The 72,089-nt window shown below is 40.7% G+C and overlaps 2 protein-coding genes across 2 annotated transcripts; one reads left to right on the top strand and one right to left on the bottom strand.

Moving 5' to 3' along the window:
• Window positions 1-44,172: 44,172 nt before the first annotated feature.
• rassf9 (Ras association domain family member 9) lies at window positions 44,173-56,168 on the bottom strand. Its single transcript, XM_063876998.1, has 2 exons — window positions 55,925-56,168; window positions 44,173-46,795 (listed from the first exon to the last, which is right to left on the bottom strand). The coding sequence occupies exons 1-2, from the start codon at window positions 55,969-55,971 to the stop codon at window positions 45,541-45,543; spliced, it is 1,302 nt and encodes a 433-aa protein (XP_063733068.1). The 5' UTR covers window positions 55,972-56,168; the 3' UTR covers window positions 44,173-45,540.
• Window positions 56,169-58,191: 2,023 nt separating this feature from the next.
• Window positions 58,192-63,858, top strand: nts (neurotensin). Its single transcript, XM_063912749.1, has 4 exons — window positions 58,192-58,443; window positions 59,893-59,954; window positions 62,456-62,647; window positions 63,440-63,858. Exons 1-4 carry the CDS (start codon window positions 58,383-58,385, stop codon window positions 63,581-63,583), a joined length of 459 nt encoding a protein of 152 aa, XP_063768819.1. The 5' UTR covers window positions 58,192-58,382; the 3' UTR covers window positions 63,584-63,858.
• Window positions 63,859-72,089: the final 8,231 nt, after the last annotated feature.

Raw genomic sequence — 72,089 nt, 5'->3', positions numbered from 1 at the left:
TTCTCCGGCGACAATCTGTCAGAAAATATCCATAAAGACTTTAAAGTGGATGTCTTTTAAATTGCTTGATTTGTTTAATCCCGAACTGACACACGATTAAATACCTTTCAAAATTCTTAATTTATCATCTCCTAATTGACTGATTAATCAACCAGTCAGTCGGCAGGATGATCCTGCACGTTGAAGTATAAAGCTGGTATTTGTTCACTAAGATTCTAAAGACAAAGACTCCAAAATACATCTTTTTTTTTTTGGTTTCCCAAGTCACCTTCATTTTGAGCAAACGGGAAGAAAAAGTGCATTTGTTGGGGACTACTTTTTGCTGTGGATGGATACACATCTAGTGCTTCAAAGTGATGGGTTAGGGATCAATTCAAAAAGAACATTAGTGTTTGTTCATGTTGTTAAAATGGAAATGTCAGCTTATACAAAAGCAAAGTGTGGCCCTGATGTGTTTTAACAGTGAAGCCACAGAAAGCAGGCTCTAGATACACACACAACACTTGTTAGTAGGATCATTTCCTTACTTTCCTTGGTCTTCACATGGGATTTATTGACAATAACAAAGGAAAGTCCAATACAACAACCCTCATCCTTTATCTTAAACCCCCTCACCTCTGCAGTCTGGAAACAGTCATCATTAAACTCCGTTAATCTCCACCCTCGTCAATAGTAGCCGTTTCCATGAGGCCCTCCTCCTACAACACACACCACTTGTTCTTTAATCTATCACTGTCATGTAATTGGGAGCACATCTTCCTCTTCCTCCTCTGTTTCCTTCCTGACGTCAGCCTTTTGTTTTGCTCTGAGATCACAGTCGGCGGCGGATAGCATCTGAGGGGAAACCCCGTCTATAGGAACGGTAGGCTTGATTCGATTACAGCTGTAACTTGTGTCAGATGCTGCTCTTTGGAAACTGGTTTGTTTCCTTGGGGTACTTCCTGGTTACTGCCATTCAAGAGTACAAACCAGAGTGCATTATCTGCACGCATCACAACACGGGGGCTTTGATCATCAAGTGTCCATGGAAACAGTGGTGGATGAGTTTCCTGATGGTGCAGTGAGGTGTTCCCTGGTTTTATTTACCACGGACAGATGTGTGTCCGCTGCGTCTACAATACATATTCACATCTATTTACACGGTTGGGGGTCTTTATTTCCTAATGTAGGAAGCTTAGTTTCTACATCTTCTTGAGAAATACAATACCATACCAATTCCACTTACATTTATCGTCCATTTCAAAGTGAACAAAAAAACCAAACGTGCAAAGATGACGTGAGAGCCAAAACTCACTCTCTATTTATTTGTGTCACGCATGTGAACAGGTGAATAAATAAACCAAGATTAGTGCAACCTGTGTAATAGGGTGAGATAAGCAGTAAACAAACATCATACTGTAACTCCTTTCACTTTAGGTATGCTGACGTGTGTGTGAAGGGCCATCGACCGGTTCATTTACACATGTTTTGTTTTGTTTTGTTTTATTTTGACAAGAGTTACTTTTTTTTGCAGCTTGAAGAACTGGATTTGTGGCTCCACACAAAGTTTGACCTCATTAAGTGAAATATTTGTTCTCTGCCTCTGATCAAAATACCTGAAACCAGAGGTGGAAGAGGTACTCAGAGCTTTAGCTTAAAGGTCACCCATTACAAAATGTTTGTAAGTCAAAGCACAAAAGTACAAGCATTAAAATAAACCTGAAGTATCTTAACTAAAAGTATATTTATTACGCAAAATTGCAATTTTTCGAATATATATAAATCACTTTTTTCTTGTAAGTGATCCATTAAAGCGTGTGTAAAGATTTCCTTAATTACATGTAATGCATCATAGTTCAATTTAATTGCTGTATTAATGATATGAACCTGCCAGTAAACTAATCGAATAAAGAGGATAAGATTTTCTCCAAACTTTGTGTGGATTAGAAGTATAAAGTAACTCTATTTGAAATACTCAAAGTACCTCAAACAGGTAAATTAGTATAATACTTGAGTAAATGTACTTAGTTACTTTCCAGCGCAGCCTGTAGCTGAAACTCCAATAAGCTCTTTTCTATCCGTCATCTTTTTTTGCAACACCTCCACCATCTTCATCATCTCCCTGTGACCCCTACATTCAGAGACTGATGGTCATCACAGGCCTGTGTGTGTGTGTGTGTGTGTGTGTGTGTGTGTGTGTGTGTGTGTGTGTGTGTGTGTGTGTGTGTGTGTGTGTGTGTGTGTGTGTGATACAGAGAGAGAGAGTGAGTGAGAGAAAGCTCCCACAGACCAGATCCATCAACAGCTCCAATGGGTTTGACCCGCTCAGGTTAACCGCAGCCATTAATATAAGAGCTTCCCTCCCCTTCCTCCCTTCTTCCCGCACTACCTCACGTGGGGGAGGACAGGCCTCTGCGTGTGTGTGTGTGTTTGTGTGTGTGTGAGAAAACGACACACACATGTACACACAGTTGTTGACATAAAGAAATAGAGTTAGATCAAACGCTCTGGCGGCTGAAAAATGGAGTCTGTGGTCACGTATGTTCCTCAGCAGATCTGCACTGGTCTGCTCACTGTTGTTATTCTAATCACTCAACGCTGATGTTCTCCTTCTGCTGCTTCTACTCTCTGGAATGGATACAGCAGCTCACCGCCGGTCCATCTTCTTTTTTTCTACGGGGCAGTCATTTCCCATAAGCCCTCTCTCTGGCGCAGTTTAATATTCTGAGAGTGATTGGTGTATTTTTCAGAGATGATTTAACACAAGACTTTCCTGTCAGGCCGCGGCAGAGGCAGACTTCATCAGTGAGGGATGAACCTACTCTGTGTCTATACTGCACACATGCAGTTGTGGAAGGGTTATATGTAAAGGGGTTTATTAATGTACATCATTAAATACACTTACATTTATTAAAGAAAGTCAGAATTAGATGCCAGATAGGAGGACTTGAGCTTGTGTTCTGTAAGACTTGACCTGATTTAAAATCTGCTGCTACACACGATCAATTTTGACCTACTGAAATGTTGTGACAATGAAATATAAATAAGGTATTGGCAGTCAGAACCAGGCTTTTCAGTTATTTAACCAGCCACAGTTTGGCTGAAAATCAATAACTGTAATAAAAGACAAATCAAACTTCATGTTGTCTTCTTGTTCGGCATGCTTAGAGAAATATGCTGCAGCTCACTACTGGCTGTAACGCCTCCTCAAACTTCGATTGGTTAGCGCTCCAACACATTGTACGTAATAGGCTAAGGGGCGGGACATCTTGAAGAGGTTGGTTGACCAATCACAACAGAGCCGGCCAGTTAACCAATTAGAGCAGACTGGGCTCTGGTTTCAGACAGAGGGTGAAAAGAGGAGCTGCAGCACAGGCAGTATGAGAAACATAAAGAGCTTTTTGAACATGAAAGTATGGAGACATGTCCCAGTATAGGCACTAAAATATAATGTTAACCTGAGAGTGAGCAGAATATGTCCTCTTTAATACTTATTATTCATGCAACTCAACAAGCAAGCTGCTTAACAATTTATATTTTAAAAGGTATAAAAAACACTATTGAAGAGGTTTGATGGAAATAATCCAAGTGTAATTGGATTGGTATTGGACACTTGGTTATGTAGAGCTCTGATTTAGGTATATAAACACTTTTGCTTCTTTTGCTAATCCAAAGAGATGGATAGTCTGCCCTTCACAGCCCTCTGGTGGCTTGCTGTGATGCAGGTACACTGTAAGACTTGATGCATGCTATTTAGATTAAAATCAGTCAACGTGAAAAGGTCAACTCTTGTCAGCCGCACTCTTGCTTTTTTTTGAACGGCGAACGAACAAACCTTTTTATTTCCTGATGTGGTTTGAAAGTTAAACTCAGGCTTGTACAGGAAGTGAGTTGAAGGAATGTCCTGGAGCGACTGAGGTGTTTTGCTAAATTCAAAACCACCGTCAGCTGGCTGCGGCTCGGCCTTCCTAATGCTACATAACTCTTTTTTTTCTCCTTCCTACCATATGTTCTGTTGTTCTGACATTGTTGTCAAAACCCCTCAAAATCTACAAGCGCCTAATAGCTCTGAGGAATCAGGGTGTGCAGCCAAAAATGCCTTTCAGGAGGTCCCTTATTCTCAACACGGGGAGGAAATGGTGCACAACAGACCCGAGGCGGCTTACAAGAGGCTATTAGATGCCTGCAGCGGGATGCCTCACAAATCCAATTAGGAAGAGCCGGGGCTGGATCTGGACTCTCTGCTCCTGCCTGTCAGTCACAGCTGCAGAAAGCAGGTGTCCGGTTACAGTGTGGAATATAAGTGTGTGTGTGTGTGTGTGTGTGTGTGTGTGTGGAGGTGGGTTTACCCTCTGTCTGGAGTGCATTAATGTGTTTGTTTGTATGCAGTATATTTGTGTTTATTGTGTGCATCTAAAGACATACGAGGCATGTGTGAGCGGTGCTATCTGCAGGCCGGGTCCCTTGCTAAATGTAGTCCAATCCGGCGTGACCAATGGAGAATCTGGCCGACTATTACCTAATCACTGATGTCATTCCCCTGCTGTACATGAGGTTTGACTCAGGGGCTGCCACTCTGAAGTAGTGTCAATAAGTCAGGGACCCACTGCTGCTACAGTATCGTCAAACCATTAATTAAGTGACCGCATCTGTTTTGAAACTATAGCAAATTTTTCTCTATCAGGAAAGATCTAACACGCCAAAGGCAAAGTGTGCCAGTTCAGTTATGGAGCAGCAATATTGTTATTTTAGGGGCATCATTCTCCCAGTCTGAATTGTCAGAGATGAATAATGGTATGAAGATGCTTGGAGCAAGACTCTGAAAGCAGTGCCCGTTAAGATCAGTCAATTTGGTAAGAGTAGAGAATCCATTGGAGCTTTTACCGATAGGGAGCTAATCTAGATGTGCAGTTAAGAGTCCAAATGAGCTTTAAAGAACAGATGGAACCAGAAGTGAAACAAGAGGGTAGAGATAAGTACGACTGAATGGCCAACAAGTAATTTTATGTAAGCAACTAACTTTCAAAACTGTGAAAGGGTTAGTATTTAGAAGTAGAAAACACACACAAGCCACGTCATCGTCTATTTTACTCTAAATGGTTCTGTAGTTTACAAAATAAACATCATGCTGTATTAAAGATCATTTGAAGCTAGGTATTGAGACCATAAAGTTAAAAGGAAAATGCTTCCTGAGGTGAATTTTCTCATAGACTTCTATACAATCAGACTACTTTCTGCAACCAGTTATACTGCCCCCTGCTGGCTGCCAGAAAGAATGCAGGCACTTCCACATTGGCTTCCCTTTTCTGAAGCATAGGGTTATGAGGTTCTGTCTCTCAAAAACACAGGCAGAGTCAAAGAAAATACACCTTATTGTACAAAAACATGCAGATTAAAGATGTCCGCAATATGACCGGCTATTTATACGATGAAGAAAGAGGGATAATTTTGAGGTCTGGTCTGCTTAGTGAGAACGGAAGGGAGCAGCAGAGAATGTTTAGTCTGCTAAAGTTTGTGTGTGTGTTTGTCGTAGGCAGACAGAGAATGCCCCTTGGCCTCATCCTATTAAAGTGCAAAGGGCCCTGTTGACCTGGTCTAAAGCAGCTGTAGACGTCAGACACAAAGGGATAACACATCACACTACTCATGATGGTCCATAACTCCTCCACTACTCCTCCTTTCCTCCTAGCAGTCAAAATACTTTCACATCATAACTCCTCACTTGATTCTTCAGAGACGTCACTCTGCAGGTCTTTTTCCATGCTCCTCTTGTCTGTTTCTCACGTTGCAGTTGAAGTGTAATAAAGCTCCACTGATGGAGATGCTGCTCCTGCTGAAGTGGGATGAACTGACTTTGGCTCCTTGAGATGGGATTTCATTTTCAGTCTTATTTGACGGAGCAATTTCTCTGAGTCGCACACCATCTCTATGTCTTTATGACACTCTCAAACTCACTCTCTGTGTGCTGCAGACAGCTCTTTACTCTGTGAGAGTTGGTCAATATGTGACCTGATATCATGTCTTGCAGTATGAGAAAGTCTGTCGAATACAGAGCCAGGTGCATTCAGTCTTCATATTAAAGTCTATAGTTATTTGGTATGCCAAATCATACCATATGTCCAAATGAAATCACATAAAGTGTACCCTTTTTGCTTTCAAAATGAATGGGGAAATATCTAAATGCTCCTTTCCCCTCTCAGCCAGCTGGAGGGATATTTCTTTGTCGGTACCTGATGGACTGCAGCTGGCCGGCTGCACACCTGCAGGGGACAAACAGAGAACATTGCATTGTTGTGCACAGGGCATAGGCAGACTGGGTGATGTTAGTGGTGGCAGTATTGAGGAGTCAGGACCACACAGGCATCTAAATGGACCTCCAGTGACATCTGCAGATACATCATGTTTAATGTGATGATGCTGAGCTGACTGGGCTAACAGGAAGAAGTACAAGTAAAAGTCTTGAGTCTTAAGTAAAAGTACACCAGTATGAGCACATACGTATCTGTTACTGTAAAGCAGAAATTGCAAAATCACACTGCTAAACACCATTATTTGCCCAAATGCCTCTTCTGTAATTTATCCAAATTGAGTTTTAGGTAGAGTTTCAGACCTTGAAATCATCTAACATTAAACAGAAGATTTGATTCTATGTTTATTTGTTTATATAAAGACAGACCACATCAAACCAAATCCCATTTATTGCACTAGCATGTCCTGAAATAACTCAATTCTGCACGAGAGACACTTTTGTGTTTGGTTTAGTTTGTTTAATCACATTTGAATTGAGTTATACAGATGTTGTGGCCCTTTTTTTATTAATCCGAAGGCTGTGTAATCGTCATCTTGTTGAATTAGTACCTTGAGATGCCACACCTGTCAGATGGTAAAAGAGAAGAGCTCACTTACGAAACACACATTTGTACACTCCATTAAAGAAACAAGCCTTTTGTGTGCATAGAACTAGACTGGTAAAGAGAAAGGGTTAGATAATGGGGACATTTGTCACTTGTGTGCATCAATTAACACACATTAGATATAGATATGTAGTCTGACAAGGCTACTCAAACATCTGTGTGTAGATTTCAAAATAGGGAAATCTGCACAAGTCCACTAGATGGCAGCACAGGATCAGCACCTTTACTTCACTCATGGACACACACTTTTCACACACACGCTTTACTTAATTATGACAGGAGGGACATATTGAAGTACAGCTGTGTGACATTGCTGTAAACAATCATTGTGCCCTTTAAATCAAAAATCAAAAAGCATGCTGTCAATGCTGAGGGAGCTCTACATACTAATATACACATGTTTAGTTATTCATATTTACCTAACTCAATCAAAGGAGCAAGGTCTTATTCATTTAGTTTTGGGAATTTGGAAGGCATGAACTCTTTCTACAGTGGGATGGAAATCAGGAACAGAGAGGCATTGATCATTGCGCCGTCTGCTGGTTAAAGACTAACACAGCTATGAGGAAAAGTCTCTATCAATATTTGACAGCTTCTTATAATCACAACAAATAAAAAGCTTCCTAAAATATATGTGATCCGTGGCCCTCGTGATTTAGGTGTAAATATCCACGTACATATTGTGTGTTTGACAGCTACCAAGGTGATGATTAGGATACCAATATCAAAACCACGTAGATTTCAAGTGAAGTCAAATTGGCCTCAAGGGACTTCTGACACTCTCTGTCCTAATAACCTCGATATCAATTGGGAAAAACTCCCTCAAAAAATATTTTACCTGGAAAAATATGAAAGACACGCTGAGTAACGACAGAGAGGGAATAGATGTCGTGTACAGAATATAATCACAGTATAGACCAAATGTATACATCCAATTTGAACATGAAATCCACAACAAGAAAATGTGGAAGAGAACTTTTTTTTTTCTGCCACTTTGCATTTATATAAATAGTTGATACGGTAATACTTTATGATCAGATAGAGTCTGAAATTTAACTTGCATCACAGCAGCAACAACTTCTACAAGCACAGATATCAAGACACAACACAGACAGACATCTAAGATCACAACCACTGAGAGAAACACGCTCAAAGACCCTTTAGCGTGCATTTGATCTTAGCTTTAGCTCTGTATTTGCTGTGAGGATTGACTGGTGCACAATGGAGTGATTCAGTCTGACTTTATTGTGTCTCCGATGAGATGGGAGCAGTTCTTTGCTGTTCAGAACATGCTTTGGGTCAGGGATGATGTTGTTGGACAGCCTCGCTACAGTTGACCAACAATCTTTGAGCAGATTTCTAACAATTTGGAGCAATTTTGATTTTAAAGCAGTTGACAAACACTTGCACCTGGTAGTGTTGTAGTACTGTAGATCAGACAAAATCACAGATATAAAGAATTTCAACTCGCCCCAAAACACCTGAGGCGGCAGAGAAAATACATCCTTTGTTTTTGTCCTTTTGCACTGATATATAAAGTGAAAGATACCCATGGTTTTAAACTCTAGACCCGTAACAGGACCATACTTTTGACCATACATTGCATTCATTGGATAGAAAGAAAACAGACACAACAGGGGGCACATCATGCAGCCAAGGCCCTACAGTTATATTGACTTATCAAATTAGTATTTCAATAGTGACCAAGCCCATTTTTACCACTGAAGATGCATTTGAAACGTCCATCCTCTTCACATTTGCAGTGAATAATCACAAATTGGTGCACGTATTTACACTCACATTCAGATTGGAGTTACCATATGTGGATGAGATATGGTATCACATCATATCTATACAATAATACACCCCTAATAATGTCAGAATGTAATGCTGTGTTTGATAACTGCCATCACTTTCTTTAAATAGTCAGTCAACTTTTTCTCAGCGTTTAGGAGGGTGAGATGCAAGCGCTGATTTCCCCTTGTTTTTCCAACATGGGCACAACAGACTAAGCCGTGATCCCGTCGCTCTGCACTTTAAAGTGACACATGTTGACAGGGCTGCTGTCCTTTCTCTTCTGATTGTTTCACTTAAAGCATGGCACTAGTGGCTCTGAAACCACTTAAAGACATCTGGGAAGACGGCAGAGTGCTGGGGTTAGTCGGCAGAACCAAAACATTAAAGGATAGATGGATGCACTTCATATAAGTGACACCTGGAGACAAAAAAAGAGTGGGGGTAAAAGGCTGGAAGGTGGGGGTGTTGGTTTTTATTTATTAGAAGTATGTTGTGTGTCTAGCAGACCTGAACCAAAATCAGAATAATGACTAGAATAATGCAGAATGTGAGTGGATGCAGAAGGACATCTTGATGATTACATGCTATGCATTGGGATATGCTAATGCTAATGTACTTACATGAACTTCCTACTAGAAGTTTGGCAGAATGCACCGTGAGACCCTGGACGGTGCCCTCATAACAGCCAATACATTGAGTAGTGAACCCTGGACACTTCTCACATGCAACGAAGTGGCTACGTAACGGTTGTTTGGACCAAAACAGTACTAAGAAATACAAAGAATTCATGAGTTTTGTTTACCGTTTTATAAAGGGACCGCTGTACTAATTAGAAAAGAGTAGATGTATTGCGTTGAGTGAGCAGCCTAAAATGACAGACAATCACGTTGCTAACTAGCTAATAGCAGCGCAAGGCACTTCTGGTTAGGCCACAGCAGCTGTGTCCAATTTGTTCTCAACACTCTCAAAATCCATGCAATTTGCAAGTGTTTACAGTGAATGAAATGCAGTGTATTGAAGGAAGTACCACTGTTAATGTCTTTTTCTAGCTAACTACAGACAGAGTAGGGGGAGCCACATTTCAATGGCTTGTTGAATCAAATATTAGAAACCCACTGACAGTTTCAGTGTTATGCACTTCGGTTTGAGCTCCGCCAAACTGCAAAATAACTGCACCAGACAAATCATATACAGACAAAAAGACAAACATGAAACAGTGATCAAATGCAGAAGTATATGAAGGCGTGTTGGAGATTTTTATGAGCTGGTTCTGCGTGCTTTGTTTTTCAAATGAAAACTGGTCTCCAAATTTACCATCATGCAATGTCTTTTCTGCCATTACCCCGAAAAAGTTTGTGTTCTCGAAAAAGTTCAGAAAATACAATTCACAATCATAGAGTCAGAGAGGACCTGTTGAGTAGACTTACTCAGCTGAGAATTGGGTTTACAGAAGGTGTGACACTCCATTCTGAGGAAAGAAAACCAGTACTTCTCCTAGTCCTGTTGCCTTGTTAAACGTGTGAAAGTCCCTTCCTGCTCTGTCATGTTGCAGTGCTCATATTTCACACGCACATGTTTAGCTTTGACTATCTTGTCGTGATAGTTATCCTGAGTTTAACACAAACAAATCATAAACATCATACATTTTCAAAGCAGTTGATTATTTCCCATAAATAAAAAAGGCTAACGACGACACAAACGAACAGCCTCTGGATTTCGTGTCACATTTAGCTTTTCCTTACAACTCAGCAGGAGGGTGTTGCTCCTTCAAAGCAGAGTTCACACCTTCCTGAGCTTTGGGCAATGGTTGTGTAATGAGGAGGAGAAAGAACAGCAACATGTTTTTCCTCTTCAGGAAAGCCAAAAGGGAAAGTATTTCTGATGTATAAATGAAAGGTGCAATAGCAGGCCACCTTTAAGTCTAATAAATATGCAACATGATGCAGAAAAAACTGCGTGAAAAACTTTTTGATGGACCTTGAATCTACCGTGTGTCGTAAGCCTTTTTAGAAAAGCGTCAGTAAGCATTAATCATGGTTGCACATTTATAATACTGATTTTTTTCTAGTTAAAAGTCCAGTTTAATGAACTTTTTGCAGCCAAGCATTTCATTTAACTACAATAATAATACAACTTTTATTTTTATACTTTTCTCGCACAAAACCCCAAATTACTGTCCATTTATTCAGCTCTGCTTCGTTTAATCGACAGTAATAAAGAGCTAACGCTAGGCTATGAAGGATCTACAGCGCGGTCACATGACTTCACGTCACCACCGCTAAGCTAAAGGCGGCTACTGTTCGTTGAGATGACGTCTAGTTGCCTCATTAATTAACTTTCAAGGAACCACAGTTATGAGACACTGTGAGGGCACTGTTCTTTATGGCTCGTCCTCCAGACTTCTATCATTTAAGTTAGTTTTGAATTAAAATGTTAAACAAAACCTATCTTTGTAAATCGGCTTGGCGTTTGAAAGCCTCAGACGTTCACCAGTGGGGTTTTTACTGACGTATATAATGTTGTAGGACAAATAGTGAACTTCTCTTCAGGAAGTGTTGTCCACAGACCTTATGTCAGGCATCTAACCAAAAATGAATCAAAAAAAATTGACGAAAGAACCAAGAGTGCCTGAATGCTAACTCATTTCTTGGTTTGAGGACTCATTCCTGTACCACTCTATGTGAGCCATTTGTGCTTCCTAATCAGATCAGGCCCGGATCCAACCAACAGGCTTCTACGTTCATGCTGCTGTCGGTCAGAGCCACCAGATCTGCATTTTAAGAAAGACTGATTTTAGTCTCAAAAACTTTCATTTTCTAGAGTTCCATAATGCACGCAGCCAACAGTGAAGAGTACACGTGTGAAATGGTTACATAATAGGAAAGATCTAGGAAAATTACAAAGAGAGCTGTGTACAGGGGGTTATGTGGTGTGACACGTTGGAGTGAATCACTTTGGCATCTTCTTATATCACTTCTGTTCCGCTGAAGAATTTCGTTTTCATGCTTGTAGCCGTGATGTACAGCAAAGCAGGTTAAAGATGAATCATCGATGTACATTTCTTGGATGAGCGGCTCCTTCATAATGCGTCTTCAGCCCAGATGAACAAAGGAGGGGGGGACATTAGCTGAGATGGGAAGAGATGAGGAATAAAAATAACTTGAATACTCAGTGAATACTCAGATGAGAAGTTAGAAAGTTGAATATATGGGAAAAAGATCAGGTTGATCCCGATGTGTTTTGCAGAAAATGAGTGGCATTTGTGAAAAAATGATTAGCAGTTTAAGTTTAAGCTGCTTTTTCTACTATCACTGATGATCATTAGCTAGCTTAGCTATGTTCCACACAAAATGGTATGTGATATGAACTGATGAGTTTTATCCAGCCAACCAGGAAGTAAAAGAACCAGCAAGAAGCATGTTTGAATACATCCCAGTGTGAACGTTGTAGCTTCAGCAACAGAGAAAGCTGACATCACACTTTTAGGAGTGTAGTCTTTCTAATTATGCATTTTCAAAGTCTAACTTCAACAGATGTACGACAAACTGCAACTTACTCATCGTGCAAACTCTTAAATCGACACAAAAACATTTGTGGGCGGCTGTGGTTAAGGGGGGGAGTGAATGTCTTGCCCTCGTGTTTCTGCCCCCCCTCCCCAGCTGTGTCTTGTATACTTAGTCTTGCTTTCCTCTGTGTTCCTTGTCGGTTTTTGTCCGGATCCCACTTCTTGCTTCCCGGTCAGTAATTGTGCTTGGTTTTGATTGTTTAAACTGCACTTGGGTCCATGTTACTGCCTCAGCCTGACAAATCTGATGCAGGCTCTATGGTTCGATCCCCAGGCCCTGCAAATTAAGGTGTCCTAGGGCAAGATACATAACAGAAATGGCTCCTGTAGGCATGTATACGGCACGGAAGTGTACGTAGGTTGCTGTAAACAAAGGCGTATGAAAGCTGAAGGACATGAAATGTAATCTAATGCGTGTTATTCATGGCACAATTCAAATGGGATCAATGAAGATGTTGTGTCTTGGCATTGAGTAGCGCATAAATGACCTCATCACCTCTCTATAACACCTCTCCACCATTTTGGTTTGTTTCGGATGCAATGAACTCTTACGTGTTATGTCATTTTGTTAGAAAGACTTGTCCCAATGGGGAGAAAAACCCTGAGTACATGGTCCAATGAAACACTCCCAGCATGCATTGTCTTCCACTGCTTGGTATCACCTTATGCTCACATAATGTTAACACATAACAGAAGGGCCTATAGATTTGTCCTTCTCGCAATAGGAAGTAAAGGATTTCTGTTCAGGGTTGTATCTTATGTCACACAACAATAGTGTACACTCCTTATTACATTTATCTGGGGTGCTTATTTGCAACATGTCTACATCTGCTCCCTATCGTGTTGCAGAACAAAATGCTTCCCACAATGGAATCAAGTTTGTGCAGCGCTGATGGATATCAATTTCTATGTATTGTTTCCCTTGTGTGACACACAAACGTATTCCTAAACCTGCGTGCTTTTTCAGTTGACAGTGGACGCACTTTTAATAAACAAGGGTTTGACATCCGGAAATCAAATGTAATTTAAAAGCAGGATCTGAAAGCTTGTGGTGTAATAAGGGGAATTCTTCTGAAAGCTAATAAAGTCTGCAGTCTGTCCGGTGAGACGGAGGTTTTAGCTCTCTTACAGTACCATATTCTGTTTCATGCTGGTAGGTAAAAAGAGGGATCAGTTTTCGCAGTCGCAGCCTCTGTGAAGTAGTTTGTCATGTGATGGTGCATATTGTGCTTCAAAATAAGTTGTTGCTACCTTATTTTTACCCCCAAACTTTATGCATTTTGCTTGGTTAATATGACTTATTCCATGAATAGTCTGGAGGTGTATAATGAGGAGATAAAGTGAACTCTATATTTCATTTTAATGTAAAACTCAATCTTTTTCTGCTTCTTTCATGCAGTAATATGAAAGAGGATAAGCCAAATGTAAACATTTTTATTTTTAAATCTGACACAAAGTGTTTTTTTTCTGAATTCTGAGATTTGAGAAAAAAAAAACTGAATTATTTTTTCTCATAATTCAGATTTTTCTCAAAGTTTTTATTTTATTTTCCAAATTTCTATATTCTGACTGATCGTTTTCTGAAAACTAGGAGGAGAAATGGATTCTGACCTTGTTCTCATAAATCTCAGAATTCCATTCCACTTTAATCGCTGAACTAAATAAACCGTTCATGTGTCTCTAATCCTCTTCCGTGCTGTCAAGATTGTGATAGGATATTTGTCTGAGTCTGGTCTGATCCTTGTTAGCTTGGCAAATTATTATTCACTTATGGAAAAGCCGCTGTCAGCTGTTTTGACTGGTTATTCATGTAGAGGGAAAAGGTTTGGTTATCCTTTTGAGGCTGCTGTTAGACAAACATTATTTCTTGACGCTCCGAGCTGTGCCAGGGCCTCAGCTGCAGCGCTGCTCTCCAGAGGGTTCTCCTGTGCACGGACCCACAGCAGCAGAAAGCAGCGCATTAAGATTCAACACGAGATTCACAGATGACTGGCCAGCTCTTCCAATAATGTCAACGCATTATAGATAATAAGCAATGCGGCTGTGTAATGTTTCTCAGGTCTATTATCATGGAGAGCCGTAATCCCTCATGGTTACAGTTTCCTTTAAATGTATTAAAACAAGAAGTCTGGCAATTGCACGTCAGGTCTTCTTACGTCAGAGCTGCTTTATATTTTTACATGTATTTAGGAATTAAAGGAAAATATTTGGGCAATGTCATCCATAGAAATCACTCCATAAACATTTGCCTTTATGCAGATGATACCCGGTTATATATTTCGAACAAACAGATCAATTAACTTAACTTTAACAATGCCGTATGGACATAAAAAATTCAAGACTTGCAACTTTTAAATGTTAAACACTGACAAAAGTTATTGAGCATTAAAATGGCCTCTCACCTTTACCTCAGATCAGGACGTGAAAGGCTTTGTTTCAACGATTTCCTTCTTGAAAAATTCAGGCCGATTCTGTCTGGAAACGATGCACGAATACACATCCCTGCATTTGTTACTTCAAGGCTGGATTATTGCATATCTTTATGATCAGGCTGTCCTAAAATCTTCAGGATTCTTCAGTTGATTCAGAATGCTGTGGCACGTACTGTTATGTCTCGTCAAATTTGTTAATCATGTTTAAATTATGTCATGTCTTGTTTAGTTTCAGGTGTTAGTCCTGTATGTTTTAGTTTAGCCAAGTCACTCATGTCCAGTCCTGTCATGCACTTCCTGTCTTATTTGAAATGTTTTCCCTCTGTTGTGTCATGTGTAGTTTTCTTTCCTGTCTTTTGGTTTTCCTTGTGTCTGATTGTTTCATTGTTGTCACCTGTTGCCCTCGTGTTTCCTCCTCCCTTTGTGTGCTTTCCCTCCGTTGTGATTGTCAAACCCCGCCCCTGATTGGTTCCACCTGTGGCTCCCTACCTCATGTTCAAATAGTCCTTGTCTCCCTTGTCTTGTTGTCAGTTCGTTATCGTCTTTCATGCGTTCAAGTCAAGTGTTTTTCATGTCCTGGATTTTTCCTAACTTTGTAATTTTGTAAAACAGCTTTGGAATAAAGCTCGCCTTTTGTTTGTAACCATACCTGCCTCCCTGTTTGCTGCACTTGGGCCCTATTTCCCCCAAACCCTGACACGTACTGTATATTGACAGGAAATATAGGAAAAAAGATCAAATGACGACCGTTCAAGCTGCTCTGCACTTGCTCCTGATAAAATCCAGAATACAATGTATGCAAACGATGCATATGAACGATATGGCTGCAATGGAGTGCCAGGCTAGCCAATGAGTAGCATTAACGCTTCATGATGTAAAATAAAAACCTTTGTTTGTTAATACTGTATTTTTACGTGACTCTGCCTGTGACATGACATAACCTACTGTATTAAACCCAAAATGAAACTATAATCCAAGTCCTTTTGTAGTAGTGGAGCAAAGATGATCCTGTGTGTGGTAATTATGGGCTATTTAAGGTATTCTGTAAAACAGCCCAGAGGCAAACTAAATTGGCTTTAACTACTTATGGGATTTATATTTTGACTATAGCACAATTCAAGATCAATGATATAATGTTGTGCTTTCTCAAGTTACAGAGCGGATATCATTTCAAAAGAAGCGGCCGCGGCCAAACACTGAGCACATACACTATGATCCAAAATACTGACAGATAAAGGTTTAAACCCACTTGGATTTTGTGTGGCTCTGACAAAAAGACAGACCTGTGCTTTGGAAAAATTAACTTTTTGCACATTTCTCTCTTTTGCCTGAAGTCTCCAGCCATTTAGATCTGACACCTTTAAATCATCTGCTGCCTTAAGCACGTTTCTAGAGACTTTTTAATAGTGTTATCAACCTCATTCCTTTCTACCTCTGCAAACCACACTAAAGCTATTACGAGTAAGTAAATGTTCTACTTAAATTGCTCCTAATTTAATTAAAATCCTATTTAACTTATTGGGTGTTTCCCCTTTTTGACTTTGAGATAAACACTATCAGAGCAACACAAAGCTAACCCTGTGCTGCTCTCAGTGGCACTGTTTGAGCAACACATTCTGTGCATGCCATTTAAAAGTCAATTACGGTTGTTTTCTCCACTACTGAACTCCAAAGAAGGACATCTAATCTCTCACCTCTCACTTGAGGTTTCTGCTAACACGTCTAGTACCGGTTCCTGCATACCTCACATTCCACCTCCTAACAAGTATTCACCTCTGACCACTTCCCTGGCTAAACATTACCTCGTTTGGGTTATCTTAAACTGTCCAAACAACGGGACAAACATTTACCTCCAGACAACTTTGTTTGCCACTCAAGGACTTCCTCTGTAATGGAACATTTTGAATGCATGAAGAGAATATGTTTTTGGGAGAGATGACACCGAGGACGCTCTGTCCTTGCAGACCTTCACACTGTCACTGTGTGTGTTTTTTCTCTGCAGCGTGAGAGCATTTAGTGGGGTTTTGAAAAACTCATTCAATCCTTCCTCTGGCGACTAAGCTCATTCCTTACAAGCTGAAAAGAAGCAGTGAATGTGGTGGGAGAACGTTCAAGTGTTTGTACCCACACAATCCCCTCAACCCACCCCACCCCCAAGGCCTTCAGCTAAAAGTATTTCCAAAGCTTACGTAAGCTAAGACGTTGCCACAGTGCCAAGTCCCATCAAACCTGTGGGGGTGCCCCGTGTGTGAATACAATTTCATCGACGAGGCGGTGAATACGTTTGACCTTTTGTGAGGCGCACGGTGAGGGCCTGCCTCTGGATCTCTCCGAGGCATTAACCTTATCTCAGAGTCACATAATAGCCTATTGACTGCTGACTGTATCTGTCCTGTGGCTCCAAGTGCAATGTCTGCTGATGTCTTTCTCCCTGGGACGACTTTCTGGGTACCAAGTGGCATTAAAGTCACTGGGATTAAGAGGTTGTTTTTGTACTGGGGACACAAATGGGCGTGATAAAGGACCTTTAATTTAAAGGAATAACTCAAAATACTTTATTCATACGGGGGGAAATTGGTTTTGTGACAGTTGCTCTATGATATAAAAGATGCAAAATGAATGAATTAAATATTTATATAATTAAAAAGTATTAAATATTCTATAAAATGTAAAATGGAGCTCCAATATTCAACAGCATTCAAACATAACAAGTAAAAATGTGCACATTATATATATTTTAAATACTGTTTTTGTATTTTTGATAGACTTTGCTTTAATGTTTATGTTGAGAAAATGAATCTGAACTTCAAAATACTTGCTTTAACTGAAAGCTTGGAAATGAAAATGTGCTCCTCTGCTTTATGTCATACAGGTCAAATATTTGAAGATGGAAAAAAAAGTCCATTATGAGAACTCTCAGAGACTACTTGAAGCAACTCTTTGACACACTCAAAGCATCCAACCGTGTGTGTGTGTGTGTTTTGCCATTCTGGATCTGAGTGGCTTTGCAGAGATCCTTGAAAAGCTGGCTTCATCGTCTGAGGTCGACCCCTCAGGTAACAAGCTGATGCCTTTTACTCACTCAGTTATTCACACTGCAGCTGCAAGACTCTGCCGTAAAACAATTCAGAGAACAGCTAAGACCAATTTTTAATGATCTGATATGGCCATATGGATATGCACTCCTCACTAAACCAAATCAACAGTTTTCCCTGAAGAAATTAGACAAAATCTGCTAAATCAAACTTAATAAATAACTGAAAACGTTCAGTTATTTTTCTTTTGCAATGAATGAAATTATTCCCAAATATACAATACCATTTATAACATATGAAATGCTGCAATAATCTAAACAATATCCTTTAAATGCATTATTAAAAATATTCCAATCAGACATTTTGTTTGTGAAAAATACATTTCAACAGTGTACCGTATCTGTTTCGCCGGCAAACCAGGAGTGATAGTGTAATGCCATCTGATGCACTTTGGCTAATTTCACAGCATTTAGCACCGTTATGCTAACAAAAGCAACAAACAGTCGAAGTACTAGTTTTATAGGAAACCTCTTTCGTACTTAAGCATCTTAATGTTGCATTTGGTTGGGGCAGTGCTTCACTACTGAACATAGTACATCTAAAAGTGGTTGTTTAACAAACAAGCTGATGCTCCTTTTTACCTTCCACCATTTCATAAATGTACAAATGATAACAATAATTACTATTGTAATGTGTTATAAGACACTGGTGCGTGTTTTCTGGCGTATATAATGTTCTATTCTGTGGCCATAATCATGGAGTTTCAGATGGAGAGGGCACCTTTGACACTGTGGAGATTCAGAGTACCTGCTGTCACTGATGGACGTCACCATTCCTGATGATTCAGAGAGCCACTTTGTCCAGATAGAGATCACAGAGAGTGTGATTCACAGCTGCAGTCACTGCAGAACACACAGTTCATGCAGGGATTCGTCACACACAAACTCAAGTTCCCTCGAGCATATTTTTCAGCGATAGTGTTGCTTTGTTCCAACTCTGAGAAGATTCTGGTTATTTTTCCTTATTAGCCGACAGAAGGTCAAAAGAATGGTCTGGTAGTGGCAAACCAAATACAACCAAAGCTATGTGTTTGACACACGCTCGTATTAGAGCTTTTAGAGAGACATATAAGTGAAGTTGTTTTGTGTTGCTGTTGCTCTGTATTGATTTATTACACGGCTTTCTTCGATACTCAATTTCTATTGGTCAATTCGGACATTCCAGATGTTGTTCATTTTCGCTAACATTCTGTTGCTAAGGAGAACAGACCGTTGCTAAGGAGAACAGACCGTTGCTAAGGAGAACAGACCATTGCTAAGGAGAACAGACCATTGCTAAAGAGAACATTACGTCCAGGTTAAAGAGTTAAAGAGTCAAAGAGTCAGAGTCAAAGAGTTAAAGAGTTAAAGAGTTAAAGAGTCAAAGAGTTAAAGAGTCAAAGAGTTAAAGAGTTAAAGAGTTAAAGAGTTAAAGTCAAAGAGTTAAAGAGTTAAAGTCAAAGAGTTAAAGAGTTAAAGAGTTAAAGAGTTAAAGAGTCAAAGAGTCAAAGAGTCAAAGAGTCAAAGAGTCAAAGAGTCAAAGAGTTAAAGAGTTAAAGAGTTAAAGAGTCAAAGAGTTAAAGAGTTAAAGAGTCAAAGAGTCAAAGAGTTAAAGAGTTAAAGAGTCAAAGAGTCAAAGAGTTAAAGAGTTAAAGAGTCAAAGAGTCAAAGAGTTAAAGAGTTAAAGAGTTAAAGAGTCAAAGAGTCAAAGAGTTAAAGAGTTAAAGAGTTAAAGAGTCAAAGAGTTAAAGAGTTAAAGAGTCAAAGAGTCAAAGAGTCAAAGAGTTAAAGAGTTAAAGAGTTAAAGAGTTCAAAGAGTTAAAGAGTCATTGTGTAGCTTCTGGAACCTGAGTCACACACTTTAGAAAAGAGCAAAACGGTTCAAAACAAACACCTGCTCATAGGTGAAGGTTTGTCACTGCATGATAGTTCAAACTACCAAGACAATTTTCATCAGGCCTCACTTTCACCTGCTGATCTCTCCTTAGAATAAGCAATTCTATTGATGGTAAGATGATGCTCGGTGTCTCGCTATTTCTGAATCAAACAGCTCAATTACTACACATTTGTTTGCAGTCCATAATGGTCTCATCCTGGGCTTCTTATGGCAGCTGAGGGTGGTCCTTTTGACGGAGGGCTCAGTGACGCAGTGCAATTTCTGGTGTCAGCTTGAATGAATCATTTCTGCTCCCGGGGAACCTATACTTAAGGGGTTGCCAAGAGATGATTGATAAAATACATTTCACCATATATTCTATTTCCACACTCACGTATACATCATAACATCATTTGAGCCCCGAGAGGCCGATAGCCCTTCGCACTGAAGATGAATATCTGAATATCTTTACATCTCAAACAGAAGATTTACAAAACCACATAGAAATCCAAAAGATAAAACCAAGTTCAGTGTCTTTATACCATAGAGCTCCATTATTGTTAAGAAAAGGTCAGATATGCATCAATAAACCAGGCAAATGTACTAGATCTATGTTCCTGAATTACCATGTACACACACAATGGAGTTTATCCGAAAGATGTGATTTAGAGGGAACCTCTCCGCTGCAACAGACGGGTTAAAATTGATGCTTGCCTGAACTCTAAGATATAAATGCGGCCATTGTTGCACAGCTGCTTCAACGGCGCTTTCACTCTAAGACAGATTTATAGAGCTGCTTTACACACTTCTTGGAAATCATTCAGGAGCTGAGAGAGATCTGAGGATCCTCTGGCTGACCTCACTGTATTCACAACCCCTCAATTGGCTCTTTAAGACTCTATGCTTAAGGCAGAACAAGTTATTCTACATTTATTTTGACTCTACTGTTACAACTGCAACCGAATCCATGCTTTAACAGACACTGCTCTGGCTGTGATTGGATTGCACAAGCTCATCTTTGGTGGGACTTCAGTTTCTGCAGTCGGCCTCTAAATGGACATGTTTGGACTCCACATGTATGACACAGGCTCCTGAAGCGATGACGGTAAGCTAACAGTGAATTAACACCCTTTCAGTCTTGACACACACTGAAAATTACAACGTAATCACATAAAGTGTTTCCTCTCCTGCCTTCAGTACTCAGCAAACAATTAAATGAATTAGCGGAGACGCTTTGCATAACGCACATCTGTGTTCTTTAATTTACCTAATATCTGTCTAAACACATGGCCTGATTGCTGCCCTGATTTTCTCACAGCCTTTATGAGCATGGACAGAAAGCTCCACGCTCAGGAGCTCTTTATTAAGTTGCTCCATTTGATTTGAGTAGTCAACCTCAGCTTTTCTATCTCAAAACGACAGAAACAGTTGCCTTTAGTGTGCTGTGATTATGATAAACTGGCAATTTCCTTTTAATTAATAATCAAAGATGCCTCATATAGCCAAAACCATTGTCATCTTTACCCCAAATATACTTAAATTCAGAAAACGGCTACCAGTGGACTTCTGTTTTGGCTGTAAAATGCTGGTAATAAAAATGTCTCACAGAAATGTTATACTATTTTCTAGCCAGCAGTCGAGAGGCATTTAGCTTGAGTCATAGTGATTCATCAGCTAATTTCATACAATTTAGTGAGTTTAGCAGATTGCTTACTCCAGAAAGAAAGGATCTTCAATAAAACACGGTCTGATTACTGTAATAAAGTCAGAAAAAAGGCTGTACATGCATCCAAAGTGATAGTCATTGAGTCCATTTCAAACACCTGATTAGACAATTTGCTTCTTTTCACAGTAATTGTCTTTTTTATTTATAATTACCTTTAATGAATAGAAAACAAACACAAGGCAATCACAGAAAAGGCTCTTGTCAAACAAAGCCAAAGAGCTTTTGATGAAAAGAAACATTAATGACAACGACACTAAAGGAACATTGAATTGTTACATGAAAATGGATCCAAATAAAACTGCTGAAAAGAAACAAAGGATTAGGGTGAACCGAACCCTGACCGAACCTTAACCAAACCCTAACCGAACCCTGACCAAACCCTACCCGAACCCTAACCGAACCCTGACCGAACCCTGACCGAACCCTGACCGAACCCTGACCGAACCCTGACCTAACCCTAACCGAACCCTAACCGAACCCTGACCGAACCCTACCCGAACCCTGACCGAACCCTACCCGAACCCTGACCGAACCCTGACCGAACACCGACCGAACCCTAACCGAACCCTGACCGAACCCTGACCTAACCCTAACCGAACCCTGACCGAACCCTGACCTAACCCTAACCGAGCCCTGACCGAACCCTGACCTAACCCTAACCGAGCCCTGACCTAACCCTAACCGAGCCCTAACCGAACACTGACCTAACCCTAACCGAACCCTGACCGAACCCTGACCTAACCCTAACCGAGCCCTGACCTAACCCTAACCGAGCCCTGACCGAACCCTAACCGAGCCCTAACCGAGCCCTGATCTAACCCTAATCGAGCCCTGACCTAATCCTAACCGAACCCTAACCGAACCCTGATCTAACCCTAACCGAACCCTGATCTAACCCTAACCCTAACCGAACCCTAACCGAGCCCTGATCTAACCCTAACCGAGCCCTGACCTAATCCTAACCGAACCCTAACCGAACCCTGACCTAACCCTAACCGAGCCCTGACCTAACCCTAACTGAGCCCTGACCTAACCCCACCTACAGCACAGCAGTTTGCTATATTTGAATGAAAAACCTGGTAATCTAAAGGGCAAGTGTACACTATACAATGATTAAACAAACCCAGGTGAACCCACAACATCAGAGAAGTACTTCCCAAAGCTCAAAATACACAATAGTCAAGACTGAGGTGATTTAATGCTTTGAAAACATTTACGTCACTACTGGAAGAAATGTGCAGCCATGCGTACCTGAAGCTGGCACTGAGGCTTGAACAAACATCGGCGTAAATCGTTTGCTCTGCGATCACCATATGTATTGCTTAATTTACAGGTGACGACATCTTCTGATTGGATTTAATTGAAAGAGTTCTTGGTAATCCGTCGAACTTGACTTGACATGCACAGCGTTGAATGTCCAAAGGAGCGCAGCCTTTGACATGAACTAAATGCTTGTCTGCGCTCTGAAATCTGCTGAGCTCAAACTATAAAAAACGATGGAAGGAAAGTGAGTCACTCCAGCCAGGTCAGATCTTGATCCTTTGTTCAAAAACAATCGCAGGCAGTTTAGCGAACAGCTGAAGACAATATAAAGGGCATGATAACACTCATAGCACTCGGTTATTTCTGCAGAGTGCTCACAGTGTTGATTTTGGAGTCACATTTGCACTCAGCAACAAATTACAGGCTTTCACTCTATACAAACCAACCTTTTCACCACTGAAAAATCCACTTAGCCAGATGTTTTTATTTGGGAAAAAGTTTATGTTGTGGATGACATAGCTGTTGAGTATTATGTGAATTGATACCATGGTTTTATATAAATGCTAAGGTTATCCTTCATATGGTGCCATATTTAATTATGTTGTATGAAATGTTATATTCTCGCCACGGTTTGCTTACTCTGAGAAGATAGACATCTGCAAATGTGGGCAGCAACAAGCTTTTGAGGTTCTTGCTGTCACACTTTGTCTGGATGAGCTTCATCGCTCTATCTGACAAACGTAGCGCAAGTAGGACGATCTATGTATAGTAATTAAAGTCTCAAACTCAACATCAGCAACATCCAGAGTCTGCCGGCTGATCTGCAACAACAAATGGGCTTAAGTTATGATAGATTCCATCTGAACGACACAGTCAAAAGCATCTTCTCTTCCTTCATCCAAAGGGACGTCGTTAGTGCTTTTCAGAATGTTTAAATGTTTTCAACTCGCTCTGTTCACATCTAATTAATTAAAAGAAAAGATCCTGGAGCTCAGGAAATGGCATCATGTGAACCTGAGCCACTACACCCACTGAACAAAGTATGTGCAATACATGGATCAGACACCATGTCCTCATTGATGCAAACACAGCGAGGCCTAGCTAAGGTTTCAGCAGTGTAAGACACTTGTCTGCAGGCAGAGTAATAGCAACCAGTAATTTATGGGCTGTCTGGAAACATTTTGAAGTGATTGAACATTTGGGACCTGGCAAAAGTGAACAAACCACATGTCAATCAGAATAGTGTTAAAAATCAAGGTGAGTAGAAATTGTTAGATATACTCTGTTGGCTAGCATCGGTGATAAATTACTCGTAACTCCCCAGAGGCAAATCAGAAACCTTGAATATGTCTAGACCTGTACACCAGTTATGATCCGGCTTGGCTGATTCCCAGCTGATCCACAACCGCATGTTGGCATGGTACGCAACGTGCTTCAACGGCAAGGCCCAATTCACACATTCACTCCTGCTCCAACATATTTTCTGCTTCTCAGACTTTAACATCGGGAGAGGATGAAGGCGACTAAAGACAAAACTAATTTGACACCATAACACCCAGTTAATCCAACCACTTAGTATCAATTTTCTCCTACAAGAACTGCATGCGCTTTCTCAGGTTGCTAATAAGGTGGAAGTAATAAGCTCCTGGATACCGTTTTTCCAGTCGTGCGTTATGGGGACACACTGCATCAGACTTTTACATCCCCGAGAAGTACGAACAGAGAGTCACTGCAGTCGTGAACCGGCAGTTTTAAAACTTTGTATATATTGCACACATAACTAATTAGAGAGACGCGAGAACAGATAAACACTGCTGGATGAAGATAGTTCTCAGTGACTCTCTGTTAGAGTTAAAGATGCTCAGCCACACTGAGAGGAGGATCATTGCTATGAACTCAAAACATCAGTGAAGAATCTTGAAAACACTGGACACTGGACTCAAAAATAATGTTAACATGAAGAGTTAATGGACAGCCACTGGTTTGTTGAGATTCCTGTAGAGGTACAGAAACAATACACGTGACTATTTCCCTTCAACTACATGAACTAATACCATGCTGTTCATGACAGCTACTTGACAAAATTTTTAGGAGTTACTCACGAAGAAATTCCAATTCTTGTACAGTCCTTAATGACAGGAAATGTTGCAAGACTTGTGCCAGTGTATGTCGATGAATATGTCAAGTCCAGTGAGCATAGATTTAGTGATTTACATATTTATATTTCAAGGTTAAAGCTGGCTAATATAGTGGGGAAAATACTTCTTTAGGGTTCACATTGTCTTTGCACTTTGACCTGCAAATATTATAAATTTGTCGCAGCTTTTTGCCACTCCTCCTTCTTTCACTGCATAGAGAAACAAAAGTATCCATGACGCACAATCCAAAAACAAGCAAGTTCAAACCCAATGTGTCCTTTGATCAAACAACGTGCATAAAACAACATTTGAATTAGTTTGTGAAACTGCTTTACTGAACAGTGTTGTGTCTGTGTGAGTCAAGCCCAACAAAGTGTACCAAACACCATTATAAAGGTAGGTGTTGAACTAATCCCTTGCTCGGTGCAGCCAAGGGGAAAGTGGGTACAAAGTCGTGCCTTCCATCTAAAGGCTCTTATGCAAATCTCAGGCTGTTTTGGCCAAACACTGTTGCACAAAGCTACAAAGTCATTAATTCCTGTTTGTAGAAGGGCTGTGGGAAGCTGGGATCTGGGTGCAGGGTGTGTTAAATGAGGCCTCTGTCTTTTTATGTGCGATAGGGTTTCTCACCTCTCACTGCTATTCAATGCGATTAGAAGGTGAACCGGTCGCTGGTTGCTTGTTTGGCTGTTCGTCTGTGAAGCCAATTCTCGCTCTCCCAAGACGTATGGCCACTCCAAAGCCTCGGGCTGAAATATAATCTTGAGCTCTGCACTGCCAATCACATGGGCTCTCCAGCAAACAATGCACCGAGGTACTGTATGCCGGGGAGAGGGTGGAGAGGCGAATGCTCATAAGATAAAGTGAATGGTATAGACTGCAATAGATACATGCAAGCTTTTGACAATTGGAGGATTGAAATGATATATCAGCTGCGTGACACTGGCCTTGAAATGGGAGGAAGTATTGTATACTCATAGATCATCGGGAACTTGTTTATTATAAAACAGGGTTATAGCTTTCTGCAAATGCTACTGAAGGCAGCTCCTTCTGACACCAAACCATTAACAATAAAGGTATAGTTCCAGGCCAGTGTGTTGCTGTGCATACTGCTAATGCTGCCTCTCTAAAAGGATATAAACAAATAAGCACAGTGCCTGCAAACAAATAAATACCAAACCCATTTACTCCTAATGATTTAGAGTTTTTAAAGGCATTACTGCTCTAGAAAGTTCTGCCTTTTAGCACACATGGGAGCTAGCTAAATGCTGCTTAGCCTCCTGCTTCTTCAGTGATATTTTTCTGTCTGTTTTTAAAACTTTTAAAGCTGTCCAGCATCTCAAACGGAAGACTTTGCTCAAACAACTTCAATGTGTGCATGTCCACAATATAACATGCTAGCTAGCATGTAGTACAGTGTGGCCACAAAGAGCAGGGAGATAGGTTATTATTAATTAGAATAGACCTATGGTATTAGACTGTTAAAGGGAATATAAACCTTTAATTAAAATAGTACTTCAGGATGACATATCTGGTTTTGTGATTTGAAACACAGTTCAGCTAAACTGGTTAATCTTGGTTGAAGTGTTACTTGTCATAACTACACAACACATTCCGTTTCCTCAGTAATGCACATTTAAACAGTCCAATTATCTTGAAAAAACACCTCTTCTTGTTCAATATTTTCTGTGTCACATTTATCACCCTCTGTCAAAAAGCTATGAGGTGTCGGACAGGCACAAACACTGAGCAGCATATTTTCAAGTCATAACTCAAAGGATGGCTCTACTTCCCTCTCAGAGGAGCCCAGTGTGTTCTTAAGGTTTCCTATCTTACACCCAGACATCACACAGAAACACTATGTAGGGGGGGTTAGCTTCAGAAGGGGGGAGATAAGTAAGAACAAAGCGATCTGTCTCACGGTGTCAAAACAAGAGCTGCCTTTTCACCCCTATAGACGCCGTGACCTTGAACTAGACACCAGATACTCAGCAGCCTCGCCGCGATTAGGAACAGAGACTTCTTTAGACAAAGCAATCACACGACCGGGCGGAGCCTCCAGCCGTGTTGGGGCTGTGTCTCTGTGGAGATTGTTAATATTTGGGCAAACATTTCTGCATTCCAGAGATGTTGGAAATTCGGGAAATTCAGAGTGCTCTCCAGGAAGAAAAAAAAAGAATTCCCAATGCAGCCTTCTTACATTAGGTCAGCTCCTCAGCGCTTAAATTATACGTTCAACTTTTACCTCAATTGCCACTGACCTTTCGAGGCACAAGCAATCAGACAACAGCTGTTTGAAGCCTCAAGCTTGCAGAGGAAGTAAGTATAGAGGCTGAACATAACTAGCTGTTCTGCACGCTAGCATGTGGTAAGCAAGGAGCAAATCAAGTATCAGTTGGAGGCATCTTTAGTGAGTAAGATGCTGGCACTTCCTCCTTGGTTGGACCTCAACAGGTCTGTGGTGGGTCCCATCTTGGTCACCGTCAGGTCCTGCAGTTAAATAGTAATCCATTGCAATGATGTAGTGAATGCGTGTCCTACCTATAAGATCCAACCCCAACCCTAACTATAAAGCCAAAGCGTACTTGTTAACCAGACTGAATTAGAATATATGGGTAGCAGCAGAGTTATAATTAAGCTTCAGCCACAAGCCAAATGCTGGTAAAAAAGGGGCCAGATTTTTGCTTCACTCACCAGCAGTAAAAGGTAACCTATTGATGAGGTAGTGGACTAAAAGTGTTATTTGTGAAGCCTGGTTAAGCAACACTATCATTTTTGAAGAGCCTGTTAATCTTTGGGAATGATAAATTGGATAACTGTAATGTGCATTTACACACAATAAAATATCAAACACACAAGTTGTTTTTTAAGTGAATCAGTTTGTTTCCATTTCACAACAATGCACTGATCATGTTCAACACAAACAAGTATCTGACTCTTCTATCAAGAGATGTCTTCACACACAAATACAGACATCTGTCGACAGCTGACAATATTCAGGCAATAACCGCATGCTGTTTGTGTTTGGAAACCCTCACCTGCTAGTGTGGCATATTCTCTATGGGTAGCTAGCATTAGCATGTTAGCTGGCTAAATTGTCTTGAAAACTTGCCCCATTGATCACTGTCACAAGCTTTCAGTACCCCTTTTTTTTGTGAGGAATGGATTATACGTGCCACCTTATGCTGTCAACACAAAATAGACATTACGATGCATCATATTTCTTAATGTAAAGAAGCAAAGGCGTCATAGATAGGTTGTCCTTATTTAAAACCTCCATTTGTAATCGCACCATAGCCACTTTTTCCATAACATTAATACTTTGAGCCTCCCTGTAATGATTGAGGAGTATCTTTCATCTTAATGCCTCAAATGGAAATGGAATGTACAATTGGGAAAACTGGGCTATATTAAAACACAGAATCCTGTCATAGTAATGAAAGATGGTGTAAAAATGACATTTTAATGTGAGGCCAGCTTCTGGGTGTAGGTTAGCTACCAGTGAAGAACAATGGAGGGTGTTTCCTGTTTGAATCAAAGCGCCTCTGCTACGAGCTTCCTCTGATTGCTGAGGGAGTGTGTCTGCTGTGTTTGAAATAGACTGAAGGAGGACTGCAGATGCTACACGAGAGGTGCTTTATACAGCGCTTACAGTACACACAGTGTATGCAATGTAGGCTCATCCAGATGCTTCCACATAAGGGCCGGTGGGGGTCGTGAACCTATCAGCTCGCTCCTCTGCCTTTGTGCGTAAATCGACAGGTGCTCCCTACGTCCGTCCTGACATCATATCCCGAACAGAAGCACTCTGGCCAAATAAAGCAGAGCAAAGACAATGTGAGAGTGAGAGGTGGAAACACACATGGGGAGGGGGAAACTCATCAGCAATGTGATTTCAGTGCCAACATTGTTTTAGTTGGAATGGACAGCATTTTTTGTCAAATTTCAATAAATTCTTAAGACATTTTTGAGATAAATAACTGGTAAGAGATCAGGCAGTAAGTCTCTATAATGACCAAGAAAATTGGACATCCTTTTTCCAGTTCTGTTTTGAAATAGCTAACAAAATATTAAATATAGATGACAGGTTTGGTTAGGTTTGCCAGTTAGGATAGTGATCAAATTAAATGTACTCCCATCCAGGAAAGTGTTATATCATTTCTTGGCCACTAGTATCGCTAAGTAGTAACGTTTTTGAAAGCGGGTATAGTCTAGTGGTCGACAATTGGTGGCAATAATACGCCAAGAAAAGTAGAATAACCGTAGCAAAAGACAGGAATTTTTTCAGCTATCTTGCAAATATGGATTCAAGCACGTATCAGCTCCCTCCAAAAAAATATCGTAAAACGTTCCCAATGTTTTAAAATTGATTTGGAAAGTTTTTTTAAATCCAATGTTTAAATAGTTTGCTTTAGCTCGGCCACTTTTTTTTGATCCCTTAAAGATTATGTTCATTATATTCTGTGTTGTTGTTCAATTAAAGGTTGCCAGATTTCTGAAGGTGTGGCCATCAACTACAATTATTCAGACTCTTTGGAAGGCAGGTAGTAAATCCCATCGTGGGAATGTCACAACACATCAAGGAACAATTTCACTGATGTTGCATAGTGAGGGCAATGATCACGCCGTCTGCGCAAGAGCTCCAAACAAGCTTTGACATATTTCCAAAGCAACACACATGAGGCCAAACACTCAGAGGTAAATTGAAGCCAACCTTTTCTCCGCACTAATGGGCTCCTGTGCCAGAAATTAAATCTGTTTCACACTGAGCGATTAAGTTCCACTTTTAATCCTTCACTCTCATTGTGATAAACGGGTTTCCAGGGACTGTGAGGAGATTTTCTGGCAACGGGAAAGGTTTGTGTTCTGAAACTATTGTTCGCCAGCAGGCTCATATTGTTCTACTCTCAAGAGGGTTGGTATTATCAGACCAATGTTTAAATTCCTCATTTGTGTTGTGTTTATGTCTCCTCGACAGTTGCTTTGTCCACCTCCTGATCTGTTTATCCAACTTCTCTAGGCCTCCATACATTTTTGCAACATGCCGATTCTAAAATGAGCTCAAATTAGAAATTAACAACTCAAAAAGCCATCATATTAACATGCAAATTAATAAAAATGAGGCTTTTATGGCGAGAGGAGCTCTTGAATTATATGTATGAAAGAGCTAAAAAGCCACGGGTGCAGTAATTGCTGTTTACAGTTGGCAGCGACCAATTTTGTGGAGCAATCAACTTTTGTGATGATGCATCATGAAAGTAGCCCACTTGTTTGTTTACTGTCTGCAGGGGGTGTTCATCTTCACTGTGAAATGGATTCAGCAAAGTGCTAATTAAGGTTTTGAGTGAATTTCAAAAGAGGGCGACGGGCAGATGAGAAAGAGGCCGACGTCATTGGTCCTGCAGGGGGCTAATGTGACCGGAAGGGCTAATGGGAAGCCGTGAGGACGTCATTGGATTTTGAGTGGAAAAACCAACATTCCTGAAGAGGGTTTCCTGGAAAGAGGTGTCCGGGTCATGAAGGTGATGAAAGATATTTAACAAAGTCATGACAATCGCTCCTGAAGTTGTTCCTTAAAGTTATTTTGGACCTACTAGTGTCTTTTTCACCATGGCCCTCTGACTCCTCAGACTCCTCTGACTCCTCTGACCCCTCTGACTCCTCTGACTCCTCTGACTCCTCTGACTCCTCTGACTCCTCTGACTCATCTGACTCCTCTGACTCCTCTGACTCCTCTGACTCCTCTGACTTCTTTTAATCCTCTGACTCCTCTGACTCCTCTGACCCCTCTGACTCCTCTGACTCCTCTGACTCCTCTGACTCCTCTGACTCCTCTGACTCCTCTGACTCCTCTAAATCTTCTGACTCCTCTGACTCCTCTGACTCCTCTGACTTCTTTTAATCCTCTGACTCCTCTGACTCCTCTGACTCCTCTAACTCCTCTGACTCCTGTGACTCCTCTGACTCCTCTGACTCCTCTGACTCCTCTGAATCTTCTGACTCCCCTGACTCCTCTGGCTCCTCTGACTCCTCTGACTCATCTGACTCCTCTGAATCCTCTGACTTCTTTTAATCCTATGACTCCTCTGACTCCTCTGACTCCTCTGAATCTTCTGACTCCCCTGACTCCTCTGGCTCCTCTGACTCCTCTGACTCATCTGACTCCTCTGAATCCTCTGACTTCTTTTAATCCTCTGACTCCTCTGACTTCTTTTAATCCTCTGACTCCTCTGACTCCTCTGACTCCTCTGACTCCTCTGACTCCTCTGACTTCTTTTAATCCTCTGACTCCTCTGACTCCTCTGAATCTTCTGACTCCTCTTACCCCTCTGACTCCTCTGACTCCTCTGACCCCTCTGACTCCTCTGACTCCTCTGACTCCTCTGAATCTTCTGACTCCTCTGACTCCTCTGACTCCTCTGACTCCTCTGACTCCTCTAACTCCTCTGACTCCTCTGACTCCTCTGACTCCTCTTGCATATTTTAGTTTTTCTTCCCTTGCTTTTTTGCCTCTGCACTTGTTTTGCTGACATGACCTTTCACCTGAACAATGAGGGAGGTGCTGTGGGGTCGATTCTATGACGTTTTTAAAGAACTAAGAATAGGAGGAAACTGCGTTCCAATGTAATGATGGTCCAGATGAGGTGGAAAACGCATCACTTTTTTTTTAGCAACATTTGCAGTGTGATTTTAGGAATGGCATTATCCCTCCTGTCAGTGGGTTTGGTTGGTTTGTTGGTCCACCACTTTGGTCCTGAATGAATATCTCAACAACTGTTTCGTTGGATTGCCATGACATTTTCTAGACGCCAATCACAGACTCAAGCTTTTTTGCGTAATCCAGTTGTTGAGCGAAATACGAGATGGATCGTAGTGAAATTTGGAACTGACATTCGTGTTCCCCTTGAGATTAATTGCATTGATGCTGATTGTTCATCCAGCAGCACAATCAGGTTAAAAACTGTGATTCAATCAAATACTTGCAGCAGATACTGGCAAAACGAATGTTTGAAAGTTAGTTTGCATTACATTTAATTTAGCGGACATGTTTTCCTAAAGGAACGTACAAAGAATGCGTTCAACCATGAAGAAACAAACTCAATAGAAACCACGAAACCTGAAGGACGTAAGCTTTAAATAAGCTAAGCCATTTTCTCAATCCTTTTTTATTGGCAAAGGTGCAGTTGTTACAGGTTGATTTCCAGTCTCCAACAGATGATGTGTAGACTTTCTGCCATCTTCACATCAGTGGGGAACCCGTTCCACTAGTTTGGTTGTTTTGTTCGGTGCTTATTAGTAAATTCTGGTATGCTAACATGCAGCTAATCTTAGTAATAAGCTCAGTCACTGGGCCTCACAGAGCCGGATAAAGTACTCTATGTAGCATAGCCTTTCAGGAAGAAGAGTTATGTAAATGTATCATGACATTTCAATAGCTTAAATAGCTATTACATTCATGAATCCAGAAATTGATTTATAAAAGAGGACACAAGACACAAAACGGTCGGTAAATCTCCACTTTGTTTCCCCACTTTCAGCATGAACTCCACCCTAAACTGCTTATCTCTAATTTTCCAGCTTTTCAAAGTTGATCTTTTTGTTCTTCTCAGGTGCTATAAATCCCTGATGTACTAAGGTAATGGGCAGTTCAGCCCATTGTGTCAAAGATAAATGTCACAGGCCTGCTGCGGGAAATGCCTGACTGAAAACATAAAGGGGGATTTTTCAACACTCCATTTCCTCCATAACCAGAAACAGTGAATGTGTAACCCTTTGAATCCTCCTGAAACCATTACCTTGAACTAAGAGAGTGGGCAAAGCCTGAAGCACGCCAGGAAGATGAATATCAGCAAGGATCATGAGCAAAGTATCATCACTGCATGGACTTTTCAAACACATTGGAGATTAATTGTATGTATTTGTTCAGTCATTGTGTTCAGTTCAAACCCACCAGATGTTTAAAATAAATGGTGATTCAATCAGCATTTAATCCTGAATTCTCCAATTTAAGATTTAGAAATAGTTTGATCTTGTTCCGGATGTCCCCACGACATTCAAGACATTTTCAAACAAGTGAAATATATTGCACAGACAAAGAGAAGACAGCAGAATGGTGCTTCAGCATGTGATCAATAATCTAATTCATGTCAGACTGAATGAGAAGGACACGATGACCCAGACGCTCTATTGGTATGATGACCAGTTAAAAAGGGAACTGTCTATTCGTCCTGCTGTCTGTCTGTATCAGTTTCTTGTTGTCAGTAAACATGAATTATTCATATGGTTGAAAGCTTTTCTACTTCCTGTAAATAACCTGATACTCAACAGAAAGAAAAAGCCAACATCTGTAGGCAGGAGGCTAGTTTATCTCTCTCAAGTTTCGGGTAAAACAATTGCAGTGAAAACCCATTTTCATAAATGAGTTTGCGGGACAAAAGGAAAACTTCATCAGTCCTTCAAAAATGAAGTTTCTCACAATACATATTTAACAGTTTAGGTGAAATGAAATGCGATGTGGACTTTTCATTTCATCCATTCTGAAAAAGTTGATCCAAAGGTCTGGTATAAGGGGTTTCCTCTTTCCTGTAGTTTGTTATATAGTTTTTGGTGCATGTCAATGGTCTACAAAGGCCAAAATCCTTGAGTTTCTCTCCCACAGTCCCCTCCCCCTTTCCTGAAAGTCTCCATTGGACTCCTTTGTTTACTTCTGTTACATAATGACATCAAGTAACAATTTCTAATGGCTCCAGCACATTGTAGTCAAAGCTCAAGGGGCGAGACATCTCTAAGCGGTCGGCCAATCACAACAGAGCGGCCAGCTAACCAATCAGAGCAGGGGCTCTGGTTTCAGACAGAGGGTGGAAAGAGGTGCAGCAGCACAGGCAGTATGAGAGAGATAAAGAGCTTTCTGAACATTAAAGCATGGAGACATGTCAGAGTAAAGACACTTAAGACTGACATGAACCTGAAAACGAGCTTCATACTGTCTTTACTATTTTAGTTTATTTTGAGAGAGGTCATGCACTAAGAAGTAAGTCTCGACTCAGGGAAAGTTTTTGGTTTCTGCAATGTGTGTGTGTTTTAGTGTTGATGGAGAGTTGAAAACGCATTACGCCTCTATATGTCCAGCGGTTTCACATAAAACTATTCTCTCTCTGTGTAGGCCCCCCTGTAGTGCTTAAGTGGGAGTCTCTGTTGAAATGGCTGATTTGCAATACCCCCGTCCTCCTCCTCTTCACGACAACATACAGCCAGGCTCCATTGTCCTCTTTTTCTGCACAAATACACCACTTCCTGTGCCGCCGGCTACCAGCCTCAAGTAGTTGTTCTTTAAAGTCTGAACTGTATTTAACCAGTACAAAATGCATCACAGGTTTACAGGAATAAAATACCTAACGAAATGTTGCACACACCCTGCTGATTTTCAGGATCCCCTGCCTTTTATCTTTGTTGTATATTACATTTATACAATAACTTTGGTTATATTTATTACTATAAACCTATTTGTATTATTATTTAAGAGGGATTTTGTCATTGTGAAGGCATTAGTAAGATAAGTAAATATATCACTGTTATTTTTATGTCTGTGAGAACTGATTTCCAGGCTTTTTCCAACTTAGTGGAATCAGTACAGCCTCAATGATTGGCGATGTTTCCCAGAACGTGCCACATCTTTAAATGTGCACATACAGTGGGGCAAAAAAGTATTTAGTCAGCCACCAATTGTGCAAGTTCTCCCATTTAAAAAGATGAGAGAGGCCTGTAATTTTTATCATAGGTATACCTCAACTATGAGAGACAGAATGAGAAAAAAAAATCCAGGAAATCACATTGTAGGATTTGTAATGAATTAATTGGTAAATTCCTCGGTAAAATAAGTATTTGGTCACCTACAAACAAGCAAGATTTCTGGCTCTCACAGGCCTGTAACTTCTTCTTTAAGAGGCTCCTCTGTCCTCCACTCGTTACCTGTATTAATGGCACCTTTTTGAACTCGTTATCAGTATAAAAGACACCTGTCCACAACCTCAAACAGTCATACTCCAAACTCCACTATGGCCAAGACCAAAGAGCTGTCAAAGGAGACCAGAGACTAAATTGTAGACCTGCACCAGGCTGGGAAAACTGAATCTGCAATAGATAAGCAGCTTGGTGTGAAGAAATCAACTGTGGGAGCAATTATTAGAAAATGGAAGACATACAAGACCACTGGTAATCTCCCTCGATCTGGGGCTCCACGCAAGATCTCACCCCGTGGGGTCAAAATGATCACAAGAACGGTGAGCAAAAATCCCAGAACCACCCGGGGGGACCTAGTGAATGACCTGCAGAGAGCTGGGACCAAAGTAACAGAGGCTACCATCAGTAACACACTACGCCGCCAGGGACTTAAATCCTGCAGTTCCAGACGTGTCCCCCTGCTTAAGCCAGTACATGTCCAGGCCCGTCTGAAGTTTGCTAGAGGGCATTTGGATGATCCAGAAGAGGATTGGGAGAATGTCATATGGTCAGATGAAAACAAAATAGAACTTTTTGGTAAAAACTCAACTCGTCGTGTTTGGAGGAGAAAGAATGCAGAGTTGCATCCAAAGAACACCATACCTACTGTGAAGCATGGGGGTGGAAACATCATGCTTTGGGGCTGTTTTTCTGCAAAGGGACCAGGACGACTGATCCGTGGAAAGGAAAGAATGAATGGGGCCATGTATCGTGAGATTTTGAGTGAAAACCTCCCTCCATCAGCAAGGGCACTGAAGATGAAGCGTGGCTGGGTCTTTCAGCATGACAATGATCCCAAACACACCGCCAGGGCAACGAAGGAGTGGCTTCGTAAGAAGCATCTCAAGGTCCTAGCCAGTCTCCAGATCTCAACCCCATAGAAAATCTTTGGAGGGAGTTGAAAGTCTGTGTTGCCCAGCGACAGCCCCAAAACATCACTGCTTTAGAGGAGATCTGCATGGAGGAATGGGCCAAAATACCAGCAACAGTGTGTGAAAACCTTGTGAAGACTTACAGAAAACGTTTGACCTCTGTCATTGCCAACAAAGGGTATACAACAAAGTATTGAGATGAACTTTTGTTATTGACCAAATACTTATTTTCCACAATCATTGGAAAATGAATTCTTTAAAAATCCTACAATGTGATTTTCTGGATTTATTTTCTCATTCTGTCTCTCATAGTTGAGGTATACCTATGATAAAAATTACAGGCCTCTCTCATCTTTTTAAATGGGAGAACTTGCACAATTGGTGGCTGACTAAATACTTTTTTGCCCCACTGTAAATAGTACTACTTTTTTAAATACAATATAAATCCTGCATAAGCAGCCTCAGGTTTTCAAGCTTCCTGTGTAAAACACTGAGATCCTTTTGTTTGAAATAATGCCTAAACATTTGTGACATTCACTACATTTTCCCACAGGTTGTGCTCATCTCCAGACAATAACAAACCATAAAAGTGCAAATACTTGCGAGCCAAGGTCTGTAACCAACTCATTTGGTATCTTTCACATTCCTCCCACGAGGCTATAACCGCCGCCCTGAAAGCCCTTTCTGACAGGAAGCATCACAGGAAGCCACTACCCATGAGTGCACAGGGGCCACGGAGAGACCCCAGCCCACTGGCCCCGCTCACTCATACGTCCCCAGCCACAGGAATGCAGCGCTCTTTGTGTCAGAGTCAACACAAGCTCAATCTCTGCCGTAAATCCAACGCAGCCTGTCAAGAAAAAGAGAGAGGGGAAAGCAGAGCCTGCAGAAGAAAACAGATTTATTAAACTTTGACTGTTTATATAAAAACATGAGATGACTTCCAGATGTTTCATCTCTGCAAAATCCACTTTAGAGGAAATACTGCATCTTTATGACCAACAGAAGAAAAACACAAAAACCAAAACCAAGAAATTTCAAAGACAAAACCTCAACACTTCTAACTCATGATTGACTTTGGCTACAGATTTGCTTTTAAAGGTTAACAATTATATGGATCGTGTTTGTTTTTGGATATTGCACATTTTGCAACATTCTTATGCACTATTTTATTTCTATTTTGTCATTTCTTTCAGTATTTCTATTGGTTTTATTTGTTTTATGTCCTCTATATACCCATGTTACATTGCTGGAGGAGCCTGGGACTTGAATCTTGAGATCTCATTCTATAACCAGGAATACTGTACATCTAATCAATCAAAAATATTCTTAATATGTAAAACAAGTAATCCTAATTGACAGCATTAATTATGGATTAGTTTTAGATTAGATCTATTGAGTTTTTGTTGGTTTGAGGTCATAAAAAGTTAACATTTGGAATACGTTTTGTTGAATGCACGGAGGATGAAAACTAAAATCTAGAATAAAATGTAACAAAGCAACAGCAAAAAAACCAAACTAAAACACAGTAGCCATGGTTTCAAGAGGGCACTATTGGTGTAGTATCTCCTGAATCATATGCCAGTTTGCCTGGTGCATTTTCCACTGTCATACCATGTCAACACATCTCATCCTGGAGGAATTCAGTCTCGAAAACATTACATATTTGTGATAAACTGGAATGTATGTAAAGATTTCTACCTCATGATGGAAAGCAAGGAGCACGACATTTTCTTTGTAGCTTTTTCCATTTGGCCTTTTGCACTTTTTCTAAAATACAGGGATGGAACTGAGTGTGCTTTCAGTTACCATGGCAACATATGGTAAAAGACAAACTGGCTGCAGGTGGTAAAAAGGGGCTTCTTCTGGTTGTGTGTGTGTGTGTACTTGTGCTATCTAGAATGTACTGTACGTATGTGCATGTTAGTCGGCTGTTTTGGCGACAATGACAGGACCCCTCCCTAGGAAAATTAGACCCCAATCATATTAATCTCACAAACAAACCGGGGTCTTCAAAGTGGCAACTCTGGAGGGGAAGTGCGTCTAGATTAGCGCTGTCATCCAACCTCGACGTGGCTCAGGAAACAGGAGAGCCTCTTGCTCACCATCAAAGGAACAACAGATCTAACGCAGAGGGTGCCGGTCCTCAGTAGTCTGCCACTTCAAACCTGCTATGAGCCGAAGCCTTATCTTCAAAGTCTACTTTGGTTGAAGAGCTTGAATTTTCACATTCACTTAATGGTTAAGTTGTGTAGTTTAGTAGTGTATTAAAAAGTGTGTCTTTGCATGCTGCAGGAAGAACAACAGAGTGTCCCTATTGTGCAATTTGGGGTATTCCCTTTCCTGTAGGTTAGGTCCTGCATGTAAATGGTCTTCAGAGGATGAAATCCCAAAGTTGAAGACCCCCCACACTGCCTCAAACACCTACATTGTATTCCTTTGGATATTTTATTCAAGGGCGAGAAAATATTAGACAGATAGAAGTACTTTTTTGATCCAATTTGGGACATTTTTTTCGTTGCAGCCAGCAAAAAACAGGGCATTGTAATTACAATTAAATAGCTTTTAAAAGAAAGTAGAAATACATATTTGGGACAAATAATGTACAGAACAAACAAACAAAAACCACATATAAAGCAGAATATAATATGTACAATAAGTGTGAAAGCAGTGAGGAGTGAGCATTGTTGCTCTATCTAACCTAAAAAAACCTATCAAACTATGGTTTGTATTAAGATGAATGTTCCCTACATCCAAATCATTTTGGTTAAAAGGCGTCATATCGAAGCTGGATATTGGTCCACGAGAGAGACCAGATGCACTGCAGTGTTATTGGCTAGATTAAACTGACTGCAGACACTCTTCAAAATCCAATCATCAAATGGTCTTATGATAAAAACCAACACTAATTGGACGACAGCTAAAGTAGACTTCTCACAAAGAAAGAAATTATGTTCTTCTATAATATGATGAGAAAAAAACAGGCTGTTGCTCTTTCATCCTCTCTGTTGAGGAAGTAATCCAATTTCCATCAGAATCAACGTCACGGAAATATAAAACACTGCTTCTAAATGCAATTTACATGCATTTTCTCCTCTGCAGGTGTTGGATTGTGACCCCTGGTGAATTTAACATCTCTCTCAATATGGCGAGGTCACGACTCGACGGCTGATTACGCAGTGCGAAACAGAACCGGGAATCCTACACCAGAGAGTGAAGAGTGAAGAGGAGTGTAGAGGAGTGTAGAGGTCAGGTTGCAGGGTGTGTGAAGAGGTGAGGCGACACAAACCAATTCCATGTTTACTTAAGTAGCTAATCAGAGCCGCACAGTCGGCCAATCGGAAAGAGGTGGGAGGAAACGGAGGGATCCTGGTACTCGTCAGGGACACTGACGCGCCAACACCATCATCTTCATGCAGCCTGCTGTGTATGAGATTGACTTCAGGGTGTGTGTGTTTCCTGGGAATATGAACGAGGTTAGACATCTGCAGGGTGACTCACTTTACTTTAATACCTTCCTTTTTACCTGTTGATGCTGAATGAATTGAAATGGTAAAAGAAAGAAGGAGCATACAATGACAATACAAGTACCTCAAATCGTACTTAAGTACAGGAAGTGAGTAACGAATGCATGTCCTAAATTAAGATTACTCTGTGATGATTAGAAATGGCTTGAAAACTGTAAAATAAGACTAAACTGTATTTCAAATATGGGTTCAAACCTATTAAACAATGAAGCATATTGTTGTTATACCATTTCCCTCTAAATACCCTTCACTTCAAACTCCACACCTCCTGTAAAGACTTGATGAATTGATGATCATGGCTTTAGTGATGATGAAAGAAGGATTGAACTTTAAAGGTCATCAAGGCTTAATAAACTGGGAGCAGATGGAGCCATTGATTGGAGTCCACACGGATGACATGAACATAATCGCTTAACTTTGAAAATGAAAGTGACCTTTTATTGTCTACTAATGTCTTGTACTTCAGTGGATATTGAAATATGGAAACACAACGGTCAATCAATCACGATCAATCTCAGGAGATGAAACATGCCAAGATCTTCTTGCTATTATCTTAAAGGCCAAATATTTTGCACATCTCCAGGTTCATATTTCCATTTAGTGTCTCTACTGGGACATGTCTCCATGCTTTAATGTTCAGAAAGCTCTTTTTGTTTCTCATACTCCCTGTGCTGCAGCACCTCTTTTCACCCTCTGTCTGAAACCAGAGCCCAGTCTGCTCTGATTGGTTAGCTGGCCGGCTCTGTTGTGATAGATTTGTCCCGCCTCTTAGCCTATCAGAGACAGTGTGTTGGAGAGATAAATTCCCTCTGGATGGAACTTTGAGATTTTAGCCATTGCAGACCATTTACATGCACTAAAACCTATATAACACACTACAGGAAGAGAAACCCCCAAAAGACAATAAGCTCTTTTTTCACAAGCTGGTTAACTTTACCTTAGAGCAACCACGGCTCTGATATATAGAGGAATTAAACCCCCTGTTGTTCAGTTTTGTCTGAAATCTTTTAAACTTCAGTCCGTGCATCAGTGTCTTTGTCTGTCTCTCTATCTTTCTCGCCTGTCTTTTTCTGTCTGTCTCAGCAGTGACAAGTGTCTCCATCGTCTCATTATGAACATAGTGTCAGAGGAGCGTCAGAGAACACCTGCAGAAAAGCAAACAGCCTCAGCGAGCACAGCACTGCTAAAATGTACCCTCCCTTCTTGATCAAAACCTATTTATAAAGCTGGCAGGAAAGGTGCCGGTTCGAGGGTTAACAAGCAAACATTTGAAGTGTTTGCACACTGAGAATTTGTAGATTTATAAATTGGTGAACACAAGAAACCACGCAACCAAGATCATATTAGAAAACAAAATCCCCGTCTTTAAAACAGCAGCCAGCAGTTTTCCCACCAACCACAACAAACACAGACACACCTACACCCACTTTCCCGTGTTTGCTCTCTTGTCACCGCCTGGCAGCAGCAGGGACAGTTTATTGCTTCTTGGATCTCTTTTATCAAATGATTCATTCCTCATGTTTGGGGATGGCACTCCAAATGTTCTTTGATTGAGGCAATTAAACCCGAGGCCCCTTGAACCGCTTTCACAAGTCCTGACTCGTCCAAGTTGGATGCAAATGTGGCGGTTGGGAGCCCTGCAGGGTCACCGCATGAACATCACTTAATCTAATCGACCCCTAATGCTGCTTTTGTGTCATTTCATGAGAGAGAGTCTGGCTTTTGGCATAAACACACAATAATCACACATAATAAAATGAGATTTACTGTCAGGTGTGTTGTGGGAACAGATGCAGAGCAGGATCCTGGCACATGCACAATGTGCTGTTTGTCTCATTTGATTATGTGTGGTTATTTTTATGATTATGCCGACCGACTCTGATTCAAGCCCTCTAAAAAGTTTGGGAAAACACGAGGCTCTGATTACTCCCAGGCCTCATCTCACTGTTGTCCATAATCCTTAACATTTGAATTGGTCAGAAGTTCTGGACATCATGCAAGTAGCCTAAACCTAAATGTGTTTTTAAATAATAGATCTTTCTACAATAATCATAGCTTGCAAATGGCTTTTCAACAGTCCAATGTCATTGGTTGATCAAATAGAGTTTTCATATATAAGGTTTTTAATAATAAGAGAGCTCGGTCATATTGAATGAAGGTCAATGTCAGTTCAATCCCGCATTAACCGCCACGTTAGGCAGCATGCCGGTGTGTCCTTGGGCCAGACACTTCACCCTAAGTTGCTCCTGTGGGGATTGTCCACAGTATTGATGTCTGATATGTAATATAAAGCTCTTTGAGCACTTGTAATAGCCCTAAAATAAATGCAATGAATGATTTGAGTTCTAACAAATATTTTCGTCAACTCCCATGAATAAGACAGCATTAACTTTTCTAACTTACTTAATTTATTATTATTTTTTAATTGTAGTCACTCTTTGACTAAGACAAGACCTCAAATGCCCAGACTTTTAGTCTCAAACTAAACTAAAATGATTGTTTGTATTTAAATGGCGGTAGACAGGAGAAGAACCGTTTTAAATATGGACAATCTTAGGGATATTTGAGGGAAACTCTGTTTGGTTTAACTCATAGTCAGCTGATACACTTAGGAGAAAGAGAGTCTTACCTCCTCAGACTTTGGATGATAAATATTTTCATGAATGGGGACATGAAAGGACATGGACAGGTTGCTCCAATTTTTGCTAATTACATCTAACATTTATAGCTTCAGACAAAAACACATTTTCTTTCTTTTCTTAATCTAAATTGCGCAAAAAAGGAGCGGAATAAAGGTTTCTGAAATGTGTTCATGGCCAATTACGCCTTTCCCTCACTGGTGGCGAAACCTTCCCAACAAGATCGAACAAGGTTTTAGGTAGAGCAGAACTTCACGTCACGTCTTCCTGACTCTCGGCTTTCTACATAAAATAAATAGGTTTCATTTAGGTGACAAAAAAAACAAGGAATACGTTCCATATACTGTGCTCTGTGTTACTCATTTTAAAGTGTGTTTCTGGGTTAATGCATAGATGTTTAAAATGTCAACTCTTCATCGTCAGCACTTGAACTGCAGCTGAAAACAAATGACGGTTTACTCAAGCTGCCCAGTCATGGTAACTGATAGGGCTGAACAAAGACGGGTTTGCAGTCAGTCTAATTGGCATTTTGGTCAGTGTAATTATTGTTGTCTGCAAACACACTTGCGAGTTGGCAAGTCTTCAAATTGCTGGTCTGCGGCAGCGTGAAGAAGCCAACATTACCTGAGCCTGCAGCCTCCCTGGAAGCAGGAAGAGAAGTCACGCTGCAACGCAAAGACTGCATTTTAATTTGGGGACAAAGTAAAGCCAGACTACTCCAAAGGCTGTGATACAATGGAGAATGCCATTGTCCTGTCTTCGAGTGACGACTGTTTCTAGGTTTTTTATAACCTGTCAAAGATTGGAAATGAAAACCCTTTGGTCATCTTCATTTGGTTTCTTCTTTTGATCAAACAAAGTAGAAGAAAGTCCTTAAAAAGTCAGGTTAAATTAGTTACTTAATCCGTTTTTTTGGAAAGCCTGGAGTTCTTTTCTTATCGGCATGTTTAGATTGTAGTTTTGAAGTCAGGTTTCTGTGTAAAACTTGTCGTTTGCTGCTGAAATGTAGGTATTAATGGGTGAATAAGTGTGTGACTAGTACAGTGATGGTGTTGAATTGAATAGAAAAGATGCACTGACTTTGTAAGGTTCAATATGTAGGTACACGTTCATAGTTTGACTAGCATTTAAATAATCAGTTTGTTGTTGGTACCATTACAGAAAAACTACTGTTCTCATGAAACTCTTTGGAAGAATGAAGCATATGTCAAGGAAGAACCCATTACATTTTGAAGCCGATCCAAATCAAGGGGCTCTACTCACACCTTATTTTCCACTGTTGGATACGACTATCGCTGAGTCCCTTTCTAGTTTCATTACGCATTTCCATTTGAGAGCGGCAGGTGCCTCAACATGTCTGTCATAAAATAATGAGGCTAACTGAGTGGAGCGCTCTCTTGAACTTCAGACTCAGTTATTCAACATTCCTTTCCTTTAACATTTCCACCAACTCAGGTCTGATTTGCATTCGAATATAAACTCTACAAAGTGCCCCTTTTATTCCAGCTTTTATTTGTGCAAGTAATGGAAAATGGGTTTATTATGGTACTTCTTGCATGTTTTACCATCAAAAAAGTGTGAGGCATTGGTGCACGATTGTTCACAAGGTCTGTGGCCTTTCATGCTTGTTGGAGTTACTTAGTGGCTAGAAGCGGTGAAGGAGGACGAAGAGGGGGGGGGGGAGTTCAAGCAATTACTGCGTGAAATAGATCCTCTGCTTCTCCAGCCCCGCTTTGCCCCGAGTACAAAGTGTTAGTCTGTCAGCAGGACCCCGACAACAGCAGAGTGCTCGCTGTTGTTTGTGCTCGCATGGCGACCATCTTGTCTGATTGTACGCTGCGGTGTCGGGGAGGGGGGCTCTTACTAGCTGTGTCATTTCTGTCTGGTGACTCAAAGCTGTGAGGAAGCTATAAAGTTTGGCACCTTGTTTTGTCCTTTTAGATTTTACCGTTAACACCTTTTGGTACAGCGGCATTGATGTGTGAATTTTTCAGCTTGATTTCAACATCGACAAGGAAAATATTTAAGAAATAAAACATGGGAACAGACATTTAGAGATAGTATGCTAATGTTCAGGTTCATATTAGTATGTAGTGTCTCTACTGGGACATTTCTCCATGCTTTAATGTTCAAAAAGCTCTTTATTTTTGATCACCCTCTGTCTGAAGCCAGAGCCCAGTCTACTCTAATTGCTCCGTTGTCGCCCCGTATCCTATCACTGACAAGTACATTATTATTGAAGTAAACAAAGGAGTCAAATGGAGTTGTTTCAGGCAGGGGGGGAGTGTAGGGAACTTTCGGATTTTAGCCCTTGCAGACCATTTACATGCACACAAACCTATAGAACACACTACAGGAAAGGGAAACCCACAAAAGCATTACAGGGCCTTTTTAATATAACATTGCAATCACTAAGGAGAATATTTTTAAGACCATGTTAAGGACATTTGACCTGGGATTAACATCTGTGTTTAATTATACGATTGACAGCTGCACCAAAGAGTACTGGAGTGAAACAGAATTACATCATGGGACCCTGTGTCTTCTAGAAGACAATAATAAACTGAGTGACTTCTCTTTTACAGTATTAGAGTTTATTATGAAAGTTGAACTGTACATTTAACTCTATCATTGCTTTGTGTTTTGGCATTACACAGATATTGTCCAGTTGTTTGTGTCACACTGGCCCTTAATACGATGTGTTTGGTGAGTGACAGATAGAGATGATTGCTTCAGAGCTGAAACAGTCGTAGTAATATTTCATCTCTAAAATGCAATTATTTGATAAATAAAATATGTTTCTGTTATTTTGATCGAATTGTCTTTACAAAGTGTGCCTGTGTCATAAAAATACAATCATTTACAGTGGATACAGCAGGGTATTTACAGTGTAGTCAAGAGGAATGTTACGTTTCTCACACATATTCTACATCCACATCAACTATCTGTTTTAATATAAAACATTGTTAATAGACTTATACGTGTGTACAAAGAAGTGCAGCTTCATAAATAGCTTAAAACAGGAGAAAAACAAGCATACACTCACCATTATTTAGTGTTAAAATGTAACCAAGCTTAGTAACCTTAGGGATGGTGATACCTAAGAAGTAGTTTTTGCTTTTTTGGTGAAAAAATGTACACTTAAAAGTCTGGAAACCCAAACCGTAATGGACTGTAGCTGGTGCACATCACTCCAGTGTTCCCCTGGCATGCATCAGAATCAGAGGTCTAAGCATTGGTTTGATAAGAAAGCAGCATTGTGAATAAATACGGCTGATAATAAAGCTTAAAAAATCATCAATTATTGTTTTGTTTTTACACAAGAGGATTTTTTTGGGGGGTTCTGACTCTGATTACAGAATTGAGATTTTTTCTAAGAATAAAAAAAACAAAAACACTTTTCAGCAGATCCCCAAAAAGAATTATGGCCCTACTCCTCTTCTGTCCATTATTTTGTTGACCAGCAGCCAAAAACACAAACAATATTTGCAATATCTTGATAAAAAATCAGCCAGAAATTAATTCTGAGAATCTTAAACCAAACATTTTTACACATTTGATTCAAAATGACCAAAGTTGCTCGTCACTTTCTGTCTGATCTAATTTTTTCAAGCGGTACTTTTCGTGTTTCCTAAATAGGGATCTTTCAGATAAAAAGAAGTTGCTCTGTTCCATAATGATAACACTTCAGGCAGAAACTAGGGTTAGGTCATACAGAACTGAAGGGTCAACTGGGTTGTTCAAACGTCTGTGTCGAGGGGGGGAGGGAAGTCCAGACACGGTGACAGCGAGTCCTGGCTGTGTGTGGAGCTAATCCCAGTGTCTGAGTCTGTGTCTGTTATGTCTAGAGGGGACAGGCTGTGTTTGAGTTTCACTGTCTGAGAGACGCTGCACTGAGTCTCACTTTTCAGAGGGACGAGACCAGACTCCTCCTCCTTTCTTCCGTCCCCAATTTGCATTGAGCTCAGCTGAGCAGCCAGCTGCCAGCATTCCTGATCCTTGGAGACCAGTGTAGCGTCAAAGTACTTCAGCTGCTTGTCTATTTCTGCAGCTTGGTTGTGAAGGGAAACGCCGGCGAAGAGGCTGCGTTTCACTTCATCCTGCAACCTCTCCAGTTCAGCTATGTATAACGATTCGTCGGTGTCCGAGGGGATCCAGGAAGCAGCCGTGGCTCCTTCCTGTTCGCTGTCCTCACATTGGCTCAGAGGGAAGTCGGCCCTCCTTAGCTCGACGTCAATGTCCCGGGAGAGCTGGAGGATGAGGTCCTGGTGCCTTTGAATCTGCAGCTCAAGCTGTTCGACCCCATCGCTCGTGTACAGGTACTCCTGCAGCTGCTCCTCACTGTGCGTGTCCAAACTCTGACCACAAGCCTGAGCCGGTGAACCCTCGGCTTCCTTCTGCACCTGCATCTCAAAGTGCTCGACGTCCAAATCCAAATCCCTTATACGCTGGATCTGCTCCCGGATGGTGTGGTCTTGGTTGAGTATAAGCTGTACCATCCGGTCGACCTCGTCAGAACCTGGGGAGCTCTTGCTCTCCTTGTGAATCTTTTCCAGTTTCCGGAAAGCTTTCTTGACCATGCGCTTCTGCCTCTCCACCGGCAGAGGCTGGGTGTACTGACCGTGCTCCCATCGCTTTGGCTTGGCGCCCTTGGACTTTCCAGCTTTCTTGGCGGGCTGAGGCACAAAATCGCTTATTTTGACCAGCGTGAACTGGATGAAGGGTCTCTGGTCACCCCAGGCATACCAGAGTCTCAGGATTCTGGTGAGAGGAGGCAAGGCTCTCTCAAAACCCTTCCACCGCTCAACCAGACAGAAGTCTTTGGGTTCCCCGTGCAGGAGCCGCTTGCTCTCCGGGATGGACTTGTGGTCATCCAGTAACGCCTGAATCATATCTGCACATGTTGTGTGTTTGGTTACTCCACAGACAACCTTCTCCTCTTTGCAGACCGTAACCTGAATCTCCTTTCCTTCCACGAGTTCGGCATCTTTTGTCCTAGTAAAGACACAGAAAAACAAACCTTTTAGCAATCGTGACATTTAGAAGTCTTAACATTACACGGATATCACAGAGGAGTCATCAACTGGAGCAGGTTCTTAGCTGAAGGGTGACAGTCCCAAGGTCGGTTTCAATTCCAGCCTTGGGAGCCTTTTGTTGAATGTCATAACCCCCTCGCTCTTTCCCCAATTCCTGCCTCTATGCTGTCATTTGTATAATAAAGCCAATAAATGTTAAATAAAAAAGATCATCGTCATAATCACCCATCTCGTGTGCAGACAAACATTCAAATGTAAAACTAAAATGCTTTTAAAGTATATTTTATTACGCTGGGTTCATATTTTGTGTTTTTGTACCAAAATGTCCTGACAAATAATCAATGGATCGCATTAAATCTGTTTTTTTATGACCAAATATTGGCAAACCCAACAATATAGCACTCAGCCTCACTCTGCTTTACTAATTAGCAAATGCTAGCATGCTAACAAACTAATCTCAGATGGTGAACATGATAAATATATCGGCATGTTGGTCAGTGTATTAGCATGCTAACATTAAGCTAAAAAGCACAGCTGTGACTATAAACCATTTCCTGAGACTGTGGTGGGACTCTTGTTTACCTTTCTTTCTTTAGATAGCAGACATTTGAGATGACAGGAAATGAGAGGATACAGAGAAGGGATTACATGCAACAAAGCTTGACCGACAGACAAAATAAAAATGGCTTTACCATTGCATAACTTGGTCTGATATTATTTTAACAACTTATTTTACACAATGTTTTGTTCGAATGCTTCACAAGTTGTATACTCCATATGTATTCTACACTTTAGAAGACCCTTAAGCTATTCATAGATCCCAGTTTGATGGTTTTTCAATCGATCAGTGAGTAGAAACTACGTTTGCTCACGTTGTGCTCCCTGGCTTAATTTTATGAGACAGACTCATGGTCTTACTCATCATAAATGATCATTTAATGGTTTAGTTTTGAGATATTTAACCCTGAGGCTCTATTATCTTTTCATGTGGACTGTGAAAATAATTTGACCTATCATGGGCAGACGATTTTTTACAAACTTAATATGTGAGACACAATATCCAGTCATTAAATGATATGCACCGACAAGGCAGACATCCACAACATTAACGAGTAATCAAATAAGTAGATAACTGATGGAGGCGTTTCAATTTGATTCCAAGATAAACAATGACGTATCATGTGATTATTTATATAAGAGATTAAGGTGATTCATTAGGTTAACTCTGATGTTCTGTAGCTGCCAAGTTTGTGTCTCACATTTAAAGTTAAAACCTACTCTGAAAACAAAGAAGAAGCAACACTTAATACTCCTGATAATTACAGACAGTTCAATCTCAAAGAAACCAGAGAGGGATTCGTCTTATGATATCACCAAGACACAAACACTTTAAGTCCTCCTCTTACAGGGAACTGCAGACTGGTTGCTTAACCGCAGATCAACATTCCTTTAACCCCCCCCCCCCCCTCCAAAATCAAACAGGCAATACATGAAACTGCTTACAGTAATACATCAGATTAAAGTGCATGTAATCCTGGTTAATGTCGTGCTTCATATGCAGTCCAAAAAAGGGATTTTAGCTGTGACTCAGCAAGACGGATGTTCATGTTATTTGAAGAGGAAAGAAACCACAAGGCCAGAGGTTTGTTTAGCCAATAGTTTGGGAAGAAATGGTATTTCAGTTCAAAGATTATTGGAAGATAGTCTACACACATTTAGAATAACTAGGGTTAGGGTTAGTACACACGTTTTAATCAAATCCTATACGATAGGTGTTTTGCTTCCCTATCAAATGTTAGGTGTGGTTCTTCCCCTTGGTATGCAGTAATGGTTCTGGATCTGAACCTTGCATTGGGTTACTGCTGTGTCTTTATCTGTGGAGATAACCTTGGCCTGACTGAAGACCACATTAACCGCTGCTCGTCACGAGGGCGGAGGGACAAAAATACACATCCCCCTGAAGGTGAAGCAGATACAGGCGAGTGAGATGTATTAAGAAGCATTCAAAGGGGGAAAACTTAAATGCTGCATTTATCTCACTTTGCTGATTTTACAGTCTGATATCAGTGGGTTTTGGTTCCCACACGGCATGAAAACACACAACTGGAGCATTGTTGAAACTGGCGGTGAATACGGTCTCAGGAATGCGATACGTTTGCAACAATGCAACGGGCTGGTTAATGGTTATGGAGACCCTTGGAGAAGAGCGAGGCAGAGCAAATACCTGAGCTATGCGTTGGACAAACAAATCCAGCAAGCCTCGAGCAATCGAAGACAACAAGCGGGAGCGACTTTGACCTCAGAGTTTTAAACTGAGTCATGATGGAAACCCCGTAAACACTACTTCTGCTCAGGAGGGAAACAGTGGGCGGACACAGTGAAGACCACACCTGTAGAATCAATCAGTCATAACAGCTCTGCAACACTCAGCCATTACAACGCCACAGTTGAACATAGTTGAATTGTTTTTGAAAGCATACAATGTCATAACTCTGTGATCTCGATTAAAGTTAGAGTTCTAGAAATGATGACATGGTTAAAAAAATGTAAGAATGTCTAATATAAAATCTGAATATGTTTTAATGTGAAATACTGAATTATTTTACAATTTAAAAAGGTCAATTAAGGTGAAACTTTTCCCAATTCTCTTGCAATTAAACATACTTATTTAGCTGAAACACAACAGCATGTTACAGATGATGTAGTTTAGTACTTCATCATAGAAAAGCAAACCTTCTCTATAATTGTGTTCCACTGAGTGGGATATACAGTACATTATACACTGACTGATTAAATATGTTGAATTTGAAAGATAAAACTGCACAGTGATGTATAAAGTGTTTAGCACCACCATTTAAACAATACATTATCAATCACAATTAAGCTCCTTTTAATCTGTCCACCCGTGGGAAGTTGTAATGAGGTATAAGAAATAGAAATGGCTTTGTTTTACGGCGTCACAAGCCAAAAACCACTGATGTACTACATTGCAATAAATGGATAGAAGGATGGATGAAATAACAAAAGAGGCAAAAGGAAAATGAGGACAGGATACAGAGCTAAAGTAACACATAAACAGTAGCCTATAAACACCACTGGCCTAAACATGTGACAAACATGTGTCTGTGGTCCGTTCTGAACACGCAGGTGAATAAACACGTTCTACAGACAATTGGATATTTCAGAAAGCATGACCCAAGCCCTCAGCTGTGCAGGAAGAGGGTACAGCAGGCAGGGAAACACCTGTATTTGTCCTGGGCCACAATCACCAACGCTCACACAACATCCTGCCACCACGGTTCAATAGACAGAGGGAGGAAGGGGAAAAATGGATTTCATACCGGTCACCATGGTCTGTTTTCAGCTCCACGCTAATGTGAACAAGTGTTGACAAATCTATGTCTGGGGTTGAACTTAATAATGTTTAGGAGTGTTAAAAATAAGCTGCTATTGTGAGAGATATATTGTCAATGATTCAATGTGGCTTTGGTGGGAAGCACAAGTAAGCTAAGTGGCTAACTACTAGAAAACGAATACATAAAACATACATGTTTGTCCAAATGTAATTCATTCATGAACATGGCTTTCATGCTAGTAGACAGTCAGCAGGCTAGCTAGCTTACCAATGTAGATGAAGGCTACATTTTGAGGCATTTCCAAGAACGCTAGGCTTCATAACATGGCCTCTGGTGGATTTCTTTAGATGACAGCTACGTTTTCCTATTACCTCCATCGACCATGAGAATCTTTCAGCTTTATAAGCACAGGGTTGCCAACTTTGGGTACCTGGCTGGAGTGAGATTTTGATATCATGGGTTTAATTACACATATGCGCACTAAATGACTGCTATCCTGTCCGTAGCGGGACCTTAGCCTATATACACTGCCCAGCCAAAAGAAAGGTCACAAGCCTGTGGGGGGCAGTGCTATGATCTGGGGTTGCTGCAGTTGGTCTGGTCTAGGTTCAGCAACGTGCCCAAAGAATGAGATCAGCTGACTCCCTGAATATACTGAAGGACCAGGTTATTCCATCAATGGATTTTTCTTCCCTGATGGCACGGGCATGTTCCAACATCACAATGCCAGGATCCATCGGGCTCAAATTGTGAATGAGTGGTTCAGGGAGCATGAGACATCATTTTCACACATGGATTGGCCCCCACAGAGTCCAGACCTGAACCCGATTGAGAATCTTTGGCATGTGCTGGAGAAGACTTTGCGCAGTGGTCCGAGTCTCCCGTCATCAATTCAAGATCTTGGCGAAACATTAATGCAAGACAGAAATAAATTTGACGTTGCAGAAGCTCGTGGAAACGATGCCACAGCGAATGTGTGCCGTAATCAAAGCTAAAGGCGGTCCAACGAATATTAGAGTGTGTGAACTTTTTTTTTTGGCCAGGCAGTGTATATATGTGGCTTTTATAGAATAGGTAATTGTACTCTAATCATGTTTTCAAACATATTCCCCGATATCACTTTGCACTGTGCAAGCCTACCTTTCCTTCAGTAGAGTCTGTCTGTTATCGTTGTTAAGACTGGTGGGGCCGGGAAGGGAGTGGATTGACAGCTTGAGCAGCTGTCAACTCAACACTGTAAATAACCAACCAAAAACGATCACCGGTTCATCTTGTTTTTGGCGTGAGAATAATTTGGGCAGCGTGAGAGAGTGAGATTGATAATGAAAGAGTGCGTCACACGCCAGATGCGTGAGAGTTGGCAAAACTGATAAGCATTACAAAAACATGATTCGCACTAGCATCTCTGACATCAGCAATATTTGTTTTGAGAGGACAAACATTTTATTGAAACAGTTGGCGTCAGTCTTTGGCAGTGCAAAAAAAAGCCCTCTAACCCTCTCTAGTCAACACTCTGCCAGGACAAACACACACTGCATGCATCAGTGGGCTGATTGCATCGCAGCTAATACTGAGTGTTCATAAGGGCTGACACTCTTGGTGCCATTTGATATTCATAGTTTGGGATTAAGCTGTGGAACCAGGCGAGGTGAGGGCGCCCATATAGGGAAACAAATGACAAGAAATGATGCCAATAGAAAAACAAAGACTAATAGAAATGTTTATGTATAAGGTTCCAGAAAGTAAGGATGCATGCTAACAGAGGACGGGTTACACCTCGACATCTCACACTTGAGTGAGCCCAGGAAACCTGAGCAAAGCCGCTTGAACTCAGTTTGAACTTACAAGCTAAGATCCCGAGTGAGACAGGAAACCACATTCAAATTATATCATTTTTCCGCATACGTTTCTGGGTAGGATGATTATGTTACAGCTCCACCATCGTGGCATTTCTCGTAATGACAGCCTTGGAGACGGGAACAATTCCCTTTTGTGTAATACATTTGCAAGCTACAAGTTACCGCACAGGACTGCATGCTGGCGGTTTGAAGAAGTCATAACAAATGACAGGTTTACAGTTTTTCAGTGTCTCAGCTTCTTATCTCAGATCAATGGTGATATGATTATATCAGGCAGATATTTTAAACAGAAACAAAGAGGGGATGGCATATCAGAGAATAAAACCTGAAGCCATTTAGGGCGCCAGGATTGGATTGTCCAAAATAAACACAGACATTTTGGGTTATAATTGAAGGAAAACCTATAACTGTAAATCATTCATGAGAGGTGTTGTATAAAAGGTTGGTTCACCTAAATACACAACACATGTTTTCTGATTTACTTCCAGTTGTGGACTTTTTTAAGGATATCTACATCTAAAAGGTCTGCTGCCTGTTCCGTTAAAAAGGAAGTCATTGGGAATTTGTTTGTGGTTCACAGAGACATTTGAGAAATGGTAAAACAAAAGGTTAGAGGGATGTTCTGTGAGACTTGAACTAGACGTGCTTTGACATGCTGATGTGAATTGAATTAGTTTCACAGGTATTTGGTCATAAACCAAAGTATTAACCAAATTAAAAATGTGACCTTATGACTGCTATATGTTATAATTCCTCCTGAGGAACTCCCTAAAATTCACAGTCCTTTGGCTGTTGAGACATTTCACGTAAAATTACTGAGGACAGCCTCATGTTCGAACTACTAAAAAAAAGTAAAGTAGTTTGATGGCATCTATCAAAAGGTTGTTGATGTATATTTGTCTGGACACAATTGGTGAACCAACAGACTGCCATTGGCATTCATAGCAGCACGATAATAGTTTAAAGAGGCCCTATTACGCTTTATTGGGGGTTTCCCTTTCCTGTAGTTTGTTTTAAAAGGTTGTTGTGCAAGTGAATGCTCTGCAAAGGCTAAAATCCCAAAGATCCCTTCAGAAGGAATATCTGTTTTCAATATACTATAAGTTTAGGCCATAAAAAAATACACAGCCCGGTCAAAAAAAAGGTCACACGCCTGTGGGGGCAGTGCTATGATCTGGGGTTGCTGCAGTTGGTCTGGTCTAGGTTCAGCAACGTGCCCAAAGAATGAGGTCAGCTGACTCCCTGAATATACTGAAGGACCAGGTTATTCCATCAGTGGATTTTTCTTCCCTGAAGGCACGGGCATGTTCCAACATGACAATGCCAAGATCCATCGGGCTCAAATAGTGAATGAGTGGTTCAGGGAGCATGAGACATAATTTTCACACATGGATTGGCCCCCACAGAGTCCAGACCTGAACCCCATTGAGAATCTTTGGGATGTGCTGGAGAAGACTTTGCGCAGTGGTCCGAATCTCCCGTCATCAGTACAAGATCTTGGCGAATAATGAATGCAAGACAGAAATAAATGTTGTGACGTTGCAGAAGCTTGTGGAAACGATGCCACAGCGAATGCGTGCCGTAATCAAAGCTAACGGCGGTCCAACGAATATTAGAGTGTGTGACCTTTTTTTTTCGACCAGGCAGTGTATGTTCTGTCTGTTATGAACCCATGGACGGCCAGAAAACCATTTGACTGAATTTGGTCATTTCTGTGTTTTAACTTTGAAGTTTTTATCTCCAAAAAAGATGTATAGGAAAGTGTTTAAATGGTGTTTCCGCTGTCTGGTTTGTTTACACAGAGAATGTAGTGGAGCAGATAGTAGACAGGAGATGCTTCCTCCCTCTCTTATCAGAAAGAGGATGGGGGATCAGCAGGAAATAACAACACTTTTTCTATCTGAATATGTGGATCTCTGGGATGACTCTCCCACTCTGATAGGCATCTGTGAACAAAGAGACACAACACACCCCTTCCCTCCTTGCCCCCTTCCCCTCTGATACCACCCACCCCTCTTATTTTCCCTCACACCCCCCCCCCCCTGCCTGTGAATCACCAAATGAGCTATTGCTCAGTGAAGACAAATGGCTCACACTCTTTCCAATGCAATTACGATCGTTTGCTGTGGCCTGCTGATTTGTGTTAACCAAACAATTTCGGCAGCTAATTGGTCCGGTGCACACCGCTGTCATGCTGCTGCATTGCTCCGGTCACACATGTCAGTGGCTGGCAACCATTTAATTTCCAACCCTCTGAGGCCTGTATGTGTTGGTTCACCACAGGACACCAGTATGACACACAGGACTCAACGATGACGCACTTTAATGAAGAGAACTGAAACCCATTTTGACAGCGGTAATCAACATTGCATATATTCTAAGAGTTAGACAACTGACTCCACATTATCTCGTCATTCCTTTGCAGCTCCAAAATCAAGCGTTTGACATATCTACAGATCTAAACACTTGAGGTAATTATAGGTGCAGCTGGAGTAATTACTACACAACGTGAAAAAAGGAAGACATCGACTGGAGACAGCCTCAGTCAGACTGTTTGAAATGATCAAAGATAATTCATCCACGTTGTGTATGATGTGAGAATACATCCATTCTGCTGTGGGTGCCACTGTCAAAGACCTTAACAGCAATTTAGTTTAAAAGCTTGTTTTATTTCTGTACTTAATCCAAACCCTTCCTGCTGAGTTTGGAGGTAAAGAACTAATGAGTAAAGCTATAATTGAAACCTTTCTGATCCAGACTTGGCAACACGAGTCCTGTCTGCACCCTGTACGGGATCGGATCATGACCAAGGTTTACCAACTCTACACAACAAAAGTCTGCATTCAAGAACTCAAATAGAATTTAAGTGACGAAAACAGAGGACGGATTGTGTTTCATTCAATTTAATTTCCCAATCTTTTTAAAGCTGATCCCAGCTGCAGCCATGGGAGCATCAAAAGGCTGAGGTTGCCACTCAGGGGAATTGCTGAAGCGAATTATACTGTGTGTTGATGAAAGGATCTCTCTCGACATTAAGTGTGAATTTTTTCTTTGGGTCCGGTGTCCCACATTGAAACGTGTACTAAAACATCATGACATAATTACAGAGCAAGAGAAGGTCCTGTAGGTTTAGGTTCAATACAGTGTACTTTGGCAAGTACCACCATCAAAAAGAGTATTTAACACACACACACACACACACACACACACACACACACACACACACACACACACACACACACACACACACACACACACACACACACACACACACACACACACACACACACACACACACACACACACACACACACACACAGCTTTGAAAGTTATTGTTCATGCTAAACATGGCAGGAAATGCTTCTCTCAGCCATTAAATTGAGATATTTCAGCTTTTCTCTCTTTTATATCATAATAAACTGAATATATTTGGGTTTTGGAATGATAAACAATATGTTTAAAGACATTGCATTTCACTTTAGGGAACTGGGATGCTAAGTTTTTTAAGTTTTCTGATATTTAATAGACCATGAGATGATGATTAATCAAAAATACCTTCAATAATTAGTACAATATTCGTTGGTCGCAGCCCTACTTTAAAACACTACTTCTTGTGGATTAGTCATTTAAAGACCCTGAGATAGATTCCCGGGAATTTGTTCGGTATTCCCCTGTGGTTTGTTCTGTTATTTAATGATGACTTTTGGGTTTACAGCCTCATTCGCCCCTCTTGTGCACTCACTCAATAATCGATGCGCACTGCGGTGTGCGTAATCTCTCCCTCCTCAACATGCTTCCAGATGACAGAACTCGGTAAGAAAAGCACACACTCAACAGGTTTCCCGTCTGGAAACTTCAATCTCACAAAGTTACCTGTTTTTCTGTCGAGCTTTCAGGAAGTTTTTTCCAAACGGAGCCATGTCTCAGCAGCGCGACAAAAACACAGCAGCAATCCGAAAAGCGTTACAGTCCCCGCATGGCAGGACGCGGGACACTTTGGGGAGAGTTCCTGAAAAGTTAAAGGGTGTACCGAGTGCAACTCTGAACGCCCCATCCGAAGTGGGAGGGAGGTGTCTCCAGACTGACATATTGGTGTGTTTCTGCCCCCTTCCACCTGCAGAGACAACCTGACACACTACAGGCAGCAATAAAGACATATGTGTTAACACTGTTGGGGAGTTCAGTATGACTCTATCCTATTTTATGATATGAAGTAACGTTCACAAAAGGTTATAAGGACAGATTGTTTGGAAAATATTCCATTCTTAATTTTAGCAATACTCTGGTACAAATAAAAGTCCTGCATTTAGAATATTTCTTAAGGAAAAGTACAAAAAGTATTGCTACCAGAAGTAAAAGTACTTGTTGTGCTTAAAGGTCTATCTAAGAATCATATATATTAAAGTACTGGGTGATCCGACATCACAGCGGATGATGTCGGATCTGATATGTAACATTATTTTGTTTATAAATCTGTGAAGTCAGTAAATCAGTCAAATATTTGTGAGTTAAAGCAGTATAAAGTAGCACAACTTGCTCAGAATCGTACTCGAGTAAATACTTATACTCATATAAAGTCCAACTATGTAGCACTTGAATCCGACAGCAGATAGAAAGTCTTCCAAGTCTCTAATGTGATATTAAATTTGATCCCGTATTAGATTTAACTGTCCATGCACAGCAGACATGTCACTGTTTGGGGTTTATAACAAATAAGAGCAAATCAATAAAGAAATCCATGAGAAATAAATAACATATCGCTTTACAAACAAATCTAAGAGGATCTAAACCTGATCCCTGTGGGATGTCACATATGTGTTTTAGAAAGCCATAATACAAAAGCATTATTTGAAGGGTTAAAGGCATGATTAAAAACTCTACGTATTCATTTCATTACATTTGGGTTTTGTAAAGGAGCTTTTAGTTTCTGTTTCTTTCTGTCTTCGCAGTAGCTGAGAGGGAAGTCACTTCCTGTGATGCACCGAGCAGACCGTTTTGTGATTGTTTAAAAACTGGTTTCCAAATTCAAGATTTAACTTTGAACTTTGAGCAAACATGAAGAAGTGTCTTTATACCTTGAAATACTTGTTTTTTAGATGTCACCAAAATGATTAGTTTTAGTTCTGATAGATAGAATCGGAGGAGGAAACCCTCTTTATTAGTCACATACATGCACACAGCAGAGCACACACAGTGAAATTTGTCCTCTGCATTTAACCCATCCTAGTACTAGGAGCAGTGGGCAGCTGTCGTGCAGCGCCCGGGGAGCAATGGGGAGGGGGGGATTGGAGGTGTCCGGTGCCTTGCTCAAGGGCACCACAACAGGGCCTAGGAGGTGAACTGGGACCTCTCCAAGTAGCAGCCCACTTCCATATTTCAAGTCTGTTCGGGGACTTGAACCGGTGACCCTACGATTCCCAGTCCAAGCCCCTACTGACTGAGCCACTGCTTAAAGCCACTGTTCTGAGATTAAAGTCAGAATTCTGAGATTAAAGTCAGAATTCTGAGGAAAAAAAGGGAAGAATTCAGAGATTAAAGTCAGAATTCTGAGAAAAATCTGAATCTCAGAACTTCGACTTTAATTGTATTCAAAAACAAAATAACTTTTAGTCAGAACAAGTCCCTAATCCTCTTCCATATTCAGTATATTATTTTAAGGTTGATGGAACAAATCTAATATAAAACAAGATTACATTTCCAGATATTAATAACTGGTTACTCATCAACACCATTCATGTCTTGTATCACCTGTTGCTTTGAAAAGAAATCATTTGCAGGAAAAGCAAAGGAGGTGGTGGAAAACCACTTTCTAAATAATGACACAAGAGGGGATCTCTGGCGTGCATTTCTCTGCATCACTCCTGCAAAACAAACTTCCGATTGTGTGCATTCGTGAGGAAATATAACCCAATCTCCCATAGATTGACGCAAAAAGCTTTCGCCTTGTGATGCAAAAGTGACGTCTGAAGGAACGATGACACTGGAGACAGTATGAAGAGACTGGGAGGGTGGTTGGATGAAGGGGAGGGTGGGGTGGGGGGCTGTGTTTGTGGGTGGGGGTGGAGATGAGGAGAGAGAGAGAGTCTGATCCTTATAAACTGAGGGAATGGAGCCCACTGCATTTCACAACCAACCAGAAAAACTGCAAGGAAAGGGAAGCATTTTAGGATCTGGAGGAGAAGAAGAAGAACAAAAGGGGTAGCTGCAGCATCACATCCACCTCCAGACTCTTCAGCTGTCTGACCTTTAACCTTATGGACTAGACTCTTCCTCAGGTGAATTCTTCACTGCGGGATCCTGTTCTTTTGGTGTTAGTTGTTTTCACATCAAGATGCAAGCTCAGCTGGCATGTATGCTGCTCCTCTGTTTCACATGTGGTGGACTTTGTACAGGTAAGCACTCTTTAACACATTTCTGTGATCATCCATCACGATATGGTTTGCTGATTAATCATAGAAACAAAACAGGAACATGACACTGAATGGAACAAGTGTAGTAACATACTGAATGCAACAGGTGGATATCTATCTATCCCTCTATCCATCTATCCATCTATCCATCCATCTATCCATCTATCTATCCATCTATCTATCCATCTATCCATCCATCTATCCATCTATCCATCTATCCATCTATCCATCTATCCATCTATCCATCTATCCATCTATCCATCTATCCATCTATCCATCCATCTATCCATCTATCCATCTATCTATCTATCCATCTATCCATCTATCCATCCATCTATCCATCTATCCATCTATCCATCTATCTATCTATCCATCTATCCATCTATCTATCTATCCATCTATCCATCTATCCATCTATCCATCTATCTATCTATCCATCTATCCATCTATCCATCTATCCATCTATCCATCTATCCATCCATCTATCCATCTATCCATCTATCCATCTATATATCTATCCATCTATCCATCCATCCATCTATCCATCTATCCATCTATCCATCTATCCATCTATCCATCTATCCATCTATCCATCTATCCATCTATCCATCTATCCATCTATCCATCTATCCATCTATCCATCTATCCATCTATCCATCTATCCATCTATCCATCTATCCATCTATCCATCTATCCATCTATCCATCCATCTATCCATCTATCCATCTATCTATCAATCTTTAACCCAAAGTCAGAGTTTATGACTTTGGGTTAAAGATTGAATACTTAAACATCCAGGCTTCCAAAATGAAGTGTTCATAAGATAGTTACTCACTAAGAAATCTGAGGGTTTCTTTTCACCAAATTCTTCTTATTTTTGGCACAAATTCTGACTCATTAATTCAGGATTCCCTCCTCATAGTTTAAATATTAGAAAACATTTGAACCCTATTTTATACAAAATAAAAACAAGATACATTAATTTTGTATTTATTTATTTCACATTTAAACACGTCACACTGTTCAAGAGTCAAAATCTAAAGGTAGTGTCACTTTTGGTCCAGTGAGTCAATCCTTAAAATTCGAATGAGAACATTATGCATTAATCTCAGGATTTATGATTTGGTTTCGGAGTATATACTGTGTATTGGGTAAACAAAGCTTTATTGGGTAATATGTGTTTGTATTTCAATCTCCAGGCACACTGAGGGCGCCGTAAATCAATAGTGTGTCACCTGTTGAATGCTTAGAAAATAGTGCATGGGATACAAGTGCTGCAAACCCTTCTCAACTTCAGCTCACAAAGAACCGTCTTAACACCAGCAGACAAGCTAGCTTTCATATCTCCTTGACATTTATTATGAAGTCATCTCAGGACTCGTGATTGGATTTGGTTGAAGGTTAAATATCTGTCTCTCTTCTGACTGACAGGCGTGGATCAGGATCAACGAGCGCTGGAAGAGGAGATCCTCAGCAGCCTCTTCACTTCCAAGGTAATAAATCCCCATTTTCTGTCATATCAGAGACTGAGTGTAGAAAAAGCTGCAGCAGTCAACTTGTAACCCTTCAAACCTGACACACAGGTGTGCTTAAGGAAATCTGGATCCATGTTTCACCCACAGCTGCATTTTGTTATTGCATTTTTAAGAAACTCAGGGTCATTTAGGAAAAAGGGAAGATATTAAGTTATAACCTGATGCTTTTTTAGACCCATTTCTCTGGTGGAATGAGCTTAACACCAGGCACATCTGGTGCTTGAAGTTGGTGTGAGTCTCGAGTAGGCAGATGTCCGAGCCTAATAGGATTCAGATGGACCTGACAGCATCATAACGACACCTCTTCCCCGTCCCTCCGTTTGATAAATAATGACGGTGATCGTACGGAGACGTGACAGCAACAAATCAGTGGCATGATTCATTGCTGCTGATGCTCGGAGGTAGCTCAGGGGTGATGATTGTAATCATAACTTGCCGGATGAATGATGGAGTGCTCAAGAGGCTGGAAAGTACAGTATGGTAGAAGATATGCTATCGTAACATCTCATTTTTTTAATTACGAGTCAGCTAGATTGATTGACCGGCTTGTCCACTTTTCTTTTACTCTCTGATTACATGCAGGAAGTAGATTTCCTATGCAGAGCTTATTTCTCTTTCGAGGTCGATAGCTATAATCCACATCCAGTGATCATCTGTTAGTCTCCCAAGCATTGACCTTTGCGAAGTTGCTCCCGATTGAGTTATAGCTTGAGTTTTTGCAGCACTTTTTACATTTCGGTGGCATTTCACAGACAGAAAATCCAATATTCACAGAGACAAGGCTAATTTGTTTACAATAAAAGGGTCCAGTGAGGATTTTTTGTATATTGAACCCCTACATTAACTCTTAATCGACCCCTCCTACTCGTTATTGACTGCCCAGCAGAACAGGAGATGTTCCTTACAAAGGGAAACGGTCATCATGTGAGCTTTTCAGCTTCATTAAAACCACATTAGACCACTTGAAAGATAACCCTCTAAATGTTAAATGTCATTGGCTGCTTATGTTTGGTCCCTCGTGCGTTGTTACCTGGATGTCTTCCCCTCCAAGAAACCATGTATTGAACATGTCCGCAGTCATTACAGCATCAGAGGCGGACCGTATTCCTCTGACGCTCATAAACGACGCGACCAAAGCGAGTCTTGGAGAGCTTTTTCCATTTAAAGTAACTTAGAGGCAACAATATCCCCTCGCCTCCTGACTCTCTCTATCACCGTCAGTGACACACATTGGTCTTCGTGGCAGTGTGTGGTGAAATCGCCGTCCCACGCGCAGGGGCCCCCGAGGCCCTCCACCATCTTAAAGCACTCAAACTAGATTAAAACACAAAGAGGCTGCAGCGAGACGAGGTTAGATGTGACTGAAGTATCCCTCTTGGTGTCTGGTGCCTGAGAATGTTTAGGCAATGCTGCACATATATCTTAACTGCTGTCTGAACATGTGGCCGTCTGCATCAGTGCTCTCCGTGTAAAAGAAGAGTGGGGGGGCTGGGGGGAGGCTTAAATGCATCCTCAGTGCCTCTTAAAGGGAATTTCAGAAGCTTTTACTGCCTCAACTGTAAACACTCAGTGGGTGAAATGGTTCTCAGTGTGAAAATCCTCCAAAACAGCATTTAAAGCGCAGCACTTCAGGGCAACGCATTCAAATGTGTTGGGTAAGCTGCTCTTTAAGGAGGCTGATCCATAAAACATAGGAAAATTCAATCCTCTTTTAAGAAAAAATACAATATTTAACACAAACACATGAAAATCAAAATCAATGAATATGGAGATACAGGTGTTGGACGTAAAATAAGAATAAATACAAATAAAGAGGATGTTCAGGATACCGAATACATGACCAGTGATGGATATAACACTGATCATTTGTTTGTATTAAGACACATGACTGAATAACGTACAAAAGGATCAAATATAAAGCAATGCAGAACAATATACGGCACAGAATACTTTATTAAATACCTATATTTTACTTATCTCACTATTTATTCCTAAATATATGGAAATATGCCCTACATCTTACCACTTTTAGCTGGTTAAATGCAAAACTGCGTGTCATTGTCTCAGTACTTGTACTCTATGCAATGATATTAAAGCTGAACTTTAAATAATTTAATTCATTCTAACAATGAATATCACTAACCAAAAATTCACTATTTTAAAGTCTTTCCAAATAAAAAAAAAGCACAAATTATAGGATTTTTGATTATTGTGTCCAGCCTTTTTTTGACTGGACCTAATGATCAGAGCTGTGCAATAATTAGACTTTAGTTGAATAAAAAAGACAGGTCTTCCTGCTTAATTTTCACTTCACCTAAGTTCACAGTTAATTGAAACTGTAATGAAATGATCCCCTCAAACAAGGATCAAATGTATTTCCGTTCTGAAATTTAAAAAAAGCAATCACTTCCTGAATTCAATTTGTAAACTTATCCTCTTTTCATGTTCCCACTGTGCAGATGAAACAGAATAAGCAGAGCGCCCCCTACTGGCGCGTGTCGCTGGGCAACCTGTGCAGGCTGGTGAGCGGTCTGAGGCAGGAGGCGCAGAGCAGCGAGGAGGAGGAGCAGGAGGAAGAGGAGGGAGGGCAGCTGAGGGAGGAGCTGTACAACCTGCAATACATCTGCAGAGCTCTGCAGAGGGAGGACAGGGTGAGACACACACACACACACACACACACACACACACACACACACACACACACACACACACACACACACACACACACACACACACACACACACACACACACACACACACACACACACACACACACACACACACACACACACACACAACAGCTTGGATTTCTATACTTTCAGATTGGTTGGACAATTAAATGCTGCTCTATAAGTTGTGAGAATGATCTAAAATGATCTTTAATCAGCATTTGATGAGCTTATCTCATAATTAATATCTGCAATACAACTCATAACATATATGAAAGATATAAAAGAACAACATTTTTGGAAGAAGTGATAAATACAACAAAAAAATAACAGTACCTTGACATTTTACTTTCGTTTTACTAATTATTTTATCCAAAAGCCTAGAAAAAAAACAAGCCAGTAAAGTAAATAACAGCATGTTTTTGCTAATATGAGTTCTAAAAAAAGACACACACACATAAACACAAGGACAGGTTTACTGTTCATCTCTTAAGAGCTCATCCATCCTCTAAACTCACCTCATTAAACGCCTATGTATCTCACCCCTCCGTGTGTCCTCCTTCCTCTCCTCCATCAGCTCCTTACACAACAGCCTTTCAGTTTTTAAGATCATTACACGGCGACTGCTGATTAGCACCTGATTTGCCATGCATGGAAGCACAGAGGAGAAGCGCTCGTTCAATCACAGCTCCCATTACCTTCGCCGCCTGGCAACAAAACATATGTTTGCCGGTCCTTTCCTCCTCTCATCGTGTCTCTCTCTGCCCCTAACAGCTACTCCACGACTCTCAAGAATATCTAGAGGAAAACAGTGACAACCCGCTGAAACGAAAATCACCTTACATCCTGAAGAGGCAAGCCGCACGCACCACCAAATCCCGGAGGCCGTACATCTTAAAACGAAGTTCAATTTACTGACCGGGAGAAGATGGGTTCAGGGGACCAGACGATATACATTCTGTGAAGATGTTATTGTGATTTTTCTCCATCTCTCTGTGGCTGCGATGTTTTTTCTTTTCCCATTGTTGGTTTTATCCAGTCAGACCCTTTGATTGTATGTCCGGCATTCAGGCCTGCCTGTATCCTGCTCCTGAAAATAAACTTAAACTGAGCATCAAGCAAACGGCGTTTCCCCGAGAAACTATATTTATTTACTCAATGTCTTCTCTGCACACTGAGTGTATTTCTTTTCTTCCAGGATATGATTAAAGGATTCATAAAACACAAAACCAGTTTGATGTGACTATCCTTTATTTCAGCTTGCTTCTACAAATGTTCAGTCAATCAGCAAATGTGTTCTCATTCAAAACTTCAGACTTGAAAAATTCACTATTTTAGTAGAAGTTTTTTTAAGTACAGGGAGTATAGGTTTTAGTGCATGTAAATGGTCTGCAAGGGCTAAAATCCTAAAGTTCCCTACCCTCCTCCTCAGTTTGAAACACCTCCATTTTGACTCCTTTGTTTACTTACCGTAACAAAGTGACATCACACTTCTATTGGCTAGTGCTCCAACAACTTGAAAGTGATAGGCTAAGGGGCGGGACATCTACAACAGAGCCGGCCAGCTCACCAATCAGAGCAGACTGGGCTCTGGTTCCAGACAGAGGGTGAAAAGAGGTGCTGCAGCACAGGCAGTATGAGAAACATAAAGAGCTGTTTGAACATTAAAGCATGGAGAGAGACAGTAGAGACACTACATATAAATATAAACCTGAAAATGAGCAGAATATCGCACCTTTAACTTCTACATTTCAGCAGACCGGTTTGGTCGCTGTCTTCTTCAGTATGTCTTAATGAATAGCTGTGCACCTTCGCTAGTCATTGATTTAAAATATTACATTCAAATTTGGAAATTAAAGCAAACATGATTTTTCTGGATGTTAAAGTTAAGCTACTGATTTATTTGAATACCTTCACCATTGGGTCAGTGTGTGCTCCAGCAGATAAAAAGGACTGTGAGCGTGGCGAATGAGAGTCTTGGCCTTTAATAAATGTCGGTTTCATCTCCAAATCAAAGTGCTTTTTCTGTCCTTCTTTAAAACTCTGCTTTTAACCCTGAGTCAAAGATCTGGATGAAGTGCAGAGAAAACTGGCTTTGAACAGCCTCGTCACTCTGGGGCTTCAGCAGAAACGTGAAAACGCTTTTTCAGCAGCATTCTGATAAATGTTTAATTTTACTAAACCAATTTACACCGTTGGTCTCTGAGCAGGTAAGGCAATTAGGATGGATTTTTACTATTTTCAAGCAAAGACAAACCCCTTAGCACACACCTAAAACCGTGTTTAATTAATGTTATACATCTGTTTTGACTGTATCGGTGTGTGTTGCCTGAAGCCTGATCCTCTAACAAGATGATTGGTGCCATGGGATATCTTCTGCTTTTCTTAAAGTACTGTTACACTTCCCTAGATGTGTTAAGTGATGTATCAGGCAGGACAACATATGCCTTTCACACATGCTGTGATCGTGCTGAGAAACCAGACTCAGACACAGGAAGTCTTCACCTATTTCACCTTTTTGATTGAAACATACTCCTCTCACTGCTGCACCAGTGTGCAAACAACCAACAGGCCTCACATTTTCAACATCAGACTGTCCTTTAGCGATGTCCCGCCCCTCTAGCCTATCACGCACAATGTGTTGGATCCCTAACCAATAGAAGTGCATAGTTATGTCAACATGTTACTGAAGTAAACAAAGGAGTCCAATGAAGGCGTGGGGGGGAGTATGTGAGAAAGAAACTCCCTCTGGAGGAAATTCAGGGATTTTAGCCTTTGCAGACCGTTTACATGCACTAAAACCTATATAACACACTACAGGGAAAACCCAAAAAGGCATAATAGGGCCTCTTTAAAGCATCAAAGTCAGTCCATCTCACAGGGTCAGTACCTTTATATACAGTATGTACAGTTCACATCAAGACATAACAAAAAAAACCAAACAAAACATTTCAAGTAGTTTCAAGTAAAACCGACAGTTTGGGTCTTGAGGTACCAAGGATTTTTATATGCGTCTCCGCAAACAACATAACACTCAATGATCCACAGTCGTCACTTTGAAATGATTTCACTGGGACTATTTCTTTGGCAGTAAAAGGTTATTTCGTGTCATTTTTTTCCGAATCTTTGAGCTCCAGAAAAGAAGATTGGGCTGCCAGTAGAAATCTCAGAGACGTAACTTTTTTCCAAATGATCTTTCAGCACTGCTACATACATTTGGATTTGGAAGCGTCAGAAAGATGGAGAGGGTCGAGTGGAGAGAGTATGAAGTCCAGAAGCACAAAAAACAAATGACATTTTAATGATAAATTGAGCTTCAGCCGTCACTGTTCCAGATTGTTATTAACTTCAAATGAACATTTATCCACACAGGTTGCAAAAGCTTAACTGCAAGGCTGCTGTTTAAATTTCCCCTCAACATTAAACTGCTAAGGTTCCTTTGAGCCAGACACTTGTAACTAATAGCTTCAGCTTCAATTGGCTCCTGTTGAACTTCAATGTGTGAAATTATACATGTGTGCAGCAGGAAAAGGTATAATGAATACCAAAGGCTGCCTCTGTTATTATTCCTTTCATGTCAGGGACCACCAACAGTGCAAGTGCCCGTCACAGGCAGCGGATGGCAGTGTTGTTTAACTAGTGTGATTTACTGTGCAGTGTGGATAAGTGTAGTGTGTCACATACATAGCAGTACCTAAAAAATGAAATAGAAATGGAGATATTTTGCAGCAGAATTTCCTCAAAGAACAGCAGAAACAGGGGGACAGTTTTAACAATGAGATGTGCTTAAATAATCTTGCACTGACGGTGGTAATCATGCACAAAAGACGAATACACATCTCGTGTAGCTTTTCTAACCCTACCTTCTCTTTCTCGGAGACATCCTGTGTCAAATTATGCATGAGGAAGTAATCAGAGTCCCGGAAACATTTCCAATGCAAGGAAAAGGTCAACATTAACTGCAGTGGTACGATGTCTCTGTTTGGCCTTTGAGTGAGGATATGTTGACTGATTGAGACCTTTTCACTAATTTGTCTCATGCACATCCGTTTACTGACAAATTGGCTCTGTTCATCGATTAACTGTACGATAATAATGCACTAATGCAAAGCTGTCAGTCCAGAAAACGTACGGTACCTTTGCGCGGGTTTGTAGTTTCGTCCAATCGTCTGTCAGAGATGTTTAAATGTGTTTCTCTTTCACATTTTTGGTTCATTTTATGACCAATTATGATACAGCAAAAGGCAAGTGGGAAAACAGTGTCCCTAGGAATAATGTTAAATGATTTTCTACAATATTAACATCTCACCAGAGGCACCACAAGTCATCAAATGATATTCAAAACGCCTTCAACTCTTTAGATACTTGAAGGTGAGCAGCAATAAAAAATCTCACTTCAAATGGGTTAAACTAAAGAGTTCTCCTTTTCATTATCTATCCAGGGAGTCACTTTTCATAAAGTCACTTTGCTTTTTTCTCACCTTCAAATACAAACAAACACCTTTAGTGTGAAGATCTGAATCACAGTTGGGACAGCAGCTCTTCACAGCAGCAGATATTAAAAGTCTCATGAGCACAGAGGTGTGTGTTTGTGTGTGGGGAAGAAGAGAAGTAATCCTGACATTTCATTAAATACTACTTTAATAAAACCCTAACCACTTTCTTTTGTTTTTCCTTTACCTACGTTTGTGATAAACCAGCAGGTGGCAGTGCAGTACAACACTACTACTCAACTAAACATCCTTCAATAATAACCTTTTGTGTTTCCTGCAGTAAAATACGTTTAAATCTTCTCTCTGCGTAAATAATATCCATTCACAAAAAAACTGAAAATGAGTTCTGACCTTAATTCTAACACACAATGCAGTATTTCGTCCTTTCTTCTTCTCCAACTGTTTCATTTCATTCATTCTTCCCTGTGGAAGAGCAAGATTTCCCACTAAAGAGTGACAGTGCGCAGCCTCGGGGTACTTCTAATTAGTTTCAATGTCAAGGAGAAGTATAACTTTTTTTTCCTTTGGATCAAGCCCAGCGCTTGGAGCTGGAAAGGAGATAAAAATGAGCGTCAGGTCAGAGGAGACAGTTTACGCTCATTAATAACCTAACTAATTAATAAATAATGAATAGCTCATTGCACTTGTTGGAGTTGCAGTTAGTTGCTGAATTGATTGACCACCAATCAAAAATACCAAACCCTGATTGGACAAGAGCTGCTCTAATGATGATACCATTATAAATGATGGTCAGATTTAGTCTGATTTTGTTCTTCTATCACAGCAGCTCCATTTAAAACATCAACAAGGAGATGGACATTTAACATAACATTATGATCACTTTTCAAAACTCTTTATTGACATTTAACCTGGGATTAATGTTTGCATTTAAATGTAAGACTGACTGGGCAACGTTCTTAACTCGCAGGAACCACTATCTCCTACTTTATAGCAATAATTCACATTCACTGTTTAAGACATGCTTTGGGTTAGGGTTCGAGGTTTCCTGGTTAGGAATAGTTTGCACTGGCCTACCAATCTCTCTCTGTGTGTGTGTGTGTGTGTGTGTGTGTGTGTGTGTGTGTGTGTGTGTGTGTGTGTGTGTGTGTGTGTGTGTGTGTGTGTGTGTGTGTGTGTGTGTGTGTGTGTGTGTGTGTGTGTAGATATTTGTCATGGAGTTGGAGTTGATTTCACCAGTTCCTGAATATGTGTCTGGCTGTGGTTCTGGTCCAACTGAGAGGATTATCTTCTGTGTTGAATCTGTTTTGTTGGACGGCTGTGAATTTTGGAAAGTGTTTGACTTTGGAGTTGATGAGTATTGTGAGGGTCTGTTGCTGTGTTGAGGTGAGATGTGTGGAAAAGTTCAAGAAGGAGAGGAAGGTGGTGCGCGATTGTTGCAAAAGTGATGCAATTTCTCGTATGGTGTGATGGGGTTCCGGTTCCTTTTGCTGAGGCCAATGGAAAATGATCGCTCGGTGGTAGGTTGGGGGGGTCCTTGTCCGATTTTGAGGATTTGTTCGACTCCTGGTTGGACTGAATGGTGCACAAAATACTGTCTAAATTTCATAAATCGTACGATAATGTTTCTCCAGTTTTACGGCATGAATTCATATTCACTGTTTAGGAAATGCTTCGGGTTAGGGTTTGATTGCGTTGTTGGCCTTTGATTGTAGCTTTTGGTGATTATGTTTCTTGCCGTCTAGAGTAGTATACGCACAATCCTTCAGGCAGATGTAAACATCAACAAGGATTGCTTTCACCATAAAAAAAACAAGATTGGAATCAGTGTTCAGTCTCAAATTGATTGACAGATCTATAAACACGCAGGCTAACTCTAGCCTGGTCTCAGACCTCTGAATCGCTGACGCTTCAGATTATTTCTGGCAATTGCAATTGATCTGATGTGGTGTGCACTGACAGAGCTTTACCTAGATGGATAAAAAAAGTCAATCAAAGCTTTGTAAGTGGCATTAAGGATGTCAAAGTTCGAAAAGGGATTGATCATTTGGCCCAGAAATTATGACATTAACTGAAATTAAACAAATAAATTAATGTTGGTGCAAAAGGGAACCATCTGAGTCTATTTTCTGATTGGCTCCTTGCTGGTGCACGGGCAGAGATTACGCCCGTTGGCAACACGATCCATCCAATCAGCATCTCGACGTAGAAGTTCTCGCACAATGTATTAACGTGGTGTGAGAGACAGGGCACGCCACCCTGTCCCCCGGTTGACTTCTTCACCCTATCAACTTCCTGTTATTCTACAGCATCTTCTCTTTCAGTCTGCTCACGCATGGTCTTTCACATACACACATTTAATTAAACTAAAAGCATGACTCCTTATACCAGGGGTGTCCAAACTTTTTTCACCGAGGGCCACATACAGAGAAATACACGGAGAGCTGGGCCACTTCTAGAGGTGAATATTGCCTCATGAGTTATAAGTTATAAGTTAGCAAAACAAATCAAATGTAGGCGAATAATGCGCCATACTTTCAAGTGGTTTAAGGAAAGAACAGCCTACATCCCGTCTGTCTTTAGGGTTCATTTACTCTGTTAGCAGCTCATTCCTTAAAACAGAAGCCTCATAGTGCTGATAATAAGAGTAAATATGAAGGTTACATTTAAAGCTGGTTATAGAAATAAGTTATTGGGCTTTTTTTTATCAGCTAAGGTTTGTTAGAAAATGTTTTGAGTTCTAAATGACTGAATTTATTTAAAATTGGGCTCATTAATATATTTGAACATATATATTTGAGAAGTACAATATAAGACAAGCAGTTTAATTTGTGGGCCATATTCCATTATACTTTTAGAATTTGCTGAGGGCCAATTCAAAATGGCCTGCGGGCCGCATTTGGCCCCCAGGCCGCAGTTTGGACAACCCTGCCTTATACTATGTCTGTCTGCTCTATCCATGTATAAGTTCATCTGGACCAGGAACTTAGAGCACTTATAACCTTCTTCTCTAGTTGTTACAGATACATAGACACTTTCCTTATGAGCAAGCACTTTATAATGTGTATGATACCTTTAGCAGTAAACAGATTATTTAAAATCAACAGAACATAAAAAAGGTACAGTTTTTAAAAGTAAAACTTAATGGAAAGCACTTTTAACTATATTTCAACAAACACTTCCATGTAAATCCAATAAAGGATTCAATTTATGTTTGGAAAATGAACTTAAAGAGTACTTATTTATTTGCTGAACGCTTTAACACTTTCCCCTTTTCAGATTTTGGGTGAAACATATGTGAGAACGCAACTCTGGCTTCACAACAGGAGGAATGCAATTTATCATTATCTCAGCATCGGAGCAGATCTGTCAGTTTTTGCAAATTTCCCGGCCGCCTCAGCAGATGTGTATCAATATAACGACTCTCCTGACCCTGAAAAAGTTCAGGCTTAGTACGCCTCCCACATCCACGGGACAAATTACACCCTGCGTGAATTAATTCAACTCCATTAAAAACCTTCATCGACATCTGCCGCCGCAGCGAGGCTCGGCCCGGCTTGTCTTGGCCTTTCTCCAGCCGGACGCCTCTTCAATTTAACTCCAATTTCGAGTTGGTGGATGTTGGCTGACAGTTTGAAACTTCTCTCTGGGATGCTGATGAGCGTCTTCACTCCCGCAAAAAGGAAAGTCACTGTCTCATCTGGACAGCGTTGCAAATTGCGTAAAAAGCCAATCCGATCAAGATAATGGCTTGTGAAGGAATGAGATTAGCTCCCTTTTGTGAGGAATCTGATCGTGAGGATGGGACAGTGGCATATCAAGTGCGACCTTGTGGCAGGGCCAGTGGAGGAAGTACTTAGGCCTCACATATGGGCAGCATTACTGAAGTCTTTGGCAATGGCAGTGAAGGGCTGAGCCATGTCAGAGCTGTTTATTGTCACAGGTTAGGCTGTCAATGTCAGCTAGTTAAAAGTGGCCTCTGGTTACTTAAGTCAGACAGCAGACAGAGACAAAGTAAAAGAAAAAAGAGCCTTAAGACTCAACTGGTTTAATTCCAAAAGGAGTCAGCGTCAGTATTCGCTATCCGAATTAACAACTGACTTTGTTGTCAGTTAAAATTAGATCTGAATCGCCACATCTATTCGGCATCGATTCAAAAGGTGGAGTTTGACTCTGATGGCTGGGTTTACTGTCAGAGGAACAACAAAGCCCATTAAAGTCATTCAGTGGGCGTCACTACACTTATAATTGTGTTTAAATGTAATTATACTTTAGCAAAGATACATGTTAAGATCTCCAGGATCCACACAAAGAAAGATGAGGGGTAAAAACATCTAGTAAAGCTCAGTGTATCAAACAAGCTGATTGGTTGATTCAACTGAAGTGGACACAACTGTGCAAGTTTGCTTACACATACACACACACACACACACACACACACACACACACACACACACACACACACACACACACACACACACACACACACACACACACACACACACACACACACACACACACACACACACACACACAGAGAAGCATGTTTCAATTTTCAGTGTCAGAAAGGTGAGTTGAGAAATGCATATTGGTTACTGTTATTAACTACAGCTCATTATTCCGCTTAATATGGGAACAATATGTACATGGTGAGGACATTTGACTGAAAAACTCACAGACTTTTGTTTAAATTCATCATCCTCACAAGTCTTTTGATTAAGATAAGGTAAGAAGTACTTTATTGATCCCAATTTGGGATTTTTTTTACGTTGCAGCACCACAAAAAATAAAAGGAATTGTACATTAAAGAAATTAAAAGACTAGAAATAAACAATTCAAAGTGTAAACGTCTCAATAAAGATAAAATAGCATTAAAAAAAATGTAGAAAATATACAGCTAACTAAATATAAAGCAGGATATTAAGTGTGCAAGGAATGGAATATTAAATAGAACATCCATGTAAATGTACAGT

Source organism: Eleginops maclovinus, chromosome 2 (assembly GCF_036324505.1).
Source record: "Eleginops maclovinus isolate JMC-PN-2008 ecotype Puerto Natales chromosome 2, JC_Emac_rtc_rv5, whole genome shotgun sequence".
In the NCBI taxonomy this organism is placed as follows: Eukaryota; Metazoa; Chordata; class Actinopteri; order Perciformes; family Eleginopidae; genus Eleginops; species Eleginops maclovinus.
Note: the sequence above shows the minus strand (reverse complement) of the source record. Positions and strands in the feature narration are given on the sequence as shown.

Excerpts from the sequence above, each read along its gene's own strand:
- nts (XM_063912749.1), top strand. The coding sequence starts at position 58,383 with ATGCAAGCTCAGCTGGCATGTATGCTGCTCCTCTGTTTCACATGTGGT. Across the intron at positions 59,955-62,455 it reads GCAGCCTCTTCACTTCCAAG|ATGAAACAGAATAAGCAGAG; the intron begins GTAATAAATCCC and ends CCCACTGTGCAG. Across the intron at positions 62,648-63,439 it reads CTCTGCAGAGGGAGGACAGG|CTACTCCACGACTCTCAAGA; the intron begins GTGAGACACACA and ends TGCCCCTAACAG.
- rassf9 (XM_063876998.1), bottom strand. The coding sequence starts at position 55,971 with ATGGCTCCGTTTGGAAAAAACTTCCTGAAAGCTCGACAGAAAAACAG. Across the intron at positions 46,796-55,924 it reads AAAGCTCGACAGAAAAACAG|GACAAAAGATGCCGAACTCG; the intron begins GTAACTTTGTGA and ends TGTCTTTACTAG.